The sequence below is a fragment of the Pelmatolapia mariae genome, linkage group LG23 (assembly GCF_036321145.2).
Source record: "Pelmatolapia mariae isolate MD_Pm_ZW linkage group LG23, Pm_UMD_F_2, whole genome shotgun sequence".
Lineage (NCBI taxonomy): Eukaryota > Metazoa > Chordata > Actinopteri > Cichliformes > Cichlidae > Pelmatolapia > Pelmatolapia mariae.
The window spans coordinates 9,949,900-10,021,988 of NC_086246.1; the positions used below are offsets into that span (position 1 = coordinate 9,949,900).

Sequence of the window (72,089 nt, forward strand, 5' to 3'; positions counted from 1 at the left end):
ACGATTACTGTATAATTAAACCTTATTTCTGGACTCTCCGACGCATAATTACTTGTGTGGGAATGTAACCATCATCTAAAAGCTCCAGCAAAATGCTTTAGCATTTAGTCTGGCAGGCTGCAGTCATTTCACAAGAGCAGCTAGACAGATAGAGCCATCTGATGATCGGCAAAAGAACAGTCACTTTTAATAAGAGGTGGGAAAAAAATATTAGGCGACAGTGTGCTGATTATAGGAAAATTAGGCTTTCAAGTGGTAAAGTCCTTTGTGTTATTTGCATAATTTATTCCAGCTTTACCCCCGTTCAATCGCCTCCGATTTTTTTTTCTTTTTTTGTGAGCTGTGGGCAATTTCCTCTCATATTTGAATAGATTGCACATTTAAGACTACTTAAGGAAAATGATCACTTAACATATTTTAATTGTTGTGCAAAAGACTGAGCGGAGGTGTGAGGCACAGCTTATGGAGGGAGGAGGACCTTTAGAAAATGAAGAGGACAGTGTTTTGGCAGATAACCTCGGGGTGCAAACGCACACACTGGAAGAATGTAAACCTTTAAATTGTGGATAAAGCTCAAGTCCGGCTGCTGGACTTAATTTTCCAATAACGTCCCCTGTTGATCAACCATAGCGTCATAAATACGGATTATTTCTTTGTGTCGGAAAAATCAGATGGGGAAATAGATGTATATAAGTCATGAATTATTTATGACCATAGCATGTGTAGCATGTTTCAAAGTGGAAAAATAAAGAAAACGGCACCCCTCGACGCACTTTAACCTTGTGATGTGTTCGAGTTTTCAGAGATAATTACGGAGGCTACGCTGCAGCTTCCCACACTTCACCAGTAGCTATATAATGACACCTAGGAAATATAGCGGGTAAATGCACATCATTTTCATTAAGAGCACTCACATAATCCAAATTCTTTGTGATGGAGAAACATAATTAATGCTTTAATGTTTTGGTCTTGCCACTCTTAGCATAGCAAGAGAAATGAATTGTTACATTTTAATGAGAGAAGCGACAGCGCTGGCTTCCTGTGCAACACGGATGATTTTATAATTGCACACAAGGGTGACTAACACAAGGCTCATTAAGGCTATTTTTCAGCTGGGCTATTTTTTGGCAGGACAATACATTTATTTTTCCATTCTACTGATAAATAAATTCAGTTATTAATCTTTTACATCCAATTCATCCCTCAGAGCCTTAACTTTAGCTTCCAATAAAAACAACAACAAAAAAAACATATACAAGATGTAATCTCCCAAGAAAATGTCTTTAATGAATTGTTTGTTGCTGCTTGTATCTCAGATTACATGAAAATACATTTAAGTTGACTGCAAGTATGGCAACATATTCACACATATAAACAAGTGGTGCATTTGTATTGTATGTATAGATATGTACAACAGAAACACATTACACTCTGTTTTAAAGTTGTGCAAGTGTGTTATATATACTAACAATTTATAAAATTTAACACACTAAATCAAAAAAATAAAATTAAATAAAAAGAGTGTGCCCATGTATATACACATTCACACGCGCACAACCACAGTACTTCACAGAAGATTAAAGCAAATGTATTGGATTATACATTTCCAGGTCACGTTTAGGTTGACCCCCAACCGTTCCCCCGCCCCCTTTACGAATCGCTTGTGTGTTTTCACATCAGTTTCATCACGAGTGTGTGTCTGTCTCGGAGAGGACACGTGGTAACACACACAAACGCGCACATGCACACTAGGCTATGCTGCAGCCTCCGGTCGCACCATCAGCTAAATGTTTTTAAGTACAGTCATCTGAGGTAGACTGCGCAAAACTTCATGGTGTTATTCTTTCCTCCTTTTTTTGTCTTTTTTTTAAAATACATTTTCCACAAATGTCTGACATTTGTAAAAGACCTAAATCAAATACCACGTGTGTTTTGTAGCCATGAGGTAGAAATGCTTTAAAGAAGAACTCTATTTAAAGAAAGGAAAAAAAAGGGGAAAAGATCAGCACATCATGGAGAAAAAGACATGAAAAGAGGACCGCTAAACACGCAACAAACAAAGCGTAGCATTGACCAGTGTGTTTCAAGTGGTTTGTCGGTCGGCTTGTGGAGAATGGCGAGGGATAGAGAAAGAGAGGAGGAAAGGCCTGTGCTGCTGTTGTGTGCTGTGAAGTGCATTAGTAGGTTTTTCTGTCCAAAGGGACTCTCTCTCCAGAGGATTTGCTGACAGAAGGAATTCTGGTACAGATTGTTTTGAGGGTGGTTTTCTGACGGACCACTCTGCTTTCCCCCCTTGTGCTGCTGCTGCTGCTGCCACGCTGCCTGTCTGTCTCTCTTTTCCATCAGTTTGCTGATGCTCAGCAGAACTCCCCACCCCCACCCCACACCAGGTGCTGAACTGATGGTGCCTACGAGATAGCGACACGAGGCATACACAACAAGCAGCTCGTACCTTTGGGATATTTTTCTTATAGAAAAATCAGGAGGTACAATAAAAAGGGTAAGACTGATCAGCGGTTCAGATAAATAAAACACCAACTAAATAAGTGCTGTCAATGCCGTTTAGAAATTTCACCCCCCCCCCCCCCCCCCCCAAATTACACACAAAACGCTTTAGTGCACGTGCAATAGACTTAAGTAGTCCCATGCCACAACAGCTCCTTAAACGGTGGCAAGGAAGAGACAAAAATACATTCCAATGTGATACAAAGGGAAACAGATATTGTTCAGTGATGTAGGTCTTCAAAACTACTGCCAAAATTCCCCACTCATGTTAAACAGTATGAACTCAAATGTATGTAGATCATGTGCTTCATACCATCTTAGTAACTTGCAAAAAGAAAGACAATACGGATACAGAAAAAAAAAAAGCGCTGACATTGTTTAGAATTGATTTGTTTTTCTGGGGTGGTCATCTTAGATAAAAAACAAAACAAAAAAAAAACAGACTAAAACACATATATATTCCAACTGCATATACCTCCTGGCTGACCATATTATGGTTATGACAACTGCCGTGCAACCGAATTAATTTCTTTAAATTTCTACTTTCCACATATGTAATTTACATGAGTGGCATCCCATTCAGAAGCTAATCGAGTTCAAATACAGCTAAACATGGTAAGTTAGTTTCCCTAGATGTGGATTAAGCCTAAAAAACTAACTTTTTTTTTTTAAATCAATGAAGATGAAGAATTTTTTTTTGTCTATAGCTAAGCGTCATCTGTGTCTTGGAAACTGAGCCAGCGTTTAACAAGGGGAAATTCCTACAAACGTATCTGTGATACCAAAGTCCAACTGAAATCATTGTGTCATCTTCTACAGCACAACTGTCTCTCAAATTAGATTTTTTTGTTGTCTGTCCCAAAAAATCGTTAAAGTCGGTAACGTTACTCAGAGATCATTGCTAAGAGGGCCTTAGAGGTCACGTGACTAAATCAGCAAGAGATTTTTAATTTTTTTTGCAAAAACTGTAACCATATTCTTATATTTCACTTCTTATTTAATTTCATTTTCACAATGAAAAATAGACTTACTATTAATTTTCAATTTTTTCAAAATAAACACCAGTAATTGTTGAAGACCTCAATAAAATATAGCAAATAAAGCAATAATGTAATTTTTGTAAAATGTTGCACCTACACAGGTATGATATGACCCATGTTTTCATAGTGCTCCTATTTTAGTCACAGCATAATTGTTACAATGTCTGATTGGTGTTTATGGTTGTATGAGCATGTTCTGTTCTTTTAATGATATCAAAGTTAAAAGTTAATTTAAAAGCATATTTATATATGACATTTTTTTATATTGCAAAAAATAACTAAATATGATTTCAGTTGGACTCGGTAAGGGCAATATCCAAGCCTCGCTTTCTTGATGCTGACTGACAAACATGCTTTCCTCAAAACCATGCAAGACCAAGTCAAACAATAATGTAATACCCACACAAAAAGACAGTATTTTTTCTTTGATATCACTGATATTTTGGAGAAATACACTTATTTGTTCTCTTTATGAAAGATAGCCAAGTCTACAAACATTTGCCCATTAGCTTAGCATTGCAAAATCCCTGCAAAAACACTGTTAAGTGTTTAAAAAGTTAACTGGTTAACTTTAACATGCTGCAGTCTAACAGGCTAACATATTTTATGCCAAGCTAACGTAAACAGCTGTTGGTACTAGCCTGATCTCTCAGTTAAAAAAGCAAATAAGTATATTTATATGAAGAATGATTCCTTCCATTTAAGTTCATCAAGATCAGAGAATACCTCGCTTAATGTATGATGAATATTTTGCGCAGGAGTTAGCTGATAAACTGATGCGGTTCCATGCAGCTAAACCATATAGCCTAGATCATGTATTATAGACAATGTTGATTATGGTTGTTTTAATTAATGTACAACTCCCACCACCCCAACACCTGCCCATCTTTTAAAACCCCAAAACAACACAGTTTTATATTTTGAAACAGCAATGGGAATAAGCTCATAAGGATTGGTCAAGTAGAAACAGGTAACTAAAGCACCTGCAGTGAGGGGGGAAAAGGACAAAATGTTTTTACTCTCACTATAGAATATGTTCCACCAATCCAGAACACATTTAGTACATTCATTGCCACCTCTTTGCTATTTAGCCTAGTCTTTTGAGGTACACCTAACACTGCCAGATTCTCCTCTCAGGTCTTAGTGCTTTTCGTGAAGATGTCTTGAGGTACTGTACAATTCACAAACGCTTTCCTGAGTGTTGGTTGTTGGTTTGTTACGTTTGCTTGTTTTGCAGACACAGGATCAGAAACATGGGTGAGAGTCAGGGGCCCAGGCTACTGCAGCCCAAATGGATTTCTGCTCTTAGTAAGACAATAAAGGTCGATTGACCACCACCCAATGGTGACTGTCAGTCTGGGTCTTTCAGACATGCCGCTGAAGTTTTTAAAGCTCTTAATAATTATCAGCTCATGCCATGAATGTAGATTGTGAGGCAAATAAACAAATAAACTCAGAAAGCACCACTTCAGGCACTTGGATAGCCAACTAAATCTCAAGAACAACAACATAACAATATATACACAGACACTGGGGTGTCCTGTCTGAAGCCAACTTGCTTGCAACGTGTAAACAATCCCTGGCTTTCTGGAGTGTCGAGCATTCAAATTAAAACTCTTGTTCATTAACTGCAAAATTGCCAGTTATCTCATCAAAGCGACTCTCTTGGTGCATCTAAACCCTGCTTGTGAGAGCTTGTGTTGGCCTTTTGTGTGCCTTTCCCCTTCAGCACAATGCTTCTGCCCTGAGGGGAGGAATTGTGGAAACCTCTTTTTCTCAAGGGCGGAATCTATCTTTTCACTGACTGCAACCAAACATTTTGTTCCACTCAGTATAAGTGTCAATCTCTTTCTGCGATATACTTGCTTGGAATTTACAAAAGACACTCTCAATGTCCTGGTAGGTGAGGGGCCTGATTTGTCCCCTGGGCATCATACCAGTCATGTCCACGCCCTGTGTAGAGACATGTAACAGACCTACAAGAGCCTCCTGGCAGAGTCTGGCCAGATCCAGTCCTGAGAAACCCTCTGTACGCTGGACCAGCAGCGCCAGCTCCTCCTCGCTCAAACAGTATTTGTGCTGAGATTGGGCCAAGAGCTGGTTCATGATCTGGTGTCGAGCTGCGCTATCCGGCAGAGGCACCAGGACCCTCCGGGAAAAGTACCTGCGCAGTCCTTCATCCATATCCTGTGGTCTGCTTGTGGAGCAAACCACCAATACTTGGTTGCCTCCATCCTCGCCCGAGCCCATAAGAAGTGAGTCTAACTGGGCAAGAAGTTCACCTTTAAGTCGGTTGATAGGGCTCTCTTCACTGAGGTGGGCAGACAAGAGCATGTCCACTTCACTAATGAATAGTACTGAGGGCTGCCGGCACCGTGCCACTAGGAATGATGCTCGGATGATTTTTTCTCCATCCGCCAGCCACTTTGTGGCCAGTGTTGAGCCGCTGAGCTGTAGGAATGGTGCCCCCAGCTGACTGGCCAGGCAACGTCCCAGCAATGTCCTGCCACTGCCTCTGGGGCCAAACAGCAACACACAACGTGGGGCTGGTCCTAAACTGCTGAACATGTCTGGACGCAGAATGGGCCACAGGACCTCTTCCTTCAGGGTAGCCTTGGCAAGTTCTAGACCTGCAATGTCATTCCAATCCACTGGGGGGCCCTGCTGTACAATTTCAGAGGTAACCATGTCCAGGAGGTGAGGATCACTGGTTTTTAGTTGTTCTTCAGCAGGCCGGGAGTTGGAAGTGGATGAGGAGGAGGTAGGTCCAGGTGCTGAGTGAGAAAGGTGGAGACGGTGGTCTTCAGGACCTTGCTCACTGAGGGAGGGGGAGGTAAAGCTGGGAATAGAGTCTGCTGAGCGGGAACCCCCCAGGGTGGAGGAGACGTAGGCTGGTGGAGTCAGTGGCCCACCAGCTGCCTGGCTGCTGTACTTCCTTTGCTGCTCTGATGCAATGGTGGATTGTTTCTGAGGATTAAAAGTTAAAGATGACTTCTCAGCACTCCTGTCAAACCCACCACCACTGGCACTGTTGGAGCCTCCATTTGTACTGCTGCTATCTGCTACCCTGTACATGGGACTCTCAGCTGAGCTCCTTGCCTGACTGTAGCCAAAGTTACCATAAGAGGAGTCTATCTCTCCTTGACCTGTCATGTAGAAGGCTTTCCTCTTTAGTGAGTTGGAGGAGCTACTGTTGAGAGGGGTTGGGGCAATTGGGGTCAGGTTGTGGCTCTGGTATGGGTATCCAGGTAAAGCAGAAGAGGGAGCAAGGGGTGTAGGTGCAGCAATGCCTGAGGGAAGGTACGAGGAGGGAGGGGGGGCTCCTCCAGGGCTATATCCTGGCCCAACTGAGTTTTGAGCTGGGTAGCCTGCTGGGGGGTAATTATAACTAGACAAGTTGGGGGAGCCTCCATTGTAAGCTGGGACTATAGTGGGGTGGGAGGGTGGAGGAGGAGGTGGTTGCAGTAGCCCAGAGCTGTGCAGTGGAGATGAAAGTGCCGGGGCGGGGGTAGACTGGGAGCTGTAACTGCTGTGCAGGTACGAGCTGCTGTACGCTGGGCCATATTCCTGAGAGGGCATGGAGGAAGAGTGCAGGGCAGTTGCTGTGTGGCTCCCACAGCTACTGCTGGAGTAGCTGGGCTCACTCAGGGTGCTGGAAGCCAGGCCCGGAGAGCTGCACATGCCAGACACCACCTCTGAAGCTGCCGCCACCCCCCCTTTCCTGACGGAAATGCCCTCTGGGATGCAGCTCATGGGGTAGACACCATCCTGCCAGGGCTCAGATTCACCTTTCCGTCCATTCATCACTCCTGGGACACCAGGCGTCTCCGAATATGAGCCTGGCATGTCCAGAATACCAGAGTACTTCTCAGCGTACTTCTTGAGCAGGTTGGAGGCAGTGAGTGCCGAGATGTCGTCATTGGCCCAGGCATATTGGTAAGTGGCCGAGCGCTGCAGGTGGCCAGGTACTGCCCTGTATGCCTCAGCCTTGTGGGCTGGCGAGCGCGTGGTGGACGAAATGTCAAAATGCTGTTCGGCCCACTGGCTGTGCTCGGGGGTCCACTGCATCTTTACGCCTGAGGAAAAAAGACAGAGATGCGTTAACACACTGACAAGCTAACATCATTTGAACAATAATTAAAACTGTCCAAAAAGGTGATATTTGTCCAGAGGCGTATTTGGTGTGTTATTATGGATTTCCATGCAACTAATCAAGATTTGTTAAATCCTACAGCTCACAAGGACTCTGAGAGAACATCAGCAGGTAAAGTGCGGTACAGAGAGACGCTGGGATGGCTGGTTACGGCAGCCTAATGCACCCTGGCCAGACCAATAAGACAGAGGCATTGAGGGTCACTCTATAATCCCCGGCTCATCTGAGGAGGCTGGAGATGGGTTTGAAAATGCGCCTCGCCGAGTGCCACAAAGCAACACACACACACACCTCTGCTTGTGGTACTTTCATTCAATACACACTTAAAGACAAACCTGTGCTCAGACACACAGGCGTTTAAAAAAAAAAGAAAAAAAAACATCTATGCCTGCACTCAGGCGTGCTGACGTCCATGAGCACGCGCGCGCACACACACACACACACACACACGCACACATCCACTGACCCAGACAGACAAACACAGGCACACACGCAGGAGCTGTAGCGAGCTATGAATTACAACACATTGTGTCTCAAGCTTAGTTCCTTTCTGCACAGCTCCACCTTGACCTCTCTCTCTCTACCATTCTCTTTACCATTCTGTCTGCCTCTCTTCTTCATGCCTCCCTGCCGCCTTGTTTTCACTCTCAGCCTCTCTCCTCTTTGCTTTTGTTTGTTATCCATTTTCCACCTCCCCTCCTGCTAGATCTGTCTTTATTTCTCTTCACCTCCTTTTATTCCGACTGCATCTATTTCGATATATATCTCCACTTTTCACTCCCTTTCTTCGAAGCCACCCCTCCTCTTATTTAGTCCCTCTGTGCTCACTTCGCCTCCCTCCCCTTCCCTCCTTCCTTTGCTCCTTCTCATCTCAGACATACTCACCTGGCTCTCCCCTTTATTGCCTCAGGAGGCTGGAGAGCCACTGTTTCCTTTAATCCCAGCCAATGCCATCTGCAAACACTGACAGTCACACAGTGGCTCCATCGTTGTCTCACTATCAAAGCCGTGGCACTATCAAAGGCTGGACTGGGCGTAATCACAGCAGCCGCACAGCAGATTGAACCCTGTTTGATTTGACTTAGTGCACACAAATAAAGGATAATATCGGTGTCATTTAAGCTACTTCCTCCGACTTATTGACTGGCAGCGGTTGCATGTAGAGACCCACAGCTGGGGGTCTAGTAAGCAATCCCTGTTTCAAAATTGGTTTATGTGTGTGTTTTTGTGCTTGTGTGAATAAAGCCGGCATGCACAATAAAATGCATTCACAGAGGAGCAAATCTTCCCTTCCTCCCATCCATTTATGCTACAGCAAACACATAAACAAGGGGAAAAAACGCGGAAAGCAAGCAGACACAAACAAATACACGTTCACACTCTCTTGCTCTCTTTTCCGAGGCCCTGTGTTTGTTTTGTAACAACACAGGCAAGGGTGGGGGTGGGGGCATCCCTAGACTCCTATTTCCTCTCTGATTCTTCTCTCTAGCCATCTCTCAGCAGACGCCAGTGGCTAATTAGCAGAATGGCGATCTGCTAATTGTGTTAATTTACAACATTTTAGCCGAGGGGAGTCTTGCCGGGGCTGGCGTGCCCATCACCCTCCCAGTGTAGCGAGCAGGGAACACCTCAGATAGAGCTGGGCGAAGTTTTGTACTAGCTAAGAGGCTCTTTTAATATTGAGAATATATTAAGTGAAGGCAGCAATATAAAAAGGGCAGTATTTCTAAGAGGAAATTACAGTTCCAAAAACAGGAGAAAATAAGAACAATGCTCTAGACAAAATTCAGATTTCACACCAGCAAAGAAAAATTTAACAGATATTAAAAAAATGGCTGCACAACTGCCAAAGAACACTATTTGCAAAGACAAAATGCTACAAAGTCACATTCCTCTGTGATGACTCCAATGCTTTCATACAGCAGTGTAACCATTTTAATCTCAGTAGCTCAGACAGTCCACAGAAAATAAATAATGTGTTTCCAGGAGTCCATCAGAGGGTGCAGTTTTGTTATTTTTCTTGTTATTTTGTCAGTAAGCCAGTGTCAATGAGTATTGATCAATCCTTAATAGAACAAGATCACTGAAAATATTAAACAATTCAAGGCTGCTCTCAAGCTTGTATTCTAAGCGTCATGTCTGATCCGTAGCCAGACTGCACATAAAGTCTGTATAGTTTCAACATTAGCTTTTAAGCATTACCAAATAACTATAAAGCAGATATGGTTGAAGACAACAGATTCAGCCATGTCTTCAACTATCTGTAAATACATGTATATATTTATATATTTATTATAGACCTTTTCTTACAAACGAACTGTCCACTCCCCATCTGATTCAGGGGCTATAATCACTGTATATCCTTTCAGAGTGACTCTCCTCTCTGCAGTGACACAGACCTACAGTGAAACAGCATCGCTGACACAGGGTAAATCTGCAGCGTGATTCTGCCACAGAAAAATCCACCTTCAGATGTTTCTTAAATAGGCATTCAACAGTGCTTCAGTTGAAGATTATGGACATAACATAATATTAATTTGGTATAGTGCAGAGCAAGTGGCAGCAAATGTTATAAATATATATTCTATGATATGACACATATTCTTTTTAAAGAAATTAAAGATATCACACAATCTCTGTAATAGATGACACCATCTGGGCTGAAATAAACATTTTTCTATAAAAACTGAACAGACGCTAACTATTGACATCTAGTATATATTCATATTAATGTATAGAAAACTGTACTTTAAGGTTTGGGGTTTTTTTTTTTTGCTTTATTGTTAATGTCTGGGTATATATGTTTAACTTTAGAGTAATTCTCATGTCCTCTTGCAGCCAGACAATAAGCCGAAGCACGAAAGCTACATCAAAAGAAAGTTAGCAAGAGATGACCCTGTTAACCTTAGCTAGGAACAAAACAAAATACACATTTAAAATAAAATAAAAATCAACTTCAAATGTACACTCAAAACATTTTATTTTCTTAAATATTGATCTTAATGTGCACTTGATACAGTAAAACAATCAAATAGGTATGAGTTATATCAAATAAAAGAGCTAGCCAAACTAGCATTAGCTAAGTTTTTCTCTAGCCATTATCATTTATGAATGCCACATCTCAGGCATAATATATCAATCACATATACATAAATGATAAATTGCCTTCTTTGTCAAAAAAAAGTAATGAATTCATTTTTACTGATGTAGTGTATGTGGTGAAAAACAAAACAAAGAAAAACAACGCAGCTAGCAAAGCTAGTGTAGCTTAATAAGGTGCCACACCTTTGGTGTTGCTACTTTTTAATCACATTATTTAACATAATTTAAATTTAACTATTAGTAGAAGACACAGAGAGATGCTAAGTACTGAAAAAACTGTTCATTTTCTCTTAGACTTATCTGTTGATTACATTTAGGTAATTCGGCGTACCTTTTTATCTAGCTGTGGTATTAGCTAAAATACTCCAGCTTATCGTATTACACAAAATAATTCAAAAGAAGATGTGAGGATAGAGAGAAATAAGAGTAATATATAAAATGATGAAGGTAATAGAAAGGAGGAATAAACACAAAAAACAAAGGCCTTCTAAGTCTCAGTCTTCACTCCCTGTAGTCCGATACGCACCAAACTCTTATGTGCTCTGTTTAAAGAAACACGATCTTTCTAATACTGTCATTAATAAAGATAACATATATAAAAAGAGTATGTCAGGCTCCATCAGGGCTTTCATCTCTTCTATAATGAGGTTAATGCAGAGAAGCAGTGATTACCCCAGCAATGCAAATGAAGGCCAAACGATAACTTGCACTATTTAAATAAGGTAATAGCGATTACGCTACGTTATTCAAATGAGGACGGATGCTTTGAACTGAGCACTTTGAACTTGCTGCTCCTTCTCCAAAACATATGGAAGAGATGGAGGAGGACTGACTTTGGTATCATTCAGGGGTGTATCCTTTAATTCAATGTGATGTAAACCAGGGGCAATGAGCAAAGCAAAGCGGCCTAATGTGATGGTGCAGGTGGGGTGGGGCCTTACTACACCCCTTTACTTGCTATGAATGACCTTGAAAGACATTGAAAAAAAGTCATTGAATTCATTGTCAAAGGGTGATTCAATATCCCTTTTTTCTCTGTGTTATAAAAAGCATCACACATTCATTTTCACAAACTGTCAAGGCTCTTTTCTTTAAAATATAAAATTGTTCTGTTACTTGTGGAGCACAATTTGGCCTTTGGCTGCAGAGGCCTTCATTAAGGTTACAAGATTACATGCGTGGGGCCTCCTGCTTAAATGTTTAACAAGAAATATTTCCATTCATTTGTTTTTGGTCTCGTTACAGCACTTTGATGGAGCTGCAAGGCTGCAGACCTGGCAGACATATTTACAGAGCATTTGGATAGACACATGCAATAAGGTGTGCAGTTTTTTTTTGTTTGTTTTTTTTAAAACCAAGAGTCGTACGCGTTGCAGAGAAAAAGGGAGAGAGAGAAACCACGCACTCGGCTGAAACATCCAGCAGAAATCTTCTCCACCTTCTGAAGCGTCTAGTCTGCCAGCTTTTTTCACCCCTCTCCTCCAGCCTCCACATAGAGAAGCCTAATAATTCTCATTACACTCGGCATCCATCTGCATCAACAGAACTGCCTATTACTCTGTGTGTGTGTATATGCAGTAAACAGCTCTTTAGAGAGAGCTAATGAGCTCTTTTAAGTCTGTCTGCTATGTGATTCTGCAAGCGGGGTGTCAGAGCAAACTGCCCATTTCGGTAACGCCATAATTAAGCCGTATGTGTATGTGTGCGTACGAGAAAAAGACATGCTGGCACACATGTTGCCACCGCGTGCATATACACACACGCCAAGACAAGACGTACAAATGTGCACCCCTCTTTGTCTTTCTAACATAAACACTCACCAGAGACCTTCAAAAACAAACTATTGTGTCGTAATTCTTTTTTTCCCCCTTCCTTTAAACAAATGCGTTCCGGCCGAGCGTTGGAAGAGAAAGAGGAGGACGAGGAGGAGGAGGTGGAGGAGTAGAAAGAGCTGCATGACAAGCGATAACTTCATCAAGAGAGACCCGTTTTCACGCACCACAGGGGAAATCTAACCAGCCAGTTATTCAAATCCTTATCAAATACACCAGAGGGCATCTTTTAACCCCTAAATCACGGCACAAAAAAAACTCAGTATACAACATACAGTACGCAGCTATTGTTTAATGACATATGTGTGTGCATTTTTCTATGCACGCGGGCCTCGTGTGTGTTTGACAAATCTCCGGACTGCCTCGTTAATGAGTCCGGCACACTGTGACTAAGCCACAGGCTACGCTGTATTGGCACACAACCTACAGTAGAGAGTCAAATAATGTGATTAGGTCCTCCAAAAGGCAATTAATTATAAAATTAGTCATGAGCTGGTGTCTCTCTCGCCCTCGCCCTCTCCCGCTCACACATACATGTGTGCACAAAATCAAAACTGAAATCATCTTTATCCTTTGGAGCAGAAATTGCAATCCAGAAAGTGACAGAAATGTCATTATTAACAACCTTATTTGAACCGAGTCCAAACTACAGACAGAAGTGTTGCTAGCAGAAATTTAATTTCATTTCCATCCTCCATGACAGACTTTTTTTCTCTGAAAATAGCCTGAATTCACATCTTTGAAGCCTTCGATTCAAGTCCAACCACAGCTTACCATTACAACGACTAGTCTGCCGCAAAGCAACGACAGTAACGACAACAACAACAACAGATAAGGAAGTAAACAGAGCGAGTTCAAAGTCTAGACGGCGAGCAGTGACCGGGAGAGATGAGCTGTCACTAACTCAAAGACGGTGGGTGGGGGTGGGGATTCTGTAAAGATGACAGCTCGGAGCTGCGATATAAAGATATTTGACAAATGACAGCAACTTTAAAAAACTCTAACACTCATTGTAATCAGCGATCTGTGACCTTGGGATAAGTTTGCACGGCTTTGACCAGCAAACTCTAAAATATTTCTGGAGCAAAAAAATAAATCAATCTGTTTTTGACACTTTCAAAATATTAGGGCATGTTTAATGATGATACCAAGTTTAGCTTACAGGAGAAATCAGACCAAACCACAGTAAATGTCTAACTAAATTCCAGAGGCGTATCCTCGTAACCCCTGCCTGCCCATATCAGATCTTCCTTAAAGCTGTATAAATTGACACTGTCTAAATTTCCTTTTACTAGACAGACTATTGAATGGGTGGGTTAAATGGGTAGGGCGCAGTTAAACAAATGCTCTGGATCAAGGAAATTGTGCGTGGCTTCTTTTGTCATTCAGAGAGGAAATTGAGAGATATTCAGCAGGGGCTCAGCGCTGCTAACGCACGACATTCATCTATAATGCACTTGGCCTGTCCGTCAGATACTCCATTTCCTGTGACTAGCGCAGCGTGCCTAATCACCCAGCTCCACGCAGGGTTCCTTCCTCAAAGACAGCCCTGCACACACACACACACACAGTCATGAAGTAAAAAATGAAGACAGACATATGAACAACACACGCACGCACACATTGAGCCCGCTTAGGCAAAACAGATTATTCTTATCGTGTGAACAAAACATCTGTAAAGACTCTCAACACCAGTGTGCTCTAACAGTGTCACGACCTCAGCAGCATCTCCATAGCGCCTCTTTCATCAGAAAAGCCTTTCACAAGCACGCAGCAACCAGACACATCATCAATAGGTGGAAAGATATAAAGTATGTAACTTAAACCCAATTGTTGCTGCTTAAACATCTTACGGCAGCTGTTTTTTCCCCTCTGCATTTATGCACATGTATTTGGTGAGAAAGCTTCTACTTGAGGAAGAAGGCAAAATCAGCCAAAAGTCATTTTTGTATCTGTGGCTCATTACTCATTCACAAGCTATTAATGAGTAAGTACTCCAATAAATCTGCAAATACAAATTAGCTACTTTTTTTGCTATAAATTACATAATGTGACGTAAACAACCTAACACAGAGTGAAAATTTATAAAGCTTTAATAACGCGTTTCTACTCTTCTTATTGTGGTATCAGCTGCAATTATAATGACTTCGCTGGTCTATAAAGATTAAACAGTTAATTTGATCATTTGTAACAATTACTCATGTATTAAAAAAAAACTAAACTTAGCCATACTGTGGCAGCGCTTACATTTATAAATCATTTACCATTAGCACCTATTAGTGATGCATTAACATTAATAAACAGTTTGACATAATGACTGGTAAGGTACTAAAGTCTGTCACAAATTCTTGTTTTATTACTCATCCATTACTAGCGTGCGGCTAATGGGGACGCCAACAAATTAAAGTATTAACCCCCAAAATACTAAAGCCTACACTTTTATTAATGCTCTGCAAATCTTTAATCTTATTACAGATTAAATAAAAAACAAGCTCATTGAGTTTTAAATGCCTGAGTTTGGTAATGAATGCATGGGATATACACACAGACAACTTACATGTATAACCCTTATTAGAAGGGTTATACATGGATGCACAATCTGTATGGGAAGACAAGCAGACGCTGAAGCTGGCAGCATCTGATTAATTGTAGTAAAATGTGACACATTAACACCGCAATGCAACAACTTGCTACACAGTATGTAGACTTCAATCTGTTTCCATCATCAATGCGGTCTGACAGCAAGAGTGGTCGCGGAGCTACATCGGCATTCCCCGCTTCCACCTGGGGTGCAGCCGGCAGGATCTTTCAGAGCGGCCCCGAGGTTAACGTGGGGCCACACGCTATCAATACTCCTCTGACGCTCGAATCCATACCTGTGAACCACCACCACTTTGTTTACCTGTGTGTTCAGTAATTAAAATAGATTTCTGAGAGGAGGCCTAATCCTTTCAGAAATGGCATCGATCTGGCTACCAATGCACGAGAGGTGCGGTGTAATTTTGTCGGCTTTTTTTTCTTCCCTCCCCTACACTCTGTTCAGCACAACCGAGTGCGCTGAGGACACACTCCCCTGCCTCTTCCTCCTAGACGGAAACTTTGGAAAGTCCTCGACATGAAGGACATCATTTAGGGGCAGAGGAGGGAGGGGGCTACAATAGGGGGGTGGCAGGTGGAGATAATAGAGAGGGAGCCTCTAACCTCGTCTAAAGCTGTCTGTCTTCGTAAATAAAATGAGATAATTATTGAGTGAACAACATTATACGCAGACGACGCACTCTTTCTTCTACCCCCCTCCTACCGGCGCAGTTGTAAATCTCAACAAACACGGTGCTTTTGGACATTAAGTGCTCACTAAGCACAGTGGATGCATCATATTTCAAGAGCAGGCGTTGTGTGGGTGAGGAGCTGGGGAAAATGGAGTGTAATGGTTATCCATTATCTTATATGGCAACGGCAGCAATGATCATTTTCAAGTGACTCATTTCTGGAAGTACCTATCTATTGGCCACTTCGAGAGAAGACTTTGATGGCTAATCCAAAACAACTATTCAGAGGTCATTTATTGCGGCAGCGTGGAGACACTCTGCACAAGAGAACGCTCAAGCCTTCCTCATTATTCAAATACAATCCTCAGGAAGATCTACATGACAAACAGCAGCGCAGCAGCCCCGGAGTGGGCGATTACCTACACAGCACACTCCGAACCAGAGTGGAAACATTAACAGCGCATCAACAAATGAATATATCACAATCCAAGTAAGAGTTTGAAAGCGGCACAAGAGATATTTGTCAGGGGAATTAAACAGCGATACTGGAGATGTATTACTACGTCGACGCTCGCTCACGGAGAAGCTTAGTAGTCGGTAATGTGGCCACGAGTCATGTCTGCCAGAGAACTTTCATATTAGTCAATCATATTCTATTCATCTCGCAAGGTAAATGTATTTTTATTAGTGTCGCTGCGCTGTTTGTTTGTGTGTGGTCTCAGCTCCACATGAATGGTTACTTAACACCACACTGATTTCCCCTCAGCAGTTAGAGAAAAACCAGCCTATGCTCAATGATGCATCACTGTGTGTGTGTGCATATGTCTTTGTGTGTTTGCATGTGTTATCGCTGCTGGCACGTAGACAGCCAGCCCAGGAGTGACTGCCGGGGTGTCACCATCTGTGGATGCATTCATGTCTGTCTGCACCGAGTTGTGTGTGTGTGCGGTTTGGAAGGGGAGGGGGGCTTAGGGGTAGGGTGGAGATGCACTCAGACAGTAGACTGGATGGCAATTGTAACATCAGTAGGCCAATTTGCTACCAAAAAACTTCAAATTTCCTATTAAAGACCACAGAAAATGCCATGATTCATAAAGCCCCCTTGTATCAATTACAGAACTCTAACTGTAAACTCTCATTTTGTCACATGGGCAAAAAAAAAGAAGAAAATTTTAAAGCCTTTTCTACTCGTTACGATGGATTTTGCAGTGTATCAAACACTTGGCAAGCAAGCCAGATTAGAGTTCAACAGCAGTTGGTGGAGATTAACGCCCGCCGTGCTTAGCGCACGTGCAAGGCTGCAAAAGTGCGTGCGTGTGTGTATATGTGTGTGTATATGTGCCTGTGGGATGTGTGTGAATTACTGAAGAGGCCCTGGCTGGGATAACCTCTACCCCCAGCCTGTGAACTTGCAGGATCCTTCACGGTTCATGTTTGAAGTGTCAAATTCTGCACACTTCATATGGATTTTGGCACGATATGCCAACCCACACATCTTACCGAGTCTGAAAGAGTCCAGTCTAACAGTCCAACTGTTTGGAAGTGTATTAAAACACATAAATGGAACCCTCCCCCCAGCCCCCCCAAAATGGAAAGCTTTCATGCCTGGCTGTGATGCTTTAGCAATAAAAGGGACTTTAGTGAATAAACAACCTTTTCTATCATTTATTGGCTGTTGGATGGAAACAAAAATTAACAAAAGTAAAATTGAATGAAACTAATTCACAGTTCAGTCCAAAAACGACATCAAGCACCAAAATGAGGCCTGGGAAAAGGAAGGTGAAAAGTCATGGCCTTCAAGCAACTGTGCAATAATTTTTCCAGATATTTGGGAACAGTGAGCCGTAAACAAATATAAGTCATTTATCTTAATCTCACACCTTTGCACACTGTGGGAAAATGTTATACACGATGTAGGGGCGACTGACAAGGGAACGAGTGGACATGTTGGTATATGGCGCTGGACTCAGACTCCACCAATATCTGCTCTGAGCTACAACCTACAGCTGCTTATTCTGAACTCGGATGCACATGTGTGTGCATGTGATGCTCTGAGCATTAGAAAGAACGAGGTCTCCGGTATGACAGCAGGCGTGCGAAAGACAGTACACGAATGCAAGGCAGTGCGGTCTGCACATGCATCTTTAAATCCAGTGTGCTGCGCATTATGCTGGAATTCACACAGGTTGTCTAAACAGTCAAACAGCGGATCAATACGCCCATCGATCGGTGGCATTGAGACTGAACTGGTCGTGGCGAGGGGGCAGGAGATTCTCACTAGAGCTTTCTGCAGGCTGCCGGCTGGAGAACGTATACACACATACTCACACACTCCTTTACGGACACATACACATTTACTGCAAAGGTGAGGATGAGACAAATATTTGAGAACACGTGTATACAGATTTACGAACGTTAAATTTCTTCCTCTCTGCCTACTCGAACAGAAACTCAGGCTTCCTTGGGACACGGACTACCTCCGCACCAGCACAACGCTGCTCATCTCATATGAGCAGATTCAGGTCCTGTCTGTTCAAGTCAGAGCAGTCTGCCAGCAGTTTGTCTCAAAGTGAGGGCATCCAGTCAGCTTCAGCAGCTGAATATCAAGCTGCCTGCCACCACGTCTCCTTGCGCTCAACTGACACAGTCGATAGCTCTGCATTATTCATGGGGACGGCGGGGGCCGATGAGATGGCCTCTCACTGAGGGCTGGATTTCAACAGTTCCAAACTTTACACGGGCTGGCGGACGCGTGACACCTTCAACAACTGCTTATCGTCAGCGAAAATGACAACCTAAGGCACAGGGAAGGGCACGGACTTTAAAGGGGAGGCTCGGGGAGGAATTTGTCAGAGGCGCATCTGTAGGTTTTGAACGAGGCTCGAAGACTGACACCATGGTTTTAATGCGACCCTTTCACAACTGACTGATGTGCCATTTAAATAACAGGCAGCGGAGCAAAAATAGCCCCTCTCTAAAAAAATAAAGTACATACGACTTTCTTGTCAGCTCTTCTTGTTTGCTATCAAGTCAATAAACACAGATCACAAAGCTAACATGAAACCCCCGAGTATCTTTTAGCGATAATAAAAAAGAAAACAAATCATAATTTGAAATGTTGCTCAGCTACGTTTGCTTATTTCCATTACACAGACTCAAAACATCAATTAGCTAAACTGCGTCCGTTCAAAAAAGGAGGAGGGAAAAAAAAAAGAACAAGTTAGGAAAAAAAAAAAAGAGAGACTGTTATTTGGAGTAAATCAAACACGACGCAAAGAGAACCAAAGGCAATAAAGAACGTCAGGCTGCTTGATATCAGATCTCGGAGGAGAAATTTGATGGGCACCGATGAGCAGAAGGCATCTCGGGAGGATTGGACAAGGGAGAGATTTAATGTGATCATAGGGGACGCTCATCTTTCAGGGAACGGGGTAATAATGAGCAATCAATAACATCCCTAACAGAGTTAGAGCGAGTGGCTGACAGCAGATGTAAGGCTCCGGCTAACAGGCTACGTCTGATCTCACATTACCACACTGGATCTGAGTTTAACACACACACAGGCGTGCAAAGTGTGTATAAATGCACAGACATCAGCATATGGACACCCCACCCCTCCACCCCCCCACACACACCTACACACACTCTGTACTTCTTACACACTGACACATGCACACAGCGCACAATCTCCTTAGGTGACATCCAGCAGCAACGTGTCACTGTCTATCGATCAAGAGCTGTAATCACATTCACGGGTGATGAACACAGTTCGGTATTGTGAACACGGGCTTCTGTTTATCCGGTGACTGCAGATTTCACGGCCTAAAATGACAACCAGGATATAAAAAGTACCCAGTAAATAAAGCTCCGTGTCCTGCTCACTGCTGTTGCCACCACTTAGACTTAGCTATCACGTAGACTCAGTTTGAATAGCTAGAAGTGACTTGACTAACACTTTTCAAAAAAGCATTTCAGCATGGCTTAAGATTAAATGTTCAACAATCCCAGGGTTTCCTCCAGAAATATTAATTTAACTGTGAAAAGTGTTATAGGAGAGCTTATTTCCCACTTTAGAGGACACACCAGCGAGCCATTATTCACATGCAGCAATGCATGCATAAACTACCCCACTGTTATCTGCAATTATTTGATACAAGTGGACAGATAATGGTTAAAAAGTTAAAGGTAAGGTAGTAGACTAAAAAAATATATCCCCTAATTTAATAACTATAGCTATTCTATCCAGAGATTCAGCATCACAGAGGTCTAGAAAAATACTTAAGAGTCAAGAAAATGGCTAGAATAATAAAATGCCTAATCTTCTGTTAATCAAAGCATTTTAGCTGGAAATATTTTCTTTTGATTGGATAATTAATCCTTTCATGCTAAGATCTGGCCGACAGTTGATGTATTTAAGCCGCACTGAAACAAAAGTCGAATCTACTTGTACATTCAGATCATCACAGAACAATGCTGCTGATGTAACTGGCAAATAAATTACCACTAATTTAATACATGTTTACAAAAGAAACATAGCATTGAGGTTAGCTTCTATAGTTACGCTCATTTCTTATAGCCTGACTCAAGGAGCCAAAAGATGATTAAAGAATGCGTTCTCAATGACCCTGAAGCTGTGAACCAAAACACCAAATACTATTTTCTCTGCCTATTTTGGAGTGACAAAGACCAGGGCCTTGATAACAGTCTGGATGTGCACGTTTGCATGCGATTTCACATATTTGTGCCACAGCATGTCTCACAGTGGCAAAGCAGTTTTAGAAAATCAATTATTTTCTTCTTCCCATATTACTGTGCCACTTCGCTGTCAGAACCTTTTCATGAGCATTTTCTGCTCCCTAAAAGAAGAGTTGGACGAGGAGGAGGAGAGAGAAAAGGGCACGAGGTATTTATTGAGGAGATGAGTTGGGACACAAGATAAGGAGTGACTCTGCTGGCCTGTTCGAAGAGGAATGTCATTCCACCACTGAGGTCCCATGAGGGACATGAGTCAAGGCTGAGGAACGAAGAGGCTGACAGAGGAGCCAGAAATTCAGGCTGTGATATTTCCATTTTTGAAAGTTACGATATTTGTTACTGGAAGATAAAGCCAGTACGGCGGCGCTATATAACATCTGAATTCTGCTTTTACACTCATTTCTTCTTCACCTTGAGTTCTCTGCTCCGAACATCCTCCCTGCACGCTTTCGTTGAAAAAGCTGATTGACACCAAGCCTATAGGGAGCTGCATTTTGTAAACAGTATCATGTCGTTGCAGATGCTCCAGCTTTTGTTAACAACTTGTACTAACAGCTGACCAGATGTGTCCGAGGGTTGCAGCGTCTCCTAGCAACAGTAAAATGTTCTGGCAGAACGGGCAAATCTGAAAGCACAAAACAGATTTCTATACTGTGTCTGTCCTTTACTGGCCAGCAGAACATCAAACAGTGAGGCCACTGGTAATGTAAGTTTAATCTGCGCTCATTCACTACCTGTTACACTTTGCTGTCCCTCGCACCCTCCTTAATCAAAGCTATAGCACAGCACCTCATCAGGTTGTTAGTTACTCTGAAGCTCTCAGAAGTTGCTATGGGCCTCTTATCTTATCAGTCAATCTGCAGCAGCGTGCAGGAAATGAGACACACAACAGCAATACTGCCAACAACACTCATCTGTCAACACACACTGGCTCAATTACCATACTGTAGCACAAAGCAGGACATGCGGAACAGCAGCCAAGTGGATAAATTGAATTGCTGACGTTATACAAGCTAAGTCATTAGCGTATCTGTCACCGGTGTATCTGTGCAACAGTAAAAGTGGTAAACTTTTTGCCGCCCGGACGTAAATCTGCATTTTTCTAATCATTGGGAGTGTGCATTTGTTTTGATTCGGCATCCTCGTATTACCGACTTGTTTGCCGTCTCTGTCTGCAGACAGAAAAAGGCAGGGGGGAAAATATATATATATATAAAGAGGAAGGCGAGCAGATACACAGAGAGAGAAACAAAGAGTGAGACAAACCCATACAGTGATACGGAGAAAAGGGGAGAGAGATACACATGCAGGGAGATAAAGAAGGATGCCTGGTGTATGTACTGCATCCCAAGGGATCACTTACTCAGTATAGACACTTTCATTGGCCAAAACCTTCTCTTTACACACACACACACACACACACACACACACACACACACACACACACACACACACACACACACACACACACACACACACACACACACAAGCCCTCCAAGCAATATTCCTGTAAGCACTTGTCCACTGAAAATCACTGCAAGTGAAGTGGAGAAGAGGAAGGAACGGAGGAGGCTGATAGAATACAGGGAAATAAAACAAGGAAAAAAAGGGATCAGGAGGAAGCAGGAGGACACCTGGCTGGTGTCCAGGGGAATTAAACAGTCTGTTTACTGCTCTCAGCACCTCAGCACTGCTATGTTAGCCTAATGGCACGGACATGAAGCCAATTGATTTGTAGACCAATAGACCTCTCCCACAGCACAGGCAGATTACCTAGATCACTGGCTCTGCATCGAGTAGACATTGCTTCTCATTTGCGCCCCACAGGCAGTGGAATGTGAAGAGGGTTTTTGTGTGTCTGTGTGTGGGCATGTTTGTGTATATGTTCGTGTGCACTTGGGATTAGAATGTGTTAATTCGCAAACTCCATACACTTACAACCAGGTGACCCTTATTTCAATTATTTTCCTTCAAATGATGTAAAATCCTCTATGGAGGATTAGCTACATTATATTATATATATATATATACATATATTAACATTAGAAAAAAACATTGGTTTAATTCTGTAAAAGGGTTAAAACAGCCACTGATGTGTAAGTGCTTGGAAATTGTTCAGCCTGTACAGCAGGTAATGTCCTACAACTATATGGGATATTACCTGTCATTGTAATTATTAAAGAATGGAAGCTTGAAGACAGGAGACGTGTACCTTCTAACATGTTATGAAAAGAAACTTTGGCCAAAATATTACCTAATCAAGTAATTTTAGTACCTAGGCATTGAACAGGTTTCATAACTGTGGTCAAAAAACCCTGAAATAGTAAGCAAACACACACACACACTCACACACAAAAAAAGACAATAAATAAATTTAAGCCATGTTCCCACACACAAGACAAACAGGTCCTCTGGCTGAAAGCCAAGCCACCACCACACTGGGGCTAGCGTTACAAATGTGAAAATGCCTCAATATTATTTCAGGTGCCACCAAATATCCAGTTATTGCTTCATTTATGTTTAAGAAAACAATGATTTTTAGGCTTACGGCATCAACGCATACACTCAACAACAGGTTAAAAGCTAGCTCCTGAAAAACAGCATGTCTGATAGTGACATGAAAAGAAAAAGAAAGCACTAGTATGCAGAATGTATAAAACAGACAAATATCATGGTAGTCTTCTGTTTTTATTGTTCTATGCACAAAGTATAGATAGCAATTAGGTAAATACATCTATAGTTGAAATGCTAAGCTAGCTTAACTGTGTCTTGCTAAAACCATTTTTGCAGCCACAATCAGGGACAATAGAAAACACATATGTAGCCTCGGGTTCTGAGACATGAAGCCATTTCCAAAAGGAACATAATAAATCTAAATCTAATTTTGGTTCATGATGAATTAAAAAAGTCAGTTTTGTACAACTTGTGATTGACAAGTTTTTAGCACAATCAGACCCGCCTCGCCCCGTCACATATGGTTTACTCAAACCATCCATCTTAAACTGGGACTTTAGAAATCAATGAATGATGTTTCAAAAACTTTTACAAGTGGGTATGAAAATGTCATTGACATAATGATTCCAATCCAATTTAGAGAAGAAAAAAAATATTCCATTGTGATAAAAAAGAAAAAAAAAACCTGACTGTGGATTAAAAGTATTTTTTCCTGTGACACTAAACAGATGATGATTAAGAACTGATAGTACAATTACTGTGGAAGTGTAACATATGGCTCCATGCGTGATGCACATCTGTGGCATCAGCAGTGAATGTGGTTCCAAACCGAATGTAGAAACCCAAATGAAAAAAAAACTTTCTGAAGGACAATGACAGACCACACACACTTGAAGCTACATTTATCCCTGTGTACGGCCGAATACTAAGAGCAATTCCACATTCTCCACAGTTTTCACTCATGTTACTGTCCCAGTTGATAAGCATGAAAATCCATTTATCTACAAAGGAACTGTATGGTCTGTATTTGACAATGTCTCTTTCATGGTCCCTTGCAGAACCCCTTTTTTTGTTCACAAAGCCACCCAACTGACTCCGCCACGTCTGTAATAGACCACACTCATTTGATATAGACATATCAAGCAACTTATTGCAGCGGTTTTTGCCGTGCATCAAGAGGAGCGGAGCTGGCCGACAGAAGCGGTGATACGCTCTGAACATAAAAGAACAATGGGCGCGAGGCAGATGCAGTTAGGCGAGAAAAAGACACAGTGGACACCATACAGGGCTGCACATATGTTTGCTGGCATGAATGCATGGACAGAAAACCTAATGGAGACATGCTAAGGGTCACTGTCATTCAGCTTTCTCCTCTGTGTGAGTCATTCTCCTGACTGCTGGGTGTGCAGGAGAACGGGGATCCAGAATTAGGCCTCTGGGGAGGATGAGGATGAGGAGGAGGAGCCGTCAGATTACTGATTAGAGGGTGGGGAAGTGGTGGGATTAAAATGTGCATAGGTATAGACGGTAGCCCGACTAATGCAGCTCACAGCTCAGGTAAGGGCTTCGTCGAGCTTAGCTCTGGGGATTATAGCGTGCTTAATGCATTGACAAAACTGCACAGGTGGAAATGTTGCAAAAAAGAAATACAACTCTCCTGGAGATTCTTATCGAAACACCTTCCTCAATGTTATTCATTGCTCATCTAATCCATATTTGTGTAAATGAGCTGCACGGAGCTTTACAACACAAGGCAGACAGAAAAACCTTTGAGACTTTGGTATTAACAATGATGCTACGTCGTAATCACCCTCTGGCTAATGCAGCTAATGAATGAGAAAACGCTAGCAGGCTAACGGCTCTAATTCTCCTTCACAGGCTATCATGTTGCAGCCCGGAGACAGATCAATACCATTTGCTCAACACACAGGAGGCCTGGGAATCTATAAAAGGGCTTTTATTGAGTAATTAAACACCCATTACTGTCCCGTGCAGCCAAACAATAAATTTGATCAGCCTCTCAGGCACAGATCCAGCCCGTGATTAATACACAGTGCATGCATGACATAAAAGACCGCAATGACATTTTGGCTGTTTTAGACCCTAGAACAAGAGTTTGGTCCTTACAGCGGTTGTTTTCAGGTTCCACGTTATAGTCGCACCTTTGGGAAGCTCAGAGAGCGATTTTGTACCTGTCCAGCAGCCTGTCTGACCGTCCTGGCCTGTAGTTTGAATCCCACCAGTACCGCCAGTTAGAGACACACCCTGCTTTTAAAAGTCCGGAAGTGAAATTTTAAACCTCGGTCAGTAACCCTGTAAAGGCAGTAATGTACTTCCAGGTGTTGTTGCTGAACAGATCCTGTAATTTTGAATATTTTAAAACAGTATATTGTGTAGAGGGTTTCATTTTTCCAAGAAAAAAGCAACAATACACACGACTAGTTTGGAAAACGCTTGAATTGTCCTATGACTTCTAATGTCTCTACTTATTTATTCACCCATTTCAGAGTTACTGAAGGCTGGATACTGTTCTTCTCAACATCCTTTTCGAACACTTGCACAATTGAAAATCCTGTTACAATCCCATCCTTGTTGGAGAATATTTAGCATTGTTGAGCCAACAATATGGCATCTGGGTGATTCTCCTAAATATGAATGGCCCATTCACAGGGCTCAATGGAGTTGCTTGGCAATGGCCCTTCTTCCCCTCCCTCCTCCATACTCAAAACAATATTCAGCGCAGCAGTCTTGGCACTTTTCCCCGAAATCAACAAAAGAGGAACTTGAAGCTGTCCCTGAAACCCTCAAAGCATTAAGCCTCTGTGAGATGCAAGTACTTGGCACAAGCAAAGCGATTTATCGACAATGGGCAAATCATACAGTGCTTTGTGAGATTTAGGGGATACAATAGCACTCCGTTTCCAAAGCACACATTAGTAAGCATGTCATTGGGACCCCCTGGGGGATTTGAGCAGCCTAGAGGATTGTGTAGTGAAGAGGATAAATATATGTTACTGGGCAAGAAGATGGACCATTGCCAGTGACTCCCTCCCTCACACAGCATACTGTGGATTACAGAGTGAGGAATACATTAATAGAATAATCTTCTGACCACATAAACTAACCCACCAACTGAACCCATTTGGCTTGTTAAGTGTATACATTGGAGTGCATCTAAAATCAATTTACAACCATTTAACAGAGCTCAAGAGGTGCAGATGAGGAGAGATTCTCGCCTCACGCACGCACGCACGCACACATGCACACCGAGGGCTTCTGCCACGATTGACAAAAAAACAACAACAACAACAAAAAAACTTGTTATAAATGTGCAGCGCTTGCAGCCATGCTGATCTCTTAGTGCTAAACAAAACCAACAATGGACAAGCAGACGCCCACTCAAAAGTCAATACCATGCGTGCCTCCTCTTCCTCTTGTATGGTTAATGCATGATGCCAGGTAGGGGAGACAGACGGAGAGTAGGATCTCATTATACGCTGCGTGCTATCATTAGCCATCTACCACATGTGTCCATCCTGCCAGCAGAGTCATACAAGCAACATCCTAATGCTCTCGCCCGCTTCCAGTGGGGAAACTTGGCCACACACACACACACACACACACACACACACACACACACACACACACACACACACACACACACACACACAGTGCAAGCATGAAACAACATAATCACACACATTCCCTCCTTAGCAGGCCTGAACACACACATACACACACACACACACACACACGCACGCATGCAGACGTTAAGCAATTTCTCAGCGACTGAGCTGCAGATCGTTTCCTTTTTTATGTCACTGGGAAAAAAAAACATATGTACAAGTTTTTGATTGCTGGTCAAACAAAAGACAGTCAACAGTTTCATTTTGAAATTGAAGCTGAGGCAAATTTAGAGCCTGGCATTAGTGTTGATTGTACAGCACTTAAATGCAAATAAATGGAAATGTTAAGAATTATCGTCAAAAGCATGACAACAGTGAAATTTCTGTTTTAACTCATAACTCCTGTACATGCAGCTTGAGTCTTATCAGACAATGACGCTCAAGTTGAATTGATTTGATCATTTATTGATTAGCAGAAGCACAAACGCTACTTATTCACAGCAGAAAAAAATGAGATACATAAATCTTTTGTGTCTCTTGCTTTGTTTTAAAAAGCCACAAAAAGACTATAAAGTTATCACCTCAAGCTAGACAACATGTGACTCCCATTTTTTTTCTTCTTTTTTTTTGAACATTTTACAAACCAAACCAGTAAAAAATAAATAGATAAAAAAAGCGTAGCAACCCTGCAATAGCCACAGTCAAATTTGGAGCTCTTTAGCAATAGAAGTTGTTTTTGCTCTCGCTCCCAGTTTGTGTCCATCTCCCTGAGGCCACAGGCAGCTAAGTGATGCTGTGCCACACGCCCAGCCACTCAACATCCTTTGTGTCCATCCCCTGGCAGCCTTCCAAGCTCACACAGACACCCATACACACATACAAATTCACTCTCGCGCCAAATGAGCCATTGTTCATTAACACGCACGCACACCTCAACCGCCTCAGACAAAAATAAATAGATAAATAGATAAAAATAAAATAAAAATAAGAAGTGCTGCTGACTTACTTTTCATTTGCCAAAGGTGTCCTACTAATCAAGATGTTCAAACTGAGTGGCGGATTGGGGGTTTGTGGGGGGGGTTGCAGATGGTCACTATCTGGCCAAGCCTCGCTGTTAGCAAAATCAGATCATCCAGTCAGAGCCGCAAAGGGAGAGCAGCAGCAAGGCATTACAGTCAGCTCCTGTCTTGCTCTTTAGCTGCTGTTTTCTTTGGGCCAGTGCTTTATCTTTTTCTTTAAAAAACAACAAAAAAAAAGAGGCTCTCGTCGGGGTCCTCCGTCGTCAAACCAAATGAGCGGCAGCCCCTTCGCATATCAATGCACACTTTAACAAGACTTCCATGGCAATAACCTAATTAGAAATGGTGCCTTCTCATTTCAAGGCACAATGTAAAGGATAAGCTGTGAGCTGCCATGTCTATTAAAGGTCTAATGGTGTGGAATATTTTTCCTTTTTTTAATAAGTCCTTAGCATATTTAACACTTCCAAACGCAGAATGCTTTAATATCTGCCAGAGAATCCGGGCCACGGGTGGTGGAGATTGCTGGTGAAGAGTAAAGGGAGGTGAACGGAGGTCTGTTTAAAATTCAGAAATAGGGGGATAGCGAAAGAAGGTAGGAGGGAGGAAAAAGTATAAAATAACTGTCGCTTTGATTTGATTAAAACCTATGAAAAACGATGCATTACATAAAATGAGAAACTTCAAACATTTTGTGGGGATTCAGAGTTCAAAGAAATGGAGATAATGCTTTTTAATCCTGGAATTAACATGGAAATGAATTTGACAGGATGTCTTTTAGAGGATGGTGTGTGTGTGTGTGTGTGTTGAGAGGGGGTAATAAATCTGTAAATTTGGTAACATTAGTCATAGATCAGTTTCCGCTGTATTTATTGCAATTCTTTCCTCATTTGTGTCAAACTTAAATTCATTACCTCACATCTTTTAACGTCTAACTTTTTCTTACATGTTTTTTCCCCTTTTATAATAGCACCAAAACCTGATGAACCACGTCTGGCATTTCAAGTGTAAAAGCACAATCTTAGCACTGAGCATCACAGGTTACAGCAGGATCTTTGGTAGTAAGCTGTAGGTATTACTCCTCCACTGAGTCAGTCTTATGTGGCTATCCCTTCACTTAAGAACACCCATCAGATTTTGACTGGATAATAACTAGTCAGCACTGAGAAGGAGAGATGCCAGGAAAAGTGAATAGGAATCAGAAGAGTGTGTAAAAAAGGTTGGGTCGCAACACGGGGAAAAGAGGAAAAAAAAAAATTTATCAAGTAGCAACTGTCAGTCACAAAAAACAAAACCCCCATGTGAAACTATGAAAAAAAAAGATGCAGCCAGTGTAGCAGGGAAAAGAGGAGAGGAGGGGGAAACATAGAAAGAGGAAGAGGAGGATAGAGTGGATCACAGTGTCAAGGATTTTAAGGAATTGGCGTCCACTCATTTACGGAGAAACACGGGCAGCGGCCCTACCGACAGCTACCTGCCGTCTCTGAGAAGAGGAACTTGGATCAGCGAGGAGGGGGCTGTCAGCTAGCACGCAGGGAAACACACAAAGACTACACAGCCTCGCTACAGTTAGCTGACACACAGCCCCAGCACTGTCTTCTGGGACAGAGAGAGAGAAGAACGAGGGAGAGAGAGGAAGAGAGAGGGAGGAAATAAGTGGACAAAGAGTGAAATAGATGAGAGAGCAAAGAGACAAGATAGGCTGACGCACTGTCGAGCAAACGCGGAGAAAAGAAGGGGAGCAGGGAGGGGAGGTGGAGAGATGGAAGAGAGCGAAACAGACAGACAGGTCCGAGAGGGATTTGTTCTATTTGCATGCGCCAGGCTCCCATGGGGTCCAGCTCCGCTCGGCAAGCCAAGAGCACAAAAGATAACACTTAACATATTTGCTAAAAGATGACAACCCTGCCTGGATCTCATTTGAAGAGGCCCCTTTGTCAGGATGCTCAGACAGGAGAAATCCACTGATATGGACGTGGCAAAGACTAACAAATGTCTCTCTTTCTTTCCTTCCTTCTCCCTCTGTCTGAAAAGCCCGGTATTCCCCCCCCCCCAACACGCACATCCCCTTACATCTGGCAGGAGTCCCGCGGGGCAGACTAGATCGCATGCCGGTGGTTGCAGGATGGTAAAACAGCTTTTAATGGTAAACATTACATACTGATAAAAAGTGTCAGGATAATTTATTTATACGGCCCCACTGGGAGTAGCTTCGCCACCCTCGCAGCACACCGACTCTCTCTGTTCATTTGAGGGAAAAGTCCACATTTAGATATATAAAGTCAGAGTAAAGGGCCGCCTGTTTGTAAAGCACTTTTTCTGCTATTCCTATTATTTCTCCACACTCTGTCCCTATTAGCTTTACTGTGAGGCCGTTGGAGATGTGAGGCGATACTTTATGTATATAATGAGGGGGATTATTGCGACTGTCACTGCAACAAGCTCACACAGTGGACGCAGATCTTACGCTGAGGACTGGAGCAAAGGAATAAACAAACCGCTCAGTATCTACATTATTTACAGTAGGCCACAGACACACACAAAAAAATCAACAGCGCGTGTGGCTGCTCCTGCGTTTCCTTCTTGTGCACACACTCTTGCCTTTGGAAAAGCTCATGCTACCCATCTCAAACGTCAGAGCTAGCATTTCACACGAGTCTCAAAAACAGCAACAAAGCAAGAACACAAGTGTACGCGAGCGCCCAATAAAAAGAACAGAAAAATTACATCTGCAAATCAGACCCGCACGTCCAAATAAAATCAGTTTGGACTAATTTAGGAAAAAAAAGCTGCAGAAACTGTTCAGTTTTAACTGTTTGCTGCTACTTACATGTGCATACCTGCATGCTAATTTGGAACAATAAAACCAGTATCAGGATAACTTCTACATTTTCACCAAAGTGTGAGAACATCAGCGCGCGCACATATAAAGAGAAATAAAGGCGAGACACACACAGCAGCAGGAGAGAGGAGAGGAGGTGAGGTGAAGCGAACGACTGCATGTGTGAACTCAGAGATCAGAGACGAAAGGTTGAGTTCTCACTAACAGCCACTAGAAAAAAACCAAGACTGTGCAGTTACAGAACTTGGCCGTCATCCATCCTAAAACTCTCGCCTTCAACGTGAACCTTCTTATTGTGCATCGGCACAACAGCAACACGCATGCAGGGTTGTTTTGTTTGTGTGTTTATGTGGCTGAAATTTCAAAACTGAATTTAATTTTGGAGCAAGGCGCGTTCAAGTCAAGTCATCAGCGTTCTTCTATCACGTAAGAAATCCCTCACCTGATTAGAAAAATAATAACTAGCACTGAATGTTTCTTTAGTACAATAAAGGAAAAAAGATATGGTGCAACTAAGGGGAAAAAAATCATAAATATGTATTTTTCACTTTGTAAAAATGTGACAGAGGTCTCGCGCACAGTGACTCCAGTCACATCCATTTGTTTCATTAAATGATCAGTGAATTTCTGAGCACATTATTCTGTTTCAATGATATTCTGAAATGTCAAGGAAAAAAATAATTAGCCTACTCAAACTGCTGTATTTAATCTGCAGCTCTGAGGGTTTTTTTTTTGTTTTGTTTTTTAAAGTTCAAGAACAATATTCCATTACAAATATGTCATTTATTTATTATCTTGAAAAAAATCGAATTAGAGCTGCAAAATTAAGCCATGTGTAATTTAGATGTTGCCGGCTTAGTCACCAAATATTAATTACCAGGTAGTGTGTGTGCTACACAAAGCTGTGTTTGTGTTACAGAAAAAAAATGAGTTTTTAAAAAATTAAGAGAAAGAAAATTAATCCAAACAACACAGCTACAATTTGGACATCCATCTCAAACATGAAGAATTCACTTTTTGAGTCAACACTGAAAACAATCTGAGGTCATCAGCTCCCCCCACCCCCAACCCCAGCTGCCCAATGTTATTTTAATAGTTTTACATACATAAATACACACACACACACACACACACACACACATATATATATATACATTTAAGTGAACAAGTACATAAGTTGATGGAGAAAAAAACATCAACCTACCATAGACGCTGCTGCTGCTGATCATGTCGTGCTGGAACAGAGAGAAGAAGAGAGAGAGGAAGAGGAGGAGAGAGCATTGGAATTAATTTGTGGAAGAAAAGGCGGAAGGAAGGATTCCCTCTCAAAGAAAAAAAAAGCTTTACAATAGGAGACACTTTCTGGGTGCAACACTGCTCGGATTTCAAGCCGTGTGAGAGGTGGGCCCTGCGAGTCTTTGGAGCAAGCAACTCAATAGGAGAGCCATCTAACCTATATGCATCTCATTAGAAAGTGGAGCCCGAGATGACAGGCAGCGGTGGAGGAGGAGGAGGAGGAGGAGGAAGAGGAAGAGGAGGGCGATATCGGAGAAAAATCAACTGGTGCGGATCTGTCATCCGAGTTAAATCCGCTCCTTACGACCACAAATGTCCAGTTTGTGAGATTCATTAATAGCTACACGTGCCGCGATATCACCGGATCCGCTGACTGCACGCGCAACTTGTTGTAACCGTACCCACCTCATGGAAGCTAATGGGGAGAGGAAAAAAGCCTCCGTGTGTGTGTGTGTGTGTGTGTGTGTGTGTGTGAGTGTGCGTGTGTGCACCCAAGTTGTGGCTTTTTTCTGTTCGGAGTGCCGCACAGTCGACACACACAAACAGGAAGCCAACGATGCAGCCTACGTGTCCGTGCCTGTGCGATCCACGCGCGGCGTGGCGCAGGTGCGCTTCACCGACAGATGAATAAATAACCCGTTACGCAGAGGGCATCGCTCGCAAATCGGGAAACTTGTCAGATCACAAACTGCACATGCACTATTCCGAGATGAGCGGCGGGCTGCTCCGAGCTCGTCTCCTCCACACAGACGCGCTGTCTGCTCTGACCGCTCGCTCTAATTGCAGACGCAGCGGATCCCCGTTCCTTACCTTTTTTCTCTCTCTCTCTCTCTCTCTCCTCTCCAGTGACAGGTCGACCTCTCACGTGTGTGCGCGTGTGTGTGTGAGAGAGCGTGTGTGTGTGGGGGGGGTGTTATGGTCGCATCGATCCCTGCGAGGGGTCCTGCTGATGAGCGAGGTGCCGAGGTTAAGCCGGGTTGCGTGTGAGCTGAAACCATCCCAAGTTAACGCAGTAGACACTGACCACAGCCACTGCCATGTTGGAATTTCACCAGCGCTGAACAGCTGCTTCTCAGACTGACCAGTACGCTCGCCAACGCGCATGCGTCAAAAGGAGGAGGCGGCGGTGAAGCAGGGAGGTGGTGGGGGGGGGCGGGGGGGGGGTGGAAAAAAAATCCAATTGTTACCCATAAGGTTGTTGTGGGCACTTGATTTGTATGTTAAGTTTGGAAGTGGTGATGGGAGATGAGCCGAAAGAGGCAAACACAGAAAGAGTGAGGACGCCTGCGCTGAAGGAGAGGCGCCTTTTAACAAGTCACTTCCACTCAGCTGTATTAGGATATGAAAGGTCACACACAGACAGACACACTTTAAGCGCGTTTCTGACGCAAAAGAAACGCCTTTTAATCTTTGCACATCACCGACGAACTGATTTGCTAACATGGACACTGATTTAAGCACAGTGCTCGCGATCGCTTAAAAGTTCTCACTGATGATAAACTTTAGCATTCACCTCTTAAACCGAGCAGAGAAGAAGAAGAAGATGGAGAGAAAAAAACACGAGCGCACGCAGCAGTCGCAAATATCTCCCAGTGATAATTATAGCAGGCAATATGGAATTAGCAATTGAAGCCCTAATTAGAATGAAAATGTCCCAGTTAGCGCGTTATCAAAGCGTCAGCGGGGAGACCAGGTTTAAACAAGACATCAAAGATGGAAGACCTGTCACTTCATTGTTCCTAATATCACCCCACTAAGTAGTTAGCGCGCGAGGGGGAGAAAAAAAATCATCGTTGATGTAGCCAAGTTTAAAGTGAGGTTATTAAAAATGTGCTTGAAACAATAATAACTCGGGGTTAAATGTGCATCCATGCTGAGGTCACGCACACCTCCACCAGTGGCTTCCTTCCTCCCTCCTTTCCTTCCTTCCTTCCTGCTTCTTATGGCTCGGGCCTGCGCTGCAACTTTCGCTATCAATAATTATTATTATTTTACAATTCCACCACTTCATTAAAATTGTCAAGCCGGCAATGCAATCAAGGATTAATTAAAATTGATTGAAACCTCAGTTAATCACTATGTAATGGCTTCGTGGAGGAGTGATCTTTTTGTTAGGCAGCGCTAATTATTAGTTAGAGGGAAAAAGGCTTCCATGCATCAGGTCTGTAATGTTTAAATGGGGGAAAACAGGTCTCTGTGTTACATTACAGTGTGTAACTACATTACAGAGCATACTCTCCCCCCCTCTCTGATTTCCATACTGAAGGCAAAAGGTATAATTCAAGTGTTTTGAATATTCAGTGTTGCTATAAAAGGCTCCCACACTGCTATGGAAAACCTTGTGTAAGGCTACTTTTGTGACGTGTAAAAGTGTGTGTGTGGGAAAGATTTAACAGCAACATAAATCTAAATAGATTTTAACTCATTAGCCATTGGAGAGGTAATGATGTAAGTCTGCCACTAATGAGCTTAAGCTCTTAATTGAATAGGAGGGGGGTGGAGAAACACAGTCGCACACACACAAATATGGACACCCACACAGTGCACAAAACACAATGCGCACACGCACCTACCAATACAATCCTGCTTCCTGTGTTCCTCCTCTCTCTTTCTTTCTCTCTCCATCTCCAGGGTCATAAGAAGGGGGGGTTAGAGTCACATGACCAGCTAAATTTCAACCCCAGCGCCTGCAGACTTCAATGTCGGCCCTCATCATTTCAACGCTACACTTTTTTTGGTGAATTTTCCCCCTCCCTCCACCAGCCCCCAAATTAATTAATTAAATAAATAAAACCCAAAGAAATCTCTCGTGTTATTTATGAAATTACCGTGCTAAATGAAACACGAGGTCCTGTTCTTTAATGCGAGGCAAAAACAAAGCACCTAATCAAAGGAATCCCCGAACGTCACAATAATCAAGCTTCTGCTGCAAATGTATCATATTCCCGCTTATAAGAGGCAGAACATGCAACAAAACCCGTTGCTTTGATGTCACCTCCCTGCATATCATATTTTTCTTCATCTTCTCCAAATAATTATCAGCACTTAACCTGCCTTGTCTGCCACGAAGTAAAAATGTCAGAATCTATTTCGATAAAGAGGAAGGCTTATAGAATAAAATGTTTTTTCTTTACATTATGAATAGGCCATATTCCCTTGGTAATACAGGCTGAAAATGAAAATGATGATATCCAATTTGTGTCTTCTATCAAATATACCCTGATGTAAACAAAGCCCATGTGAATGGGGTACAATTGTAGGGGAATCTCAAAGGCAGGAAATCCAAGGGGAGAAAACGGAGAGATTAGAAAAGCCCAGACAGTGTTTCCAGTCTCTCAGATAAAGAATAATAATATAGGGAAATAGAAAAAGGGATGAGTTGTCTGTGCTTTGAGGCTAGAGTGTGGCCAGTCCTCTTTTATAACCCAGACTAAGGGCCTGATAGGACGCGGTGTAGATTTGAGCAGAGCCTATTGAACATAAGCTGCTAAATTTGGCAATAAGGGGAATGTGATTTACTGTAAGCTCCAGTGGCCCAAGAGTGACGCAGCCACCTGCACGCACACACACACACACACACACACACACACACACACACACACACACACACACACACACACACACACCTGACAGCATAAAAACACACACTAACAATAACTCAGTCACTCTGTTACTGTCTATTGCTCTCTCCCTCATTCTCCCTGACACACAGTGTGAACGGCTGGCCCGCTTTGCCTCTGAGCCCTGTGCACACACACATAGACACACACACAGACACGCTCGCACGACCACTCATGCGGCTCAGCAGCACTGACTTTGACAAATAACCAGGAAGTCCTGGTGTTGGCTTAAAAACTCCAACTTGTTCAGTTGCAATTCTGCATTTGTCCTGCTTTAATGGCTGTGGAAGTGGCTTTGGAGGTAATCTGTCAGTGATTGATTAGAGCCTGGCCAAATCCCCCCTCACTGAACGCATTGGTAAGCTGCAGGCCTGCCTGCTGCTGCTGCCGCTGCTGCTGCTGTGTGAGGCAGAGAGAGAGACAGAGCAGAGAAAAGACAACACGGAGACAGAGAGTTCTTCGATGTGCAAGTACATCGAAGAACTCAATAAGAATTCAGCTGGGAATTCATGTGTCCTTTTTTTTAAAGGCCAAAACAGCCAACTCATCTTGCATATATTATGAAGCTGACAAAATCAAAGCAAGTAAGGGAATGTTTTATCTTTAGTATTCCTTGCAATATATTATTTCACACAGTGCCCAAAAATTCCTTATTTTATGTTTGGAGACTATCAAACCCCCAAACCACCACATTTCTTTCTTATTTTTTTTTATAGCATCATTTAATAAAAATGATGTTTGTAAGAATTCAGCTCCAATATTTTGCAGTCATTAAGCATCAACCTGATAAAGGTCAAAATCCTCATCAGTGGCAACCCCAACCCTAGCGCCACACACTAATCTAATCTTGTTGTTTTAGAGACAAACAAAAGGGACTTTTTTGGAAAATGTAAAAAATATTTTTTGTGAGTATCAGAATGATTATTTTCTTCATCTCTTGACTGCTGAGGCTTTGGAGAGCGATACAAAAAAGTCATGATCTGATAGCATAGGGTTACATAAGGTTATCCTTTAACTATATCAAACAAAAGATATTAAATATTTTATATAAAAAAATATTGATATGATGTTTAAGATTTCACTGGAATATATATATATATATATATATATATACATATATACATATATACATATATATACACACTTGATGCCAAACTGTCAGTGTTAAAACTCCTATAGGAGAAGAGGTATTTAGTTTATATGGAGTGCATCCTGATGTAAGAATATATACAGCATTACATTCTACTGTACCATGAAATATACTGTTGCCTACATACAGTACTGTGCAAAAGTCTCCCCCATTTCTCTGTATTTTGCTTCCATGTAGCCACTCTTTAATGGTAATTCTTAAGAAAGGCAAACAGGGAGAAAAGGCTGAGGTATGCTGAATTACATAAGAAGCAGAATGAAAATTAGTGGCGACAGGTCTCAGTGATGAATCTGAATTCATGAGGAGGCTCTGGTTTGGGGCTGAGATCTTGTCAAAAGTAAAAGTGCAGAAAAGTACAGTGGTTTCCCAGTTCAGGCTGTGTTCAAGAATAGACGTGATAACACCAAATATTGACTTTCAAGCTCATCAGAATGGTGCTAACTCTGTTTTTGCCTCATATATTGGATTCATTTTAAGCTTGCACGTATTTTCCTACCAAAACATGAAGAAACGAGGGGAAACTCGAGACTTTTCCACAGTACAAAATGCTCCTCCTCCTCCTGCTTGAGTAGGCTACAATGAACATAGAAAACTAGGCCATACATTTGTTGACAATAAGAAAAGAATCATCCAAAGATTGTGCGTAAAGAGATAAAATATGGGTGCTTGAAGCAGCCACGTCTCACAGATGCATTCGTTCAGTTACAGAGCACCGAGGCCTCTGTCGACTTCACAATCGAATGAAATACAGTGTCACCATGTGCTGACATTAGTAAGAACTCTTCTTATGCGTCATAAAGAACTGTTTCTTGTTGGATTCTTCTGACAGATTCACAAAGCAAAGTCTCTTTGCAACTAAATGACCGTGTTATCCTCCATTTTTATGGCTGCACAGATTTAATCAATGAATACACTTTATTTCACATGCCGTAAATGAATTAGTCCACTGATGGTTACACCTCTAACGATGTAAGCATCACTTTTATATACTGACTGGATGAGTGCTTTTGAATTTTACCATTTCGAACAAAAGAGGTTATGCTGTTCATGAAGTAATCAAAGTAAAAACAATAAAATGGTGCATTTAAATGTGTGTGTAATATTCCCATTTGGCATTTAAAACGATCTGCAACGTTACAGTCTCTGTTCTAATCAGTCACAACTCATTTCCACTTCTTTCTGCTTTTCTTTTATAATCAAAGACAAGCAAGTCCTTTTGCACATGCACAGGCTCTGACCATGAAAATGTTCAGCATGAATCTTAATATCACTTAAGTGATAATTATTCTGCTCGCCACAAACCTGACTAACAAAATGGAATTCAATCAGAGCCTGTGCATAATGACAGTCATTATGAAAATAATGAATAAAAAAGTAATAATGACATCCCTATCTGCATTCATACCTTTTTTCTCACACATCTCCATGGTGATTGGAGTTCTTTTTCTCTTCCCAACTCTACATTCTGGCTGCCCCATGGCCGCTTTAATCACATTGTTTATGGTAAACCAAGCGTAGTGTGCTAGCTCTGTGCGTGGACTCATTTAATTAACCACTTGAGAGGTGTAGCCGAGTAGTGCAGCATTGGCTCCTGCAGTGGTGAGTGCAGGGTTATTGTTGCTGACCGGTCCATCTCTATCTCTCTCTGTTGCCTCTTTGAAATCAGACCAATCTCCCTCAGAGCAGGAATTTGCTTTTTTTTAATTTATCTTTTTTTTTTTTTTTTTTTTTTACCACTAATGCAAATCAACATGTGACAATCAGGAACAATATAATTATGATAAAAAAAAATCTCTTCAGTGTTGTGGGAAGAACCGATGACACATGCTGGGATTAAATGATAAATCACAGGCTCCTCTGCTTCAATCAGTTGTTGAATTTAAAAAAGAAATTTACTCTGAGCAGATTAAGAATTGAAAGATTTCAAATGCCCAGACTGTAAATTGAAGTTTTTAAAACAGATACATTTACAGTTCTTACACATCTAGACGTTCTTGGACATTGACGCAGTTTTCACAGGTTTACCTCCGTACCACCACCCTATTTGACGTGATGCAGCTGGAGTGCAGACTCTCAGTTTTAATTCAAGGGGCTGAATAAAAACACTGCATTAATTTGGGGTGTGCAACGTAGTCTCAAAATTATATCTGACAATACAGAAAAAAAAATACTAGACTGCATTTTATCATTCAGCGAGCTGCTATTAGTGATGAGAGACTACCAAGTTCAAAGAGTGAATTTAGGGCCACAAGTTGCAAGCAGCAGTAGCAACTATATAGTATAGCTCTTCCACAGCATGTCTTTTATCCTGTCTTCCTTCTCTCTCCCCAACCGGTCGCGGCAGATGGCCCCGCCCCTCCCTGAGCCTGGTTCTGCCGGAGGTTTCTTCCTGTTAAAAGGGAGTTTTTCCTTCCCACTGTGCTTGCTCATAGGGGGTCATATGATTGTTGTTTTGTTCTCTGTATCTATTATTGTAGGGTCTACCTTACAATACAAAGCGCCTTGAGGCGACTGTTGTTGTGATTTGGCGCTCTATAAATAAAATTGAATTGAATTAAATTGAATTATCGTGCAACAGTAGTGATGCAGCAATATGACACAACATAAATCAAATGTAAACACAAAAGTAGCTTAGGTAGTGTTTTTCCTGGAAATTTTAAGTAAAAGCAGCTTCGTGTCATATGGCATGCAACCAATGAATGTTCAAGTCATCCTAGGTCGAGTCCTTTACTTCTAGGTTGCACTTCAGCAACTGCCAGCGTCTCGGCTTCATGGCCCTTCACAGTTTGGTTGTACTTGACAATGTGTTTTTGCCTCAAAACAAGTCTAATATTTCCGCCTTAAGCCAGATTGGATTTCTTGCGTATTTTGTAAACCATTGTGCTTCATTGGGAGCTGCTGAAGGAGCTCCCTTTTGACTAAGTCGAGGATCATCAACTGCTTCCACTCCGATCTCATTCTCAGGCATTTCTGGGCTTGTCTCATTGTAACATCACTGTTACAGTGTCATACTGGCATTATTGTGGACAATACGATATGGCACAAATGTAAATATGTTTAGGATAAATAATATGCTGATTTCTACCTCTTTGTAGAAAACCCCTTTTGGGCAATAACTGGCTAAAGTCTGGAGCCCTTGAACATTGTCAAAGAATGGGTGTCCTCTTCTGTAATGCTTTACCAGGCCTTTACTTCAGCTGGCTTTGGTTGTTGCCTGTTTCTAACCTTTCTGGCTTCAGTTTTGTTAGTGAAAATTCCTGATTTGGCCACTTCTGTATGGTACACTTATTTTCATTTGCGATATAATGCAATATGCTTCAGATCATGATCTGTTCTAAGCCTTGCCCAGATTTGTTTCCCTTCCTTATTTGTCACAGGTTGATCACAGTGTCATCTATCCTAAGAAAACTCTTCTGGCTGCTTTAGATGTGTTTTGGCAAAGTCTGAGGCTTTGTGGCGTGATCTCTGTATTTTCTCTTATTGAATCTTGTCTCTTTTTTAGACTTGGATAATGACAAGCCTACCTCCTGAAAAGTGTTTGTCGCTGTGGTGGAGAGTTTTCTGCAGCTGTGAACATCCACCATTGCTACAGTATCAACCATGGACCTCCAGGCCTTATTATTTCCTCTCAAAATGTACCAGAACGGCTTATATGGACACTCCTAATGTTCTCTCACTCTGAGGCATGGCCTGTTTCACTTGTTTTGAGAGCTCCTTTGAATGTATGATCTGGATTAAGAACCACAGCTTTCCCATTCAAATGTCAGACTTGGAATAAACTGCAGATCTTTTACCTGCTTAATTTTTAAAGCAGGTCTTCTGAAAAGCATTTCTAATTTCAGCAGAGCCCCTGAAAACAGTGGACTGTGTGTAAAAGTAGCTTCCTCAAGAGTTTAACATCTCCAATTACAGCTGAAAAGTCTATATTTATCATAGCACTTTGAGTTGAACATGTTTCAGTCCACAGCTGAGTAACAAAACTTGTGTAACTGCCCAAACATTTCTAGGATAACTGTAAGTGTGTGCACCTGCTTAAAATTCAGAGGTTTTGTGTGTGTGCTGTCATTTGTAAGTGTGAGGATTTATCCTAGCTCACAGTGTGTGTGTGTGTGTGTGTGTGTGTGTGTGTGTGTGTGTGTGTGTGTGTGTGTGTGTGTGTGTGTGTGTGTGTGTGGTGGGCCATATCCTTGAGGTTTACTCTTTTGATTCAATAGCGCTCCACATGGATGGACTCAATCAGATACCTCAAACCCAGTGAAGAGTGATGTTCAATGGAGCTGAAGTTACACTACAGCTACTCCCCAGAGAAAAGACGGCCCGGTTTTCAGACAATGTTTGCATGTAGACACAGCAGAAAGCCGAATCTTAAGCACATAAACAAAGCTATTTTTACTTGTTGACATGATACAGCGCCGTTAATTTCCTTAATTGTTGCCACTGGTGCAGAAAATTATTTTATGCCTGGGAAAAGACAAGTTTATATACAGTTTCCTATTTCATATACTGTAGTTGTGTGATTGTCAGTGAATGTGGAGAATTTCTTGCATGATTGGAGCATGCAAGAACCAAGGCCACATTTAAAATAAATTCTCTGTGGCTTTTTTCCCCATACTTTTCTGCTGTCAAATCGGCTTTAAAGCAAAAGATTACAATGTGTATTTAAATCCTCAAAGGAGCTGCTCAGAGATCACGTCTTTTACTACCACAATCAGATGTACGGCTGCAGTTGGCTGTGCGATTCCGTCTCTTCAAACACTTGCACACAGTTCTTGAACAATAACAACAAAGGTCTGGGCAAAGAACTTGAAATGGCCAATAGGTTTGTGGCCCTAGAAGCCATTACTCCTTGAATACCTTGTGGATAATGAAACTGGGCCAGGGTAGAGCGGAGATGGAAAACTGTGCTGTTGGAGTGCACTGAGCCATTGCAAATTTCTGTTTGAACCCATAACACTGTAGCCATGTGACAAATGATAGCAAACACAGAGCTTGAGCCACTTGGAGAAGACTACAGTCAGCTGGATTCATTCTGAAAGTCCACCATACAAACACATGTCTCTATGGTGAGGTGAAATAAGGGCTAGAGAAAATCAATGTGTGTTGCTTTGAAACCTGTTTCTATGTATCTGACTAAAAGTAAAAAGAATCCACATTGTAAGCCAACACGATTTACCATTATGGTAAATCATAACCTGCGGTTACATTTACTTTTTTCCATAGAAGGTAGAACCTCAGTAAAAGTTACCCTCACATATATTTATGAATTAAAATATTAAATAAAGCTGGTCAGATTGATGTCAAAATTGATTCTAGGTTCTTCCATTGCCCATAACCCACTTCATAACCATTTTCATAAATTGAAACTGGCCATCAGAAAACCACTATTTTCCCATTGGCCATTTTAAAGTGGTGTGTGTGCTGAGCCAGACACGAGCTACAAACACTGTTAAGTGAGTAGCTGAAGAATAATTACTTGCTGTCACGGTACTGGGTTGTTTGACCCAGTGTTTTGACTTTTCTTATATTTTTTTCATTTATTTCTCGTCCGGTCGTCTGCTATGTTCACGTCATGTTTCTAGGTTTTTTTATGTATCCACGTCAGAGCTTCCTGTTCAGGTTCAGGTTCACGTTCAGGGTTTTTTCATGTTAGAATCTTAGTTCACCCAGTCTAGGTTATTGTTTAGTTTCACCTTTGCCCTTTTATTTTTGTACTGTTAACCCAGCCTTAAATAAATGGCTTGTCTTTAGTTAAATCAAAGTTTCGTTTTTCATGTCTGCACTTGGGTCCTCCTGCTCACTCCACACAGCCAGCTTCAGCCAGACTGTGTAGAGTCTGAGTGATTGTTGGTTTTTTTTCTCTCTATGTATTATTGTAGGGTATACTTTACAATATAAAGCGCCTTGAGGCGACTGTTGTGATGTGGCGCTATATAAATAAAATTGAATTGAATTGAATTGAACTTTCTAACTAGCTGCTCTCACAATCTTGTTAATTTTTTTTGCTTTTTATTCACTCTTTCCTCTGGCTCTGAGTTTTTACTTAGCTTGTTTAACTTTTTGTTTTAAATTTTCCCTGAGACACTGATTAGATACTTATTATCTTAGATTTAAATGCAGTATTCAGCTTAGACATGCTTCTATTCATTTTATTTTGTAGGAGCTGCTGGTTGATCCCGAGTATTATATAGCATTGTGCCTAGTAAGTTATGGAAGGTTTACTTGAAGGTTTTTCTCTCTAATTTCTGCAAATGTCAGTTTTTCCAAACAAAATCAAATTATACCCTTTTTTTCTTGTCTGCTTAAAACTTCCCACATCATACATGACATCTTAGTAAAACTTGCAGGTGCCAGGCTAGCTGTTGTTCACTGCTTCCTATTCCTTTGCTAACATTCTCCTAATTATAATGCCATAACTGTCAGCGGTGAAAGTCAGGTAATCTTTCCTATAACACTTTTAACGTATCATGTCAAACAGCAGTAAAAATCTCAATTTTGGCAATAGAAAAAGTGCATTTTGTTGTGCTTACAGTGTGAAAGACTGACCATTCTGTTTCAGAATGTGAAGTCACTTGAATTTATACCAACTCTAGCTCACAAATGAACACGAGGGGGGCACTTTGTTATTGGTCATTTTGAAGCTAAGCAGCATGTCTGCATGTCCTGACCTCTGCCTGTTGTTCTGCTGTATAACAAGACCATCACACAGCACCGACCAGAGACAGCTGTGTGCGTTGTCTTATCAGAATGGGCTGCGTGGAGTGAGATGCCTCAAGGAACTATCAGTAAACAACGCAATAGGGTTTCAGTTGCTATACGCTCAGGCGCTCATGCAAAATTCAGCACTTTTGCATGTAGTCTGAGATAGAGCCAAAGCAGAAGGCAGGGGTTATGGTTTAACTAGTGAACCTTCAGAACTCAACGATTCCCCCTCTAATTCTGACGGAAATGTTTGCAAAGTTGACCTTAGAGCATGAAATGGAAATATTAATTGCTGCACTTATACATGAAATTCAAACAGCTGCTGCTATTGCTAAGTTCCAGCTCTATCCAGTTATCTCTCGCAGTCTCTCTCCATCTTCCTCCCAAGTCCTTTAATGGTGTGATCGCCCTTAACTCTGCAGTAAATCTCTCCCCAATGGCTTATGGTTCAAATTAATGGCACTGCCATAAGTGTTTGAATTTCATGAATTGTAATAATCCTTACATCACAAGACACATGAAGTCATGTCTCCCTCTCTACAGTGGAGATATGATACATTTTAGAGGGATGCACAAAGTGGTCCCCTGGTAGGGTAGTGATGTATTCTAATAGACTGTGCTGGCCAACCCCCGGGCGCAGATATTCATGATTCATATTTGAAGGCTGCAGAACATTTAAATGGGACATTAAGTGGCGAAGAAGATTAAAACACTGTTGGCTTTGTGGAACAACTGGGACATTCACTGGTGGGGTTATGTCTTTTTTATTTTCTTTTTTCTCTTTGCTTTTCCTAAGCAGCGAAAATATATCAAAGTTGAATACTCTTCACTTTTTATGTTAGGAAATACAAGTATTTATTTGACACTACACAACTTTAGTCAAAAACCATAAAAAGAAGAACAATTTTCTAACCTTCCAGGCGTCGGACTGTGCTGCTTTTCAAGTGGTGGGGATGTGCTGTCAAGGAGAATGTCATGAATTTTGGTACACAGATAGATATGAGTATCTACAATGGCTATTAAAAGGTAATGATTAAAGTTTTTTATCATTACGAAACATTTATCATACTAATTATACTGATGAAGTCTAAAATGTGTTCAAAGTAGTAGCTCACCTAGGCAGGGTTAGGCTAGGACGAGGGTTAGGGTTTTTCACTAATCTTAATGTTATTAAGAGCTCGGTCTTCTTTTAAAAGCTGTCACAAGGAGAAAAAAATTAGCTCTTTGCTAGAACTTTTTGTTGTCATGATAACATAAAATTTTAACATAAAGTTTTAACCTTGCTCGGGTGCTAGCTAGTTGTTCGTCTATTCTAATGACTGTATTCAGAGACGGACTGATAGGATGTCAACAGCTGGTTTGTGAAGACGTCTGATGTATGTTGTCCATAACCATTTTTACATCTGACTGAGGACACTGCATGCTTGTATGGTAGGGCAGCCACAGCCTAAATCTACTTTTTGTAAGTAGAGGAGTTGCCCCCTGCTCGCCATTTGAAAAATGCAAGTTTAGGTGTAGTAAAAACAAAAATACCTGTGCCTCTGATAATTTGCTGCTTACATCAACACTTTACTTTTGTGCTTTAATTCAACTCCAATTAAATAAATTTTTTAATAGTGCATACCTGTGATAATTGTAAAATCCATGCAGGCATATGTCGTAATGATTTTACAACTTTATTATAGTAGGTGCATGTTTTGCTTTTAAGACATTGAGGACTTGATTGTGTGCAACGCAGTCGTATATGTGTGTGGTGGAGCAGGAGGACAGACTTGATGATCCCCTGTCTCCTGGTGACTGTGTGGAGCCAGCCAGCCGTGGCGAGGCTGCCATAACTACCAGTTGAGCTCTGTCAGGGAGATGACCCACTCTCTATTCAACAAGACCTGCCACGATGACAGACAGACGGACTGCGAGATAGGCAGGCATGAAGGCAAAACACACAGCATGTGAATATTTTAACTCTCGAGTGATTCTGAGAACTCGCCATCTCGCTCCGAACAGCTGAAAACAGGAAAAAGCTGTAGGTGTAATTGAACCACAACAGCACAGGTCAAGAGTCAATAGTCTTATTTGAGGGCTAACACCATTTAAGACTAATTTGAGACTATGTGTTATTGTGGCTTTAACTAAGTTTCTAACCTGATCTGTGCAGAGGTTCATTGTGCTTTTAAAAGAGACCTGCTGCCCTGCAAAAGGCCATCTAATGGTTTTTTCAAACCCACAGTATTACTTTAATGTACTGCAGATCAAAGGATAAAACATCCACTTCTGCAGATGATGGGAAAAAAGCTCAAGTACAGATAAGATTTTAGATTTTCTGCATAAGAAGTCCATTTGGGTTCTCACTGTTAGGAATGAATTAGAGTCTCGCACACGAATAAAAGGCACTTAAGTAAAATTCATAACACATTTATTATGTATCTTACGTGTTACCACAATTTAAAAATCGCCGTAGTTTGCATATAGTTAATGTAGAGTTGTATATGTCTTTGGTGTTCCTATGAAATGTGAAGAAAAAAACCTCCATCCCTATGTAATGGATATCATGGGGATCAAATCAGAGCAAAGATTTTTTGTTAGACTTTTCAGGCTTTAGTATAAATCTTAATTCTGATTTTAATTACATACAAGTATTTATGTGTTTTTTAGGCACTATTTCTGCAGCACATGTGTGTGGGAATATGTGCATTAGCACGTTGGTGCTGTTGTTGATGTTTGTATGTAAGCGGTGAGGTCAGGACCTGGACTGGAGGCCCATCCCTGGAGAGCTCGCCTCCAGCATGGCCAACTAACACTACAAACAATTAAAAACCACTGCTGTCTCCCCCCAGGGCGTTCGGCTTTATCCAGCTCGGGTTGGAGAAATAGCTGCTCTGTGCTGCACAAGATTCCCAACCAAACCCTTCGTATCGGCTATATAACGATGCCGGGCAACACTGAAGATGGAGAGGCAGAATCGATACGGCTACAGCCTGTGGACCAGTGTGGAGACAGGGGGCTATTATTAGGACGTCCTTTCTTTACCACCTGAGCCACTTACACACTTGGGGTAGTCACACATAAACACACACACACAACTCTTCCTCTGTTGAAGGAGTTTGCATGTAAGAGCAAATGACAATTCTCCAGTAATATTACTATAGACAGGCTTCATTTTATAACAGCAGTTCCAAATATTCCCATTCCAAAAACAAAAACATGCTCTCTGTCCGCTGCTTTGAATCCACTTGAATAGAGGCGAGACTTCTGCAAAATTAATCACAACTTTGAGAGCAAACAAATAATTCAGACTCATGGCCTTGCCTGATGCAATACAGACATATCAGCTTCACCGAGCAGGTCTTGTATACAAAGTGAAGTCTGGTTGAATTAAAAGATTTGGATTCATTAGTGAAGTGGACGCAGTCAGCACAGCGGCCAGCCTGTAAGATAACCAGTCAGCCAACCAGTTATCTCCCTGGGCATATGCTGTGTCCACTGCTCCAGAGCCCCGCTGTCAAAGCCATTGTGAATCGTAATGATCACAGTGCATCCCAGCCGCTCGCAACACACACATACGCACACACACACATGCACGCATGCTCTCCAGTCTTTGCTCCAGGGGTCCTGACAAAACAGGAGACGGCAGGGACTCGTCAGAAGACAGCGCTGCCGGTACGCTCCACCTGCTCACTGATTCTTACGCCTGGAGGAGCCTGAAGGCATTGCCATCGCACACCCTCCCTGTACATGGCACACACACTCACACAAATACACAAATCGATAGACAGACAGAGATGCCAACACACTTATACATAGATCCACAACGCACATATACACCCGGCTTTTGATTACCTCCCACCTTTATTTCTTCCTAGCATCCTTTCCCTCGTGCCCCCCTCCAATCCGACCCTATCCATATCCTGTTGTTTGTCCTCCTCCCTCCCCCTCTACCTTAACCCTCACTGCAGAACGCATGTAACACACACACACACACACACACACACACACACACACACACACACACACACACACACACACACACACACACACACCCTAACCTGTCAGGTAACATCAGAGAAGGGGAGAGTTGAAGAGACGTGACAGCATGCTGAAGGAATCGAGTGCCAGGAACACAGACCTCTCTCTGTTCACCTCTGCTGTGCTGGAACACAACGAGCTCCAGCCCCTCACCTTTGTTAAGGATCAGACCTGTTTGGAGAGTGCTGGAGAACCTCCAACAGTCAGAGGAGTGAAGACACGCTGAGGAAAGGAGATATTAGAGAGGAAGTTGTCGAGAGGAAGTTCTGATAATCAATAGGCGCGGGGAGCGAGTTGGAGAAGAAGAAACAAAGGCAGAAAAAAGGAAAGAAAGCGTTAGATAGGGAGGGCCAACACATGCTGCCCGAAGGCCTTTTCACTATCTATCAAATTCAGCAAGTTGGCCTGAAAGCTTGCAGCTGCCATATGTGATGAACCATTCACACAGTGAAGTCCAACAAGTCAGCAACAACCCCTGCAGATGATTTGTTAGAATAAAAAAAAATCCACTGTGAAAAACTTCAACGCTGTTAAAAAGAGTAAAAGCTAATGAAGCTGCACTTTACATTTCTTGGCTGACATTATGTTTTAATTCCAGGAAGCTGAGCGTGAAACCTACCTATACTTTCAGGTATCGCACACATAGGATCAAAGAATCATTGAATACATGGCAACCCTGCCATTGCATCAGTATTAATATCCAATATTCAATAAACACACAGAGATAAATTTCAGCCATTGCTACAGCTGGCACCCAATATTTATTTAGTCTTAGAATGCTGAGGCTCCAGCTAAAATACTGCTTGCAGTCTGGGATGTTAAAAGGGGCTAATGGAGCATCGTAAAATGATCTCAGTTTAAAAAAAAAAATAAAAAAATCAAGTTTGAACCAAATCAAACTGGCATGTAGTTTGTTTTAATCCAATGCTATCTGTGTGAGTGATACTTGCAGCACAAAGGGGATGGAGCATTTTCATGGTGCCCTTCTGATAAAAAAAAATACAGTATATTATATAAGTAAGTATTATATATATATATATATATATATATATATATATATATATATATATATAAGTATTATATAAATATATTATCATTATTACATATGCATTATACAAAAGGAAGAGTCTGTCCCTGTGAGTTAGTATTAGTATTAGAATATATTGCAAAGATTGTAAATTTGATGATTATCAGTTTTGCACCTCTTTGCTCTCAGGTGTCCTACATTTTTATTGATGAGTTTAGCTTATTTATATCTTATGGATGCATAATTAAATTCTGTGCTTGATAACAATATCTCAAATATTAACCTTTTCATCAAGTTTATATTTCTAAAAGCAAATAAACATATAGCAAAAGATTTTGATGTAGATTTATTCAGATTTTTTTGGAAATCTTCGATTAGCTGAACTTTTTACAAAAGTCAAAATTTCTTTTGTTGTTGCTAGAAGTATATTTGCCAGTACTGTTTTACTTTTTTGCATCATTATTCTGTATTTATTTGGATGATGCAAGCATTAAATAAAACTACCTATTTAATGGTGTATCACGGTATGTGCTATTACCATGTTAAAACACATACTGTGCAGGCCTGTAAAAAGTAACAGGTTTGGCAAGATGAATTTTGATATCTTTGGATCCATTTGCAATAGATCAATAGAATTCATAGACTTGCCAGTGACCGTACAACAAACTGATGACATTTCTGGTACACAGATTATTTTAGAAAAGACTGCATGGAGTGCTTCCATAACCCTTGAGGGAGTTATGAACAAAAAAAGTGCTGAAAAGTGAAGACTTGGTCTATCATCACCAACTATTTTTTTCCCTGAGAAATGATCACTGATGCCCACAGGCAATCTCTTTTTCCACGTCTGAATGCTATATGCACAAAATGCCTGGTCATCAGTACAAAAAAAATGCCACTATTTATGCATCCAAACCACACTGCATACAAAATTCAATATATTCATGCAAGGAGAATGAATTAGTAATATGTGTGCATGTTCCGGCCTTGGGAAAACATCCCTTCTTTATAATTAAGTCAGTGGCAGAGTCAAGCAAGCCTTAGTGCAAACCTCTGTGTCTTATCCTGGTTGGAGGGGAATGTTGAAAGCTATTGCAACTAATTGGTTCCCCTGCCTCCTTTTTGTCATGGGAATGACACAACAATCAACACCCTCCATCATCTCCTGCAGAATTGAGAATTGAAACAACAGGGCGGTTGTCTCATGTCACACCAAACAGACTGTCAGTCAAGCATTAGTGAAGACTGATGTTGTGTGCTGTTTTCCCACTCTCTTCTTTTTGTTTGGGCCACAGCCAACAAGCGTCATAAAGCAAAATCGTCATCAGTTGTTTGTGCTTCCTGAAAGCACTGGATTAATTTCCTATACTTTACAAATCCTCCTTTTGTCTAATCTTGCTTCTCATTTTTGCTTTGCTTACTTTGAGGGAGCACTCCAGCATTTGGTTTCAAGGAAAAGCCCTCCACATATATTTGATAGGCAGTTTGCAAGTTGGAGAACTCCACTTGAACACTAACTACCCATTTTTAGTGTTAGTTATCCTCTGTATTCACAAGAGCGATTTTCACCAAGGAGGGGGGGAATGATTTTGCTTCATCAAGAAGAAGTGGATCTTCTAAAAACAGTCATTCTGTTTCCTGCTTCTTCCCCCTCTTCCGCTTCACATCTCGAGGGACAGTTGCAGCCTGATTCTCTCGATGAAGTGGCTCTCCAAACTTACATCATGCATTGTTTTGGTGGCTGGTATGCTTTACGGGCTCTTGGCCCATTGGGGTGCTAGATTGAGTGCGTGTAGGTTAGTGGGTGGGCAGCAGAAGTGGGTTCTTGGTGAGGGGCAGTAAATGCTGGAATTCCTAATAGAAGGTAATTGAAATGAGCACTTAGAAGCCGTTGGCTGGCATTTTCCTCGTGCACGGTGAAGGGCTTAGGTAATCATGTGCTAGACTCTGTTGTACTCTACGTGCAGCAGAAGGGCTCATTAGTGGATACTATGCATTATATAGGTGTACGTTTATCCTCGACAGCAAGAAGACAGAGCTCATGAGCTCACTCAGATAACTTTCTCAGGATTTTTTCTCAGATATTGCAGTGAGCATTTGTCACTGGTGGGCAGAAAGCAGCAGCCTTGAAAAGTTTCACTGAAATGTCACAAAATTTGATGAGTAGGCTGCTCGAGTGTGTTAAGGGGATGTGCTTACAGAAAGAGCCTCCACTTCAGTATTCCTTCTCTTTCTGTCTGCCTTCTCTTGCTGTTTCTGTCCTTGGCTCTCAGGACAAATAGTGCCCTTACCCTCAGCTACTTTTTCCACCCCTATACAGACTGGAGCAGTCGTTACAAGCTTTCAGCGGACGCTTCATGCAAGACAAGGCCTTGTTCCATTTGTTCAAGTTGAAAAGCATAAAGTAGACAATTCTCAGAATATGTTGAGTGTGAGGTATTGTAACTACAATGAATGACATGTTGTCAGGAGAGTGGTGAAATGGTCAGAAAATTGTGCTCTCTGGAAAAATAATGCTTCCATTGTGCTGCACAAGGCCATACAAGCACAGGGGCGACCTTGGGATGAGAACAACTTAATTTAAGAAAGTAGGAGAGAAAAAAACAAAAGAGATAAAGATTCTGCCTGAGAAGCAGAGCACGTGATCCAGTTTTGATAATCCGCACATTTAAATGGTTGGACAACAACAACCCTGAAATACTGTAGCTGTGGACTTCGCTCAATCAACCGCAATATCTTTCATGAGCAAACAGAACCTCCGGTGCTGCCACTTAGGACCGGGTTAACAATCAGATTAAAAGCTTGACAAGTGAGAGCTGGACTAATGCCAGGTGATGGGAGCAGTTTGCGGCTCTACCAATAGTGGGCAGAAGAACAAGGCAGAAGTGCCCCACTGCCAACAAATAGGGGGTCGGGGTGGAAGACGGAGGAATGTTGAAAGCATCCCAGTCCCAGAACGCATCTGGTAATTCACCAGTTTCCATTATGAAATTCCATTACATCCCCCCACCTTTCTTTGTCTATCCTACATCTGTTTCTCTGTTCCCCTGTCCTCTTCTCCTTGTAATCAGCTACTCTCCATCTTCCTCACTTTCACTCAAACAAAACGATTGCTCAGCAGAAGCCCTTCTCGCTGTAGAATATTTCTGTTTCGCTTCACTTACATTTCCACGTGCTCACCAAAGCTGAGGAAGAAATAAACAGAAGAAGGTAAGGATTTAAACACAGACACACACACGTGCACACACAGACTGAGGAGATGTCTTTGTCAGCAAGAGAAAGACATGAGTGGGCTGGCGCGCTAATCATCGATCGGATGATTAAGGCAGATGAGGAGGGCTTTTTCCCTCAGTGAAGGATCTGATTGTTGGTCTCCTCCCGCCTGGTGTCCAGGGAGCACGCCGGCGGCAGCGGATCAGGATCAATACACTCAATCACTGCTGAGAGGGCCAGCGTCAGTCACGCTGTGCCAGACTATTAGAACCAAGTAGGCAGACAGTGAATAAGTCCATGCTTCCCTGGTCCCAACTCACACCACAGGGGGAAGCAATGAAGTAGCTGGCTGAAGTGTGTGTGTGTGTGTGTGTGCACAGTTATCACACGTGTTTCTGTTAAAGGACCAGTGCAACATTTTGAGAAAAATTGCTCTGTTTTTGTCTAGAATTAGACGAAAAGATTGATACGTCTCTGAAATCAAAACTCAAGAGTCCTAGCAAAGAGACAGCTTAAACTAGACGGTGTTAGTCAGGCTCTGTCAAAAGCAACAACATTCACCTATAAACATATTAAAGCCCACCGATGTGCTTAAGATTCTAAATGACCTAAATGCTAGCTAGAGCTTCAGATTTGTGCAGCTTGGGCCATAATTTTACAATTATGCACTCTGAATTTGAACCAACTGCAGTGGGCTTGTCCATCTGCAAGGTAGCGACAGAACAAACTAAAGTGTCGTGCCTTTTTGAATATTGATATTGTAGTTTCTACTTGCTGTCTCACATGGACCAACTTTCCTATGGTTGGTATCAGTCCTGAATTCAGTTTTAGTTTAGTTTACGTAGGGATAAATATGTTAAATGAACAAGGCAATTCACAGCCTCACAGTTTGCAATGTCAGTGGTTAGTTGCCCATTTGAAACACAAGAAAATCAATGATGTGCTCAATCTTTATAATAAATACACAGATTAAAACACAACAAAATACTTGATAATACTCATTTCCAAATTTCAACCAACTATTTTTAGTTTTGCCCCTATCTCTCCTCTTCCATTTGCTCTAAGTCTATATACTGTGGTTTGAAAGAATAATAAAAGTACGATTTTGAACTAGCCTTGAAACACAATAATAATGGCAATTGTTCTTTTGATTGCCATGAACAAGCTCTACGACCCTATTTCTCTATTTCCAACAGTTGGTTGGAAATTTTACAAAGGTAGTATTTGAAGTGTAATTTTTTTAAACAAATTTCATTGCCTCTTCTTTGAATAACATGCTAAGTGTTTTGGATCTGAGGAGAACCATCGGCAGAACCATCCATTGTGAACACAAACCTTTCTCTCCTTACTATGCCACTTAACTGTGGCTTGTGTACTACTGCATCCTGAGATGATAGATTTGGGTTTCTAACTGTTAGAAAAATAAAATAATTTTATTTATAATTAAAATCACCAGACAGTCTTCCATATTTCTCAGCTCTCAGTACAAATGGAATGTCCAAAGAACTCAGTGAAGACCAAAGAAGTAAAACTGTAGATTTACACAAGTTGGGAAGGTTTCTTGGATGGTTTAAAAAGTACTTTTAATTACTCTAGGAACAACAAGTAAGCCTGCAGTGCGAGAGTGAAGTGCTCTAATAGGGTGATATGGTACTACAAGGTCATTAAGATAAGATGGGGCCTGATTATTTAAGACCTTGTATGTGAGGAGCAGGATTTTGAATTCAATTCTGGATTTAACAGGGAGCCAATGAAGAAAAGCTAATATAGGAGAAATATGCTCTCTCTTTTTAGTCCCTGTCAGGACTCTTGCTGCAGCATTTTGGATTAACTGAAGGCTTTTCAGGGAGTTTTTGGGACATCCTGATAATAATGAATTGCAGTAGTCCAGCCTGGAAGTAATAAATGCATGACCTAGCTTTTCAGTGTCACTCTGAGACAGGATATTTCTAATTTTAGAGATGTTGCGCAAATGGAAGAAAGCAGTCTTACATATTTGTTTAATATGTGCATTGAAGGACATGTCTTGGTCAAAAATGACTCCAAGGTTCCTCACAGCATTACTGGAGGCCAAGGTAATGCCATCCAGAGTAAGAATCTGTTTAGATACCATATTTCTAAGATTTTCAGGGCAATTCTAAGATTTTCAGTACAATAACCTCAGTTTGATCTGAATTAAGGAGCAGAAAGTTAGCGGCCATCCTGGTCTTTATGTCTTTAAGACATTCCTGCAGTTTAACTAATTGGTGTGTGTTATCTGGCTTCATGAATAGATAGAGCTGGGTGTCATCAGCATAGCAGTGAAAATGTATGCTATGTCTTCTGGTGATATTGCCTAATGGAAGCATGTATAGTGTAAACAGAATTGATCCTAGCACCGAACCCTGTAGAACTCCATAATTAACCTCAGCGTGTGAAGAGGACTCTCCATTTACATGTACATGAACAAATTGGAGTCTATTAGATAGATATGATACAAACCACTGCAGCGCAGTACCTGTAACACCTACAGCGTGCTCTAATCGCTCTAATAGAATATTATGGTCAACAGTATCAAACGCTGCACTGAGGTCTAGCAGGACGAGATGAGTCCACTGTCAGAGGCCATAAGAAGATCATTTGTAACCTTCACTAAAGCTGTTTCTGTGCTGTGATGAGCTCTGAAACCTGACTGAAACTCTTCAAATAAGCCATTCCTCTGCAGATGATCTGTTAGCTGTTTGACAACTACTCTTTCAAGGATTTCTGATATGAAGGAAGGTTGGAGATTGGCCTATAATTAGCTAAGACAGCTGGGTCTAGAGATGGCTTTTTGAGTAAAGGTTTAACTACTGCCAGCTTGAAGGCCTGTGGTACATAGCCGATTATTAGATATAGGTTGATCATATTTAAGAGCATGCAGCATTAATTAATGGCAGGACGTCTTTGAGCAGTTTTGTAGGAATGGGGTCTAAAAGACACGTTGATGGTTTGGAGGAAGTAATTATTGAAGTTAACTCAGAAAGATCAATTGGAGAAAAAGAGTCTAAATGAATATCAGTGGTACTGAAAGTAGCTGTAGATAATATTACATCTGTGGGATGATTAGTGGTAATTTTTTCTCTAATGATTAAAATTTTATTTCTGAAGAAGTTCATGAAGTCATTACTAGTTAACGTTAAAGGGATTGTTGGCTCAATAGAGCTGTGACTTTTTGTCAGCCTGGCTACAGTGCTGAAGAGAAACCTGGGGTTGTTCTTATTTTCTTCAATCAGTGACGAATAGTAAGATGTTCTGGCTTTGCGGAGGGCTTTCTTATAAAGCAACAAACTATTTCTCCAGGCGAAATGATGATCTTCTAAATTTGTGACACGCCATTTCCTCTCCAGCTTACGAGTCATCTGCTTTAGGCTACGTGTTTGAGAATTATACCATGGAGTCAGGTACTTCTGATTTGAGGCCTTATTTTTCACAGGAGCTACAGTATCCAGAGTCGTACGTAGTGAGGAGGTAAAATTATTAACAAGATGATCGACCTCTGTTGGGGTAGCGTTCAGTTAGCTGCTCTGCTCTATGTTGGTGCAGGGCATTGAAAATGATAACAGTGGGTGGATTATATTATTAAACTTAATTACAGAACTTTCAGAAAGACATCTACTTTGATAAAGTCTACTCTCCACTGCTGTGTAATCAATTATTGTAAATGTAAATGTTATCAGGAAATGATCAGACAGGAGAGGGTTTTCAGGAAACACTGTTAAATGTTCAGTTTCTATGCCATATGTTAAAACAAGATCTAGAGTGTGATTAAAGTGGTGGGTGGGTTCTTTTACATTTTGAGAGAAGCCAATTGAGTCTAATAACAGATTAAATGCTGTGTTGAGTCTGTCATTTTTAGCATCTACATGAATGTTAAAATCACCCACAATAATTCTTTTATCTGAGCTGAGCACTAAATCAGATAAAAAGTCTGAGAAATCAGACAGAAACTCTGTGTAAGGCCAAGGTGGACTTTCTGCCTCTGAAGCAGAAAGAGGCCTTTTCTATTAAGACACTTCTAGCATGTCTAGAAGACATTAAATCTTGGATGTCCCTAAATTTTCTAAGATGTAATTCAAGCAAAACTGAGGTGATTCTGTTTGGTCCTAGTGGACCTTGTGAACCCTCCGCTATTGATTTGGGACCCCTGGCAGAGTATTTTAAATCTGTTGTTACAAACCTGGGTTTTAAGATGGACAGTGATTTTAAATTAGACAGTCAAATTAGGGCTACTGTCAAGTCCAGTTTTTATCATTTAAGGCGCTTGGCAAAGATAAGACCTATTTTATCCAGGCCGCATCTTGAAACGGTAATCCATGCTTTTATTTCATCTCGTTTAGATTACTGTAATGCACTGTATTGTGGAGTTAGTCAGCATCTTCTCTCTCGTCTGCAGCTTGTCCAAAATGCTGCTGCACGACTTTTAACCAGAACTCGTAAAAGAGAGCACATAACTCCCATCCTGGCTTCACTCCATTGGCTGCCTGTATATCTTAGAGTTCATTTTAAAATTCTCATGTTTGTGTTTAAATGTTTAAACGGTCTTGCCCCAACTTACCTCTCTGAGCTTCTGCATCCTTACTCACCCCCGCTGGTCTCTCAGGTCAGCTGACAAGCTGCTCCTGGAGGTACCCAGGTCCAAGAGAAAGCTCAGAGGGGACAGGGCCTTCTCCATTGCTGCTCCTAATCTGTGGAACAATCTTTCCCAGCACATTAGAGAGGCCCCTTCACTGTCCACTTTTAAAACCCATTTTTACTCCTTGGCTTATGACACAGTCTGACCCTGATTTTATTGATTTTATTGTTTTAATCTAATGTGCTGATTTTATTGTTTTAAATGTAATTCTCATCATCATTTTTTATACTATTTTATTATTGTTTTTGCTATTTGTGCTAATTTTATTATTTTAAATGTCATTTTAATAATCATTTTATTATTTTTTTTAAATATATTTTTTATTAATTTATATTATTATTATTATTATTATTTTTCTTATTTTTTTAACATGTTCAATGTACCATTTTTGGCATGTCAAGTGTACAGCACTTTGTGTTCAGCTGGGGGCTGATCTGAAAGTGCTATACAAATAAATTGCTTGCTTGCTAGATGATAACAAATAAGACTGGGGTTTGAGTTTTACAGCTGGGGTGCATCAGGCTTTCAAATGAATTAAAAGTCTGTTTTGGTCTTTGGTTGATCAATAGGCTGGTGTGAAAAATTGCTGCCACACCGCCCCCTCAGCCTGTGCTTCAAAGTTTCTGGTAGTTAGAATAACTCGGGGGTGTTGATTCATTTAGACTAACATAATCATCCTGCTGCAACCAGGTTTCTGTAAGGCAGAGTAAGTCAATTTGTTGATCAATTATTAAGTCATGTACTAACAGAGACTTGGAGGAGAGAGACCTAATGTTTAATAATCCACATTTCCTGGGTTTGAATCTGTGTGGAGTTTGGAGGTTCTCCCCGTGTCTGTGTGGGCTCTCTCCTGGTACTCCGGCTTCCTCCTGTTGTCCATGTTAGGTTAATTGGTGTTTCTAAATTGGCTGTGAATGTGAATGGTGGTCTGTCTTTTTGTGTTAGACTGGTGACCTGTCCAGGGTGTACCCTGCTTCTCACTCCATGACAGCTGAGAAAGGCTCCACCCCAACCGTGACCCTGAATTGAATGGATGGATCATTACCAGAGTTATTTTCTTGTGAAAAAAAAAAAAAAAACACCCGAAGGCATGATCTGATTTTTTTTTGTATTAAAAACAGGAATGTCAATTTATTTTCTGTTTCCATCACTTTCCGCAATACTTCCTTCAATTTGCTAAGTTCCACACTTTTACCACGCAATGTTCCACTGAAAATAATGTAATTTTAGCAACATTAAATTACACAGTAAGCTTAGCTGCTCTGGTGTGATGCCAGAAAAACAAAGCTGCAATGTGTAGTACAGCTTCACCTTGAAAACCTTGTGCATGGATAGAAAAAGCTTCCTGCCCTTATGGGGACTTCAGGCTATCTGGCGAATAAACTCCTTAGCACCATAAGAAAGGAGGAGAAGAGGGAACAACCCTTGTCAGACAGCTGTGTCCCTGACAGACAATAGATGGCCAGGATCCATCTGGATGCAGCAGCCCTGGACTAACATGATGTATACATCTTCACTCGCCAATGGGATCCATCAATCCCTCCCTCACCATGGTGACCAGGAGTGACACGTAGCCTATACCACCAGAGCCCTAATCTACTGAAAAAAATGAAATGCATTAATCTGGATGTGAACAGGTAATTGGTTTGAAATGTTTTACATTTTTCTCAGTAGTGTTTGTGTTTTCCTTAACTCTGACCATTTCTTGTGCCTTCACTGTAACCAGGAAAATACAATGAGAAATTCAGTTTAAAAAGGCATTCACACACATTCATAGTCTGATAGATGCAATGCAGAGTTAGTATCTTGCCCAAGGATATTTGGCATGCAGACTGAAGCAGCCAAGGATCGAACCACCAACCATCTGAGTAGATGACCTGCTCTATCTCCTGAGCTACAGCCACCCCACCACTGGCTCTCACGGTCAGATGTTCCCCTGTTTGACAGAACACAGTGACCTGATGAGTTTTTTCATAGATATTTCTCTCAATAGAAGACTACAATCACCTGTAATAAAAGACAACGTAAATTTTGACATGACTTAACGTTATGAGTAGTGAACCTTTAAGTACATATGAGGAGTGTAAGATTGTAAATGAAAGGAAAAAAATCAAAAGTGTGGAAAATGCTACAGTCTATGTGACAGGTGCTTTGCAGTGGTGATTCTAAAATCAGTGAGGACTTAAATGAGTCCCCCACAATGTGAAAAAGATTTATGCCAACTAATTTTACACAGCTGGAGTAGCTCCTTTGAAACTGATTGGTAATTTCTATCTAAAATGTTGAGTTGACTTCATGAGATGACCTGTCAAAACACACTCAAACAAATAAAATCTCACTATTGTTGGTTTTAAAGAATCTTATTTAGTTGAATTTACTGAATAAATTTGTTTTATTTAAGTTTACTGTAGTCATTCGTGTTATTTAGTCATTTGGCAGGTTAACTCAATGGCATGCTGTTGAGTCAGTTCAACATGTTAGAGTTAAATGCAGCCAGTTTTTTTTAGGCGTTTTTGGTGGAACCACTTCACATAACTTTTTAAAGTAAATACAAAAAAGTATTTTGAAACACTGAGATTTTTCTGTTTGTTTCATGTATATAAAAAGAAAATAAGACTGTACCAGAGCTGTGAGTGTGGTTGAAGGGTAGTGCTGATGAGTGGGACTTTACGCTTGGTCAAGCTGTCTTTGTAAGTCACATGACTTATTTGTAATATTTAGATTACTACACTGTTTATTCAAAAAAGAATCAAACGACTTGAAATGAACAAATTTTATTGGAAAACTTCCAGTAAAACTGAATAAAAATCTAAAACTCTGTTCACCTGGTGTTTAAAATGGTATTTAAAATTTCATATCATCCTTTAAAAAGACCCTAGTTGAGTGTTTACAGCATCCATCCCTAATCTTCTCTTTTAAAAAAAAATCATGGGCAACCTTGTCAGCCAAGCAGTGGAGATGCAAAGAGGAATTGGGGGAATGGCCTTGCTACAGCACCATTCTGAATATGTTAACAGTGCTGCTTCCCTTGAACTGTCACAACTTGAAAATCCACCGTGTTAAGAGCTTCACACGCAGGCAGCCATGAATATCTGCTGGTTTCCACAGACTTAGCTGGGGAGGCTCTTAAAAAGCACTTGTTGTAATACATGACCAATTTCCCGGCAGCGAGTGCAGGGGAGTATTAACATCTCCTCAGCCTGGTTCGGCTTTAATGTGATGGAGATGTTATTAGAGCCATCGCCGGCCCAAATGAATGGCCAGTGGAAGCACCACAGCGGGAGGGAGGGGGGAAGGGGCCACATCGACCTTGGCCTCACCAAGGACAAGGACACTTGTGCTCATAAAAAGGGGTGGTCCAATTGTTCACACTAGCCATGACTGCTGAGCCAAGCCTTGGAGTCAGGCTTACATGTCCATATGCCCAGTTAGTCAGCTTCTATTTCACACTTTTTTTTTTCAATAAAATGCCATGACAATTTTTTTTTTACATTTGTATTTGCCATAGCTCAGTCTGCCCAGCATTTAATGATCACAAGCCTTTCATTTGGCCTCTTTGTTCTATAAATACATCAATAAATGGCAAAAATTCAAGGATAAAATGTTTGAAAGTATATAAAGAGAATGATTTTGAGAAATGATAAAAACTATATAAAAATATGGAATCACATCATTTAAGAAATCTTCATTAATACATAGTGACATATATGTGGATTGCTCTGTGAGTTTGGAGATTATCTTATGCTATAAATTGGCTTTAATAGCTCTGGCGAGCCATGTGATTAATTTGGCTGTCCTGCATTGTTGTGGCAAGCAATTCTTCCTGTGTCAAGAGGTGCTCTCGTCTTTGAACATTTATCTTGCCTCCCTGCTCCTTTTAAGTGTAATTATTTCACCTTAATTAGAGGTGAATCATGCTTAGTAAACACAAAAACACGGTCTCTTCAGATTAATAAACCGAGGTAATGCGTTAGGCACGGGGAGTCAGTTTGAATGAGCTTTGGCTCTGCTCCAATTTGGGCATGATTCTCATTGTGCAGCAGCTCCCAGCCTTGACGAAAGTGACCAGTGAGTAGCAGTTGAGGACAGGCTGGCTGGGCGCGGTGAAGATACAGCAGAAAAGGAGCTCGGGCCTGTGTCCAACACTGAATTCTGCTATTGTTTCAACACAAAAACATGTTGTTCTTTGGTGTCTGCTATTAATAATACATTGGCCAAAATCTGTAAGTCAGATACAGCAGAACTAGGCATGAGCCACCTTTTTAAAAAAAAAAAAATAGCTTGTGTAGTTTTTAAATGCTGTTTTATTATTTGTTTCCTTTTTTGCTTTTTATTTTACGTGGAATCAATTATACATATAAAATATACATACTAGTGAAATTTGGTTCAGTTCTTCAAAATACTTTTATTCTGTCCTTTAAGCCAGTCAATTTCATGTATTATTTCATTTTAAATAATCGCTAGATAAATGTAGACTGAAATTCTTGCTATCGCTCCTTAATGCATGTAACTATACCATCAAACTGAAAAGATAAAATGCTCTAATATTTACTTTCAGCTGCTATGTGGAGGGAGGGTGCAGAAGTAGGGAGGGGGAATCTACTCTCCCAGCAACTAATTACTTAAGCAGTTGTCAAAGGTTTGAAGCTCGCTCTTGAATTCCAATGAACACTGTCCATGGACAGCGGTGGTTTTGCATATATTATGAATATTTCAGCTTCTCCCAGTAACCTTGGTGTCGTTTGGCAGATAGGTGCTGGCAGAGAGCCATTTAAAAGCTTCTCTTTTGCAGAAGGGAGGAGACAGGGTATTAAGCTTTATCTATACTTGACATTTCCAAGCATTTGTAATTAATTCATATAGAAAATCTTTGCCCGCTTCATCTAAATGACTGGCCATGAAAAGCAAAAGGTAACTATTTGTTGGCTTTTCGTTATTGTTTCTGTGAAAGGACACTAGACACAAACCCAACTGGTGCACGTCAAAATTACACATCAAGACAGCCTCATAATGCAAATAAAAAGGAAATTATGCAAAACAGTTTACCGCATATCTTCTCAAGCACATATAGATGTCTCTGTTTACACATGCTGTTCAAGATTCAAGGTGAGAGTTCACATGCAGTCAGGCTCTGAATACAGGCACAGAGATTTGAGATTCTGAGTGTGAATAAAGATGCACATGTAAACCTTATAAAAAGTTTAGTGTGAAAGTGCAGCTAGGTGGACAAAACTAGTCTGCATGTCACTACGCCTGGTTTGTGTGTATATATACCTGTGTATCACATCGTTTCTATAGTTCTTTGAGTACTGAGTACTGTGACATGATATAAGCCTGGGGATATCGGCAACAATCTGGCCTTGCATATACTATTTCTGTAGTGCTTGTATTCCAGAAATGGTCACAAGCAAGAAATCATATCCACTTTAACAGATGATAGCTAACAGTTTTGAAAACAGCGCAAAACATTCTGAGAAGCCTCCACAGCTAACATGATTTCACATAAAAATGTAACTGGTTAAATAGCTGTTAATGTGTATACCAATGTATTACTTTTTTATTATGCATGTTTATCACCTGATAATAAACATGCATATCTGGTTTTTGCCACCTTGGTAGGGTCTCCCATGGCAAATGGATCCAGGTTGAAGGACCAGACAAAGAGCGATTCAGAAGACCCCTATGAGTGAAAAACCTAGGCAACAGTTGACCCTTCCTTGTGATAAGTTTACCCGGGCCTCGCCCTGGAGCCTTTCTTTGTGATTTTTTTTTTATGTTTAAGTCATTTTTAGTTTGTTTCTTGTCTGTTTTAGAGGGGGATACAGTCTCTAAGGGGATGGGGTTTTGAGGGGATAATGGGAGGAGAAAAGCTGCAGAGGCATGTAAGACTGCAACTCTGCTTCCTGGTCCCAACTCTAGATAATCTTGTTTTGGGGGGGTTTAATAAATATGGCCAGATTTCTAGAAATGAAAGCTGCTCCATCCAAAGTGGGATGGGTGCCTTCTCTCCTAATAACCAGGTTTGCTACAGAATGTTTCCCAATTAACTATAAAAGCCACATCGTTTTTTGGACACCGCTCAGACAGCCAGTAATTTAAGAAGAACATGCAGCTAAACATGTCACTCCTGGTTCGATTGGGGAGGGGACCAGAGAAAACTGCTTTACCCCACTCGCCGACACACCCACCGGGGATCAAACTCTGGTAATTGGTGATTCTGTTCTGAGACATGTGAAGCCACAAATTTAAAAACTGCTGGCTAGGGGTAAACATAGATTCAGTAAAATTATAATGCTTAAAGGAATGCTTGAGGGTGCTCCACCTGGGGACTCTGTCATCCTACTTGGAGACTTATGTGGGCAAAAACAGTGAGACGTGGAGGGAGGAACGAGCTGCCAGATCTGAACCTGTGCGGTGTTTTGTTACTGGAATTCTGTGCAAACCATAGTTTCACCATGTTCAAACATAAGTGTGTCCATAACGGTGTCAATAAGTGGCATAAGTGGCCCCTAGGCCACAGGTCAATGATTTGTATTACAATTTTGTAATCGTATCATCAGATCTGCATCCTGGACACTCGGGTTAAGAGAGGGGCTGAGCTGTCAACTGATCACCAAATGGTGGTGAGTTCGAGGATGGCGGTGGAGGATGCTGGACAGACCTGGCAGTGAGAATGCCTGGCAGAGGCCCCAGTCTATGAGATCTTCAAGTCCCACCTCCAGCAAAGCTGTGACAGCATTCCAAGGGTGACTGGGGATATCGGTCCTTAGTAACTGAAACTGCTGTACTGAGCTGGCCAACACCAGAAGTGAAGGGAGCCATCCAACTGAAGAGAAAATCCCATTGGGCTTGATTAAATGGACTGATTCTTATATAGTGCTTTTCTACTCTCCCGGAGTACTCAAAGCGCTCTATACAACATGCCACATTCACCCAATCACACCCATTCTCACAAGCACTTTCTCTGTACTTAGTGCTTTCTAAGTACATTCACACACATTCACACTCCGATGGATGCAACTTGGGGTTAGTATCTTGCCCAAGGATGCTTGACATGCAGAGTGGAGGAGCCAGGATCGAACCACCAACCTTCCGATCAGTATATGACCTGCTCTACCTCCTGAGCTACAGCCACCCCTCATCCTGTGAAACTTTGTAAGCAGTCGATAGGTACTGACAGGCCAAGATGAACGTAGCTTGGCCAGTGGCTGAAGCAAAAATTCAGGTGTTAGAGGAGTTTGGAGAGTCCATGGAAAAGGACTGCCGTGAAGAGAATCTGGCAAACCTTCAGGTGACTCAGGACAGGAAACTGGTGCTCTACCTGCATTGTGTATAGTGCAGGTGGAGCACCGCCGACTTCACCTGAGGAGTTTGTCAAGTGGTAGAAGAAATACTTTGAGGACCTTTGTAATCCCACTGACACGTCTTCCACAGAGGAAGCAGAGTCTGGGAATGGTGTGGACGACTCCTCCATCACTGTGGGTGAGATCCTTGAGACAGTTATACAATTCCTTGGTGACAGGGGCCCTGGGGTGGATGAGGTTTACTCTGAGTTCTTGAAGGCACTGGATGTTGTGGGGCTGTTTTGGTACATAGTGTAACATAGTGTACGCTGTTAAGTGCCAGGAGGATTGCCAGGATTTATACATCGGGGAAACCAAACAACCTCTGGCGAAGCGGATGGCACAACACAGAAGCGCTACCTCGTCAGGCCAGGACTCTGCAGTCTATTTACACCTACAGGCCAGTGGACACTCTTTCAATGATGAGGATGTACACATCCTGGACAGGGAGGAACGCTGGTTTGAGCGCGGAGTCAAGGAGGCCATTTTCGTGAAAAGGGAAAGACCATCTCTGAATCGAGGAGGGGGCCTAAGGGTACATCTTTCGCCATCTTACAATGCTGTGATTGCAGCCATTCCCCAACTCTCTGTGAATGGTACTCATGGCCATTGATCAGTGGTCTTTGATCAGTGGGTTTTGGTCAGTGGTTGTTGATCAATGGTCATGAGAATTTGCATAATTATGATTAAGGAACTGACCTCCCAGCCCATTGTTCCTTCAGTGGGCTGGTTTCAGTCATTATGCAAATGTACTGTTTATAAGATTGTGGAAACCTGCAGTCAGCTGAGACTGAAGAAGTCACTTGAATGAGTGACAAAACGTTTCTCCCACAAAACGCTACGTCCAGATGAACAGAATCAACTTTTGGAGATTTATGCTAGTGTGCTCGAAAGGAGAGTCCGTCAGTTAGTTGAACCTCAGTTTAAGGAGGAACAATGCAGTTTGCGTCGCGGTCGAAGAACACTGGCCAGTTCTTTACCCTTTCGAGGATACTTAAGGGTGCATGGGAGTTTGTCCATGCACCCTCAAGGGCAGCTGATGTAGTGCAGATACAGAGAAAATAAAAGGGCAGCAGATACAAAGAAAATTGCAGACAACCCAAATATTGAGCCCTGAGAAACCCCACAAGACAGGACAGGAAGATCTGAACAGGAAGACCTGAAGTCATGTAGACTTACACAGAAAGGTACAGGTATGATGTGAACCACTCTAGCGCAGTATCACAAATCCCTACACAGCCTACACAAATATTATGGTCAACAGTCAAAAGAGGCTCTTAAGTCTAAGAAAACAAGGTTACAAAGTTCCCTGAATCTGTAACAAGGATGATATATTAAAAAGTGGCAGCAGCGAGTATTCTGTGCTATAAAGAGACTTAAAAGAGACAAAAACCGATAAACCTCAATTATCTGAAAAGACTGTAAACAATTTTCTCCAGAATTTTTGAAAGAAAGGGAAGTTTGGAAATAGGCATGAAGTTTCATAAGACAGTGGGATCCAGGCCAGATTTTTTGTTTAGGCCTTGGTGTTAGCATTTTGAGCTTCTTGGATCGAATATTTACCATAGTTGGACAAAATATGGAGTGCTAAGATCAGAATTGGTTAGCAAGTCCCAGTTAGTGCTAAGTCACCAGACTATAGTAAAAAAAAATTATTAAAAAGGCACCAACAACACAAACATGCTTGAGGGTTGTAGTTCAATGACTGTAGTTAGCAAAGTTGAGGCCTAGCATAGTTGAGCCTACAGCTACCCATGCGTGCATGCTCCTACCTTTCAGCGTTACAAGAATCAATCTGAATGGATTATAAAAAATAAGTAAGTAAGTAAATCGCCCATTGTAGTGTTGTTATAAATGGGCGTTTTAAGATGGGAGTTTATGGGGACTGACTCAAATTTAGAGGCGACTGCTGGAGGAAAACCAGTCATTTGGCACTAGTGTTGGCTTAAATTTTTGGACCCATGACTGCCTTTGATTGGCACCCCAAACCATAATCATTTTGTAACCATGGAGGTTTAGTAAATACAGTACAAAACAATGTTTTTCCTCATATTCTTAAGTGAAAAGATTTGTATAAACATAATTTAGAAACACTCAGATTGGTTCTGGTTACAACAGAAGGAAAAATGCACTGATTTGTCTTATTTGTGTTATGCTAACATTTACTTATGTAATCAATGGATATAGCCTATGGAAACAAACTGGTTCCCAAAGAATAATGTCGTGTTAAAGATTTCATTATTGTGAGGATGTCAACTTGTTCTTTCTTTGGATGGGTCACAGTGGATTTTAGTATCACAGACATGATCTTATTGACCTAAACTGCAGCTGTAGCCTCATAAATTCTCTGACAGGAAAAGAAAGGAAAAAATAAAACAAAAACAAATGAACCAAATTATCCAGATGCCAATTAGTGTGAAGCAAATAAAGAAAGAAAGGCAACATGACTTAGAGCTCTTACAGAGATAAACATGAAAAGTTGTTTTTTGTGCCAAAAATAGTGCAAATTTTCTTAAAAGTTCTGACTAGAGAAATTTTTTTTTATTTCTTTTGAAAAAAGAAGGCTGTCTGTTATCACAGTTTTAGCAGAATAAGCTGTTAGCTGCTATGATTTGATCAGAGTCTTGGATTTCCAAAAGCTTGGGCTGGTTTGGAATATATGGCTATTACTGACAGCTCATAGAGGAGCAGTCTGATGTCTTTGAAAAAAAACCCATCACATTGCTGTGCTTAGAATTTTTCTGAGAAAAAATAAACATCTATGTGTAGTCTCTTTTAATGGTCCTTTGTTGCTGTTAAATAAACTATTAGTACTGTAACAGTCACAATGGTGTGGTGTCTCTTTAAGACACCCAAGTCGAGGGTTATTGTTGTCATCAGTTTGCGCCACTGCCTTCTCTCTGTGATTGTCTGGACATGTGCTCGCACGCTAGTGCAAGAGGTGGGACCGATGTTATGTTTTACCTCTCCAGACACCTTTTATTTTTGCAACGTATGGGTTGTACGAACACTGTGCGCTGTTTGTTAAGTTGCAGCCGTTCAACCGGGCTTGTATGGTTGGTGAAGAGAATGGGCATTAAAGGATACGCTGTGGAATTCCTAGTACCAGTGTGATCGTGTATTCTTCCTACTATCCTGCTAAGGTTTCTACCGCCTCCTCTCAACCACTAAACACAACCCAACGTTACAGTACCTATAAACTATGCACTGACACACAGATCCTCAAAGCCAAAACATCTTAGCCACAGTGGACTGAAAATGGGTGAACTAGCCAACTGCTGGGTGGAATGCATTTTAGAAAGTCAAAATACAAAATCTGAAGCCAATGTATCTATCTTTACTACACACTTTCCCGGTTGAATTTTGGGCTCATATTAAGTAGAAATAATATTCATTTTGTAAATCTTGGTCGAAATTTAAGTCAAAAATATGGATAAACTATGGCATGTCCTATACTGATAACATCTTTTTTTAAAAAGCTAAGCCGGCAGGCAAAAACAATCAGTTTGAGCCAGGACATTGTAACTTCACCCAAATAAAAAAATAAATAAATAAATAAAATAAAATAAAATGGTTCATTCCTCTTTTATGTACGGCCAGTTGTTTTAGTCTTTTTTTCTACATAATTTTCAATAATCATTTTTTTAAGTAAGTTTATTATCTATTTTGCAAGCTAACCAGTGAACGTATTTGCTAGCTAGCTAAGACTAAGATAAGATAAGATAAGATAAGATAAGATAAGATAAGATAAGATGAGATAAGATAACCTTTATTAGTCCCACGCGTGGGAAATTTGTTTTGTTACAGCAGTGGACAGTGCAAAGTTGCATAGAAAAATTAGAGAAAAACACTGCAATAAGATATCAATAAGATACTGTACACAATAGAATAGAATAAAATAAAATACTATATACAATCAAATAAAATAGAATAAAATAGAATACAAATGCTATATACAATATGAGTATAATACAGCGATGCCAGAAACAGTATTGCACTTAGTGTTATTTCTATTGCACATGTGTGGATGTGTGTGTTTGATCAGTTGAAGTCTTTGTTGTAGACTACCAGCATTTAGCTAGCTGTGGCTAAAAACCAGGTGATCAGGAAGTATCAGGAAGTATTTTATTTAATAAAATAATTTTACTCTTTCCAAAGAAATAGCTGTGTTGTGCTTAAATTTGTATTATAAGCCAGTACAAGAGTACAGCCATCTGTTCTACAGCACTAAAATAAGTGACCAAGAATACTTACAAACATGCAGCAGACAAGATGTAAGGTCTGGTTCTGAGACAGTTTTAATGGGAAAAATTCAAAGTAAAGTCTGATTACTTATATCTCAAGAGCAAAAGTTTGGAATTATCTTCAGCTCTGTGTACTGAGACACAAACCCTTCTCAGTCTCCAGCCACAGGATCAGCGCCTTCCTACATCACTCCATTTTTCAGCTTCTCCATTACCTTAATCTGTTAGTGTTGCCTTAAGATATTTATTTGACCCATCCTCTTTGTCTGGAGCGGGATCCTAGGAAGTTGTTTAGTGTACATCAGGATAAAAAGTCATTTTTACAAATCATCTAGTTATCTTCCAAAGTCTTTTTCAAGTATCCCTGAGTACATAATTTGTCTTTTGCCATTACAAATAATGTAACAAAACAAACACTGGCTGATTACAAATAAATATTCTGATTTGCTTTTTGTTCCAAATCTTCACAAAAAGGTTGGAAAGTGATCCCAAATCTTTTCACATATCCATTATCTTTGGGTTCTTTGGGTCATAGTTCAGCACTGATTTCCCCCTGTGGGTAGAATCCAAAGTTTCCTGCTCCTCAACCGGACCGCCTCATCAGCCTTAGTATAAAAGGATCAGCTCCAGCACTCTGGCTTCACCAGATTGTCTGCTTGGTAAGTATAGTAAACAGGCAGTTTTTTTTTTAAATAACTCATTAGTGAAGTTATATCCTCACTGTGCTAATGACATAGGCTAAAATAATGTCCTAATTTTCAGTGCCTTTCTACTGGTTGAAAGAGTGGATCACCTACCTGCATAACCAACCAGTTTCCATTGATCTGTTCCACTTCCACTGAAAAATCTTCTCTGGAACACTCATATGTTTGAGGGTGGGCAGCAGGGGACTGACCCCAAGAACATTAAATCCATCACTGAATCATCACTATCATGGACAGATTCTTTAAGTCAGCTCATTTCCTGACATTTTTAGAAACTCTGCCATGTTCCTTCTCATATCCGCGCCGACTGGTGTATACAGTTATCATGGATAAAATATGCTTGCAATGCTCTAACCTCTTTCAGGTCTGCCTTCCAGAGAATTTGTCCCACATTTCCTCTGTCACAGGCGAAACCTTATTTTTCCAATCCTCTGGCTCACTATCTGACTGCTTCTAGTGGACTCAAGTAAGCATTCTGGATCAGCTTCTTTTTTTGTCTCATCTGGACCAATTACTGTCTTTTTGGTCTTGTTGCTCTCCTGAGTCATCCTAGTGCCACTTCGGTTGCATAACCTCTCCAACTGTTAATAAAGACTTTACCTGGGTTTGCTTTGCAATTAATGGGGAGTGGAATGGAGCCTAAATTTCTGATTTAGGCTCAGAAATTGCTAATGACACGAGAGTATAACAGATATCCAAAGATCAGTTAATTAATATTATGTTGATTAAAATGCAAAGACCACAGAAATGCACATAATTGTTTTTCAAAATCCTGCCCACTGTGATTCAACCAATAGTATATCCTCTGTGCGCTCTTATAGAGGGTAAGCTCTTCAGTACCTCTGATGCTTGCAATAGCTCAGCCTCTTTCCTGGAGGTGATGTCAGTCCTCTGAGATGACTACACAAGTGTAAAGACTTCAATCTGTGCCTCTGCCTCATCTAAAGCTGAACCCATCCACACCATTGTGTCCATTTTCTATGAGTGAGTGAGTTCGAGCAGCATGGGGGTGGTGAGTGTGTTTGTATGGGTGTGCATTTGTTTGTGTGTGTGTGCGTTTGGATCAAGTGTGCCTGTCCAAGAGGTTGCCAACTGGGATTAAGGGAATGTGAATCAGTGAAGGACCACCGTGGTAGTATCCAGTAGTGTTGAGAGTGTAACCCCCCCCACCCCACCCCACCACAACCTTCCCAACCACCACCACTGCTGCCATCACTTCCACCCCTGTGTTCTCTCTTTCACCACCCTGCCCCTTCTCTTCTCCCCCCACCATACATGTCCCTTGTCTCTGCCTCCAGCTTTAGCACTTCCTAGTTTAGTTCTGCCTGAGCGCAGAGCAGCTTTCTCTCCAATTTAGTGAGTGGCAGGGAAGATGCAGACTGACACCATACTGATTCAGTGGAGTGTTCACTGATGTGTGTGTCTGTGCGTGTGGGTTGGGTCTCCACACACACATACTCCAAAACCAGAGAAGAAAAAATTAAGAAGTAAACAGAATTAAAGGTATATGCAGTATATGGTATCTCTCTCTCTCTCTCTCTCTCTCTCCATATATATATATATATATATATATATATATATATATATATATATATATATATATATATATATATATATAGATGTATGTGTTTGTGTGCATGTGTGTGTATTTGAGAATGAAGTAATTTGTCACAGTAGCAGCTGAAAAGTATCTTGATCTTCCTAAAATAATCAGGACCTATTGGGACATGACCCTGTGTGTCTTTCCTAATTAGTAACCCATTCATGTTAGACAATACAAAGACAAAAAGAGGCTTTAAAAAAATCTTATCTTCCATCAGCTGCAATGGCATATCTCTAAATCCCCTCTTTTCATAGCGGAGACTGGTGTTTGCACAAGGGCTGCTTCCATGTGAAGTCTGTATGTGTAAAAAGCTATAGCTCTCTATGAGAAGGCCAGCTCTCAGTCTTCAGGGTGCCATCCTGTGGCAACATCAGAAGAAATGTCAAAGATTTTGAAGGCTTGGTTAAATACGACTGGATTTCTTTGCCTTAAACCTTCAATGACATTTTTGGCTGTTGGAAAGGTCAGCATGCAGCTCCTGTGAAATGCTAGCTCTTTTGGGGTGAACTTCAATACAGGATAATAAATCCCTCTCTATTTTTTCTTCCATACTTCAGCACTGGCCCTGCCACAATAGTCCGTCACCTACTAACAAAACACATATTTGATGTATATATGTGTGTGTGTAATGCTCTCTATGTGATAAATATTCTAGTCCTAAAGCAATTATGGTACATTTTTGTGGAATTCTACCACTTCGCCAAAAAACTGAGATATTAATAAGTGAGCAATGTTTTTGTTTTGTTTTTTTTGTTTTTTTTTAAAGATATTTGCAGCCAATTTTTAAATGCATTACCTGCTAAATAATGACTGTTTTTCGTCTGCAAGGGTTTATTCATCACAGTCGACACGTTTTTGGCTACGAAGCTAACCTATGCTGTGTTGACCATTTTTGTAAAATAATAAAATGATGCCTTTATGTCTTTATGACTGCAAACTGGAGGCCTGGGCCAGGATCAGTTAAAGATTATTCTGTAAAATAGCTATTGTTAGGCTATATCATACATTAACAATCATTATTTAAGTATTGTAAATGGGAGAAGCAAGATATTTTTCATCCTTAATCTTTGAAACAGGAAATTGGCCAGCTTGTTTCTGAAAGTTTTATAAAATGTCACGAGGTTCCTCTGAGCAGAAAAGCAAAAATGTTTAGTTTAGTTTACAGATTGTCTTTAAAAAACCATCTTTTGAGACAAGACGGATGAACTTCCCCCGACAGGACTATGAGCCTTTCAGAGTGTTTTATAACTGAACTGGTTCCTTTTGACAGTAAGTGTAAGCGATCATACAAACTTTATGTATGATCGATTACATTATGATGATTAATTACAGTTTTAAAAAAAAGATGTAGGGGTGTCATTACGTTCCACAACAATGCTCCATCACCTTTTTATTTCCTGTACTTGTAGTTTGGACAACCCAAGGGAAATTTATATAAGCAAGTAAAGCCAGTAATAACATGTAATGTGTCCATTGGAGGAACCATTAAAATTGTTAAGATATGTTTTGTTCTTGCTCCAGGATCATTTCCATGGTTTACTGTTTTGCTTTGTGTTTTGCGTCACTGTTATTGCTCTCGCCACATAATGAGCACTAACTCTGCCTCTTCTCTTTCTGTGTGTACATAATCTAAATGTTCTTCACCAAATCTTCTTTGTCTGTGTCCTTAACAGTCACAGACTGTTTTCGTGTTGTTTTGCCTGATTGCTCCTTATGTGCCAAGTCGGACTCAATTTATGTAGCAAACTCCCACTCCAGCTGACTAATACATGTAAACTAACCATCTCTAATAAATAAAATAAATGACACCACAACCCTGTGTGTGTATGAGAGAGAGAGAGAGATGTGAAAAATCTAAACATTTAATTAATACCAGAATAAGAAACCATTAATATCTTCAACTGAAATTGGTTTAG

General features: G+C 41.1%; 1 protein-coding gene across 1 annotated transcript; it reads right to left on the reverse strand.

Moving 5' to 3' along the window:
* Positions 1-2,597: 2,597 nt before the first annotated feature.
* On the reverse strand, positions 2,598-32,944 carry LOC134621033 (fidgetin-like). Its single transcript, XM_063467435.1, has 3 exons — positions 32,704-32,944; positions 31,802-31,832; positions 2,598-7,621 (listed from the first exon to the last, which is right to left on the reverse strand). Exons 2-3 carry the CDS (start codon positions 31,824-31,826, stop codon positions 5,343-5,345), a joined length of 2,304 nt encoding a protein of 767 aa, XP_063323505.1. The 5' UTR covers positions 31,827-31,832; positions 32,704-32,944; the 3' UTR covers positions 2,598-5,342.
* Between the last annotated feature and the right edge of the window lie 39,145 nt (positions 32,945-72,089).

Excerpts from the sequence above, each read along its gene's own strand:
- LOC134621033 (XM_063467435.1), bottom strand. The coding sequence starts at position 31,826 with ATGATCAGCAGCAGCAGCGTCTATG. Across the intron at positions 7,622-31,801 it reads CAGCAGCAGCAGCGTCTATG|GCGTAAAGATGCAGTGGACC; the intron begins GTAGGTTGATGT and ends TTTTTTCCTCAG.